Source organism: Vanessa cardui, chromosome 17 (assembly GCF_905220365.1).
Source record: "Vanessa cardui chromosome 17, ilVanCard2.1, whole genome shotgun sequence".
Lineage (NCBI taxonomy): Eukaryota > Metazoa > Arthropoda > Insecta > Lepidoptera > Nymphalidae > Vanessa > Vanessa cardui.
Window position 1 is genome coordinate 3,684,867 of NC_061139.1, and position 72,089 is coordinate 3,756,955.

Genomic DNA, 72,089 nt, shown 5'->3' on the forward strand with positions numbered 1-72,089 from the left:
CTGCCACTGCACCAAACGATCGTCTAGCCAATAATTTTTAACCTAATAATATGCTAAAACGTCACGTGCGAGGCACGGTGTGGTACAAGAGTTCGTGCATGGGTTTTAATTATTGTCATGTAATACGGCTTCTAATAAATGTCATTATGAACGTGAACGATTGCAAAAAATACATACATTTTAACAAATTATCACTCCACCTTATGATCAAAAACATAGAGCTCATTTTACAATGGTTTCATCTTTCGTAATGGGATACGTTATATTTGTAAATGTGTAGTTCCATAATGGAATCGCAATTCAACGTGCGTGACAATGATGGTACGTAAATAATACCTACCTAATGTCGCAGGTTTTACGAGAATGCAAGTTAACTGAGTTTATTTGAAAGTTTGGCCTGTGTTTAAGTAAACATTGGAGACACGATCGCTGCTCGCTCGGTCTTAATGTTGTACCCATAACAATTCGAAATTAAAAGTTTTTTGTCAGCGAGTGCTGATGAATGCTTTATATTATTCTTTTTAACTATGGTAAAGTTGTGTCTTTATTGAAATGTATTATGAAATAATTATTTTCGAAAATATTAAATATGACTTTATTTATTTATTCTTAGGATCAAAAATAGAAATGACTGTAGTTTTTTTTTATGAGATAGGTGGCAAACGAGCAGGAGGCTCACCTGATGGAAAGTGACTACCACCGCCCATGGACATCTGCAACACCAGGGAGCTAGCATAGTACAACAATATAGGTAAAGACAATTACTTTTTATAGTTAAACAAAACAAAATATTGCATTTTACATGAAATCAATTCATTAATATTTGCTTTTCGTAATATTACTGGTAATGTTTATTTATTACGTGTTAAAATAATACTGTATTAATAATTAAATTTTCATATTTAAACATCTTAATTTGACAGTGACGTATTTACAAACAACAAAAATAAATATTCAAATCCCATAGATTGTATTCAATCATAATACAACTTGGTGACATTTACCCTGATTCGACAAATTAATTGTCACATTTAAATCCCGAGAAATGATAAAAATAACACGTAAATTTTCTAAGGAATCAATATGCATACCCTTTTATCTAAAAGTGAGGTACGTTTGATTTAAGTTTTGATTAAATTTCAATGTTTCGTATACTTGCCTAACAGAGGTATTGTCGCCAGCACCAAAAATGTATGCAAAATATCAGCTCAACGGATTTAGTGGAACTGGTTTATGGACGGACTGGTCGAATGCCATCCGGACCGGCTAAGGAATCCAGAAACCCACGAAGACAAACACCCCTTCAGAAAGACAACTGCCACACATTCCGAGTTAATAAAGAAGTCTGAAGAAGAGAAACCGGTATTTGCATATTAATACCGTATTCTCATCAATAATTTTACATTTTAGATTGTTATGACTGCCTCGTAATAAAGGCAAGAATAGACATTAAAATAAATTCAAATTATAGGTAAGTTGCAAAACATTTGACCCACAGGTCAAATTAAATAGCAACTTATAAATAAATTAAATCTTTATCGAGACTCAAAGGAGTTACGTCATGTTACCCAAAAAAATATATATTCTAGATACGGAACCATTACAATCCTAATTTTTTTGGGAAGGTTAACTACAGTTCTTAAATGTTAAAACATTTGCATTTAATATTAATATAATTTTAAAGCAATTATAAAAAAGGCATTTAAAGATATATTAGCCACAATAATAAAAGCAAAGAAACGATACCAGAGACCTCTCAGCGTTCATCCTCGTCCTTAAAAAGCCGATGTAACAGAATTAATTTCGTAAAATAACACTTAACCCACCTTTATCGTCATCAGAATATTGAACCAAAACAACGGACAATGAGAAAGCAGTAGGCCGTAAAACGCGTTTGCGCGAACGCCCCCCCATTTAGGGGGACAAGGACAGGGAGGCCCCCACTTAAGTCCTACCCTTTAAAAGATTCCTCCGTCCTCTCATTTTTAAGACTTTACAATACCAACACACAGCTATCGCATATATTGTAGGGGGATGCTTAATTTATTAGGCACGTGTCTATGTCTGTGTGAATTTCTTTCGGGAATTAGTTTTGCATGTGTGCGTGTGAGATTAGATTTTTCCGTGCTCCTAGTAATTACTGGGACGTCAACATTCATTACGGCCTGATGTGGGGATGAGCCCTAATGAGTGCTCGATCTCGTGCATTTCCTTTTATTTACGGATCAACGGTAATAAAGAATAAAAATACTAAAGTGCACATTAACAAACACATACCTTCAACTAGTTTTAAAAAATGCAAATATTACGACATATTTATGTTTTCTTATTATACAGAGCATCGTACGAATCAAGATTACTCCATTGAAAGCTAAGGTTTAGCTAAGAGTGCCATACCATACTAATATTCCCAAAAAATCTAACACTGTGTAACAGTTATATGAAGATTTTTCAAGCAAACGAAATAAAATATATTTTTCTGATAGATAGGTATATATTATGTCCATTATTTTATCACTGTACGACAGGCAAGTCAAAACTATTTAACGCATCCGTATGAGTTTAAGACCCATCCAGTTGTTTAAAGTTTTTGACTTCTGTTAATTTTTCAGATAGTATAATTAGATAAGAAACTTATAAACTTTTCTACTGTAATTACTTTATTTCAATAAAGATATAAAAAATAATAATTGATTTAAGACTTTATTCATGATATTATTATATCAAACAATATCAACAGTCAAACGCTACAATATTAGCCTGCATTTGTTTTAAATGTATTTCTCGCAACAAGTGTATAACTATATAAATATATATGTATTATATACCTAGAAATACCCTAAAGCTGGACAAATACCTCTTTTTCTCTCGAAGTTAACCCACGCTACTCAAATGCGATTAGATACACAAGTGGCTTTAAATTCACATATACGCATTTGAAAATGCATCGATTATTGCCCAATTTTGAACCCGCAAGTTTCACGAGTCCAAACCCCTTGACCATCTCGACTCAATACAAACATTATTAACTAACTAATTAACACAAAGTGATCAGAAATTAAATATATATATAAATATAAAAGGAGACCACATCACAAACATTACTCTGATCTCAATGTAAGTAGCTAAAGCACTTATTTTATGGAAAATCAGAAGTAATGATGGTACCGCAAATATTCAGACCCAAGACAACATAGAAAACTAATGATAATCTACATCGACTCGGCCGGGAATCGAAACCGGGACCTCGGAGTGGCGGTTCCATGAAATCCGGTGTACACACCACTCGACCACGGAGGTCGTCGAATTACATTTATAATATTTCTAGAACATATAACACAGCGAAAATCCCATAATGATTTCAACTGTAATTGTCCATTTGTTAACATATATACCGATACAAAAGCATAGAGTTCGTTACATTGGCGAGAACGAGCGAAGTAGAATCACCTATAAATCTTCAGCTACACTGCGATCAAGTGACAAACACTTTGTGGCGATCCTGCACCACAGGTGTAGCAAGTCTTCACTTGCTAACGCTTGTCCTATTCACTTATGCTATTCATTTAACTGATTCATTCTGTTGTCAACATACAATATATGTAAAAGATGGTTTTAAAGAATAGCTTCGCAGGTATCACTACAGACTGCAGAGCTTTTCTTTAGAAACAACTCAAAACTCAACAACACATGATCGTGTAAAAACAGAAAGTTAATTTGACACTACTCTGAAACGGAATTTTAATACTGAAATAATAGAATTACAGGTTTATTTATAAATTGTTAAGATAGAGTTCTTTTTTCCATGTTGCCGGAAAAATGACTGAGGTCAAGGTAGTAAATGTAGGGTTCAATATAATTAGTATCTCTATATAAACAAAAAGCTATCGAATTTAATGTTGGCAACATTGATTCGAATTGAATATCTGACATTAAATAAAATATCGACCGAATATTAATACCTCATACGCCACTTTTGTACCTATAAATATATCAAGTCAACATTTTGATTGTTCATTTCAAAACAAAGGTTGATTAGAATGGATTATTCCAATGAATTTATTACGTCAAAATTAGATTGTTAAAGAGTCGCGGCTTACTTTAAACTTAGCTTGTTAAAACGTCATTATTGTTAGTGCTATCGAACGGCTGTAAAAACGTCATCTCGGTCGACCAATTAGTGAAAAAATGGACCGGTCTATTTGCCCAACGTTTAAAAAAGTACTAATACAGCTTAGCATGCAATTTAATCGTTCGGAAATCAAATAGAATATTTATGTTTCGTTCGGATTTATTGCCTTAGCGAAATCAATATAGGTGGTGTGTGCGTTATATAGTTATGTGTATCAGATATTATTGTCATTTCAGAGAGTAATACAGACTATATTAATACAGAGGTTGTCGGTGAATTAAATTATGTAAAGTCCTTGGTGAATCTGAACTCTTTAGTTCTGGGCTTTTCTCTTCTATAACAACAACAAACAACAACAGCCTGTAAATTCCCACTGCTGGGCTAAAGGCCTCCTCTCCCTTTGAGGAGAAGGTTTGGAACATATTCCACCACGCTGTTCCAATGCGGGTTGGTGGAATACACATGTGGCAGAATTTCTATGAAATTTGTCACATGCAGGTTTCCTCACGATGTTTTCCTTCACCGCTGAGCACAAGATGAATTATAAAAACATATTAAGCACATGAATCAGCGGTGCTTGCCTGGGTTTGAACCCGCAATCATCGGTTAAGATGCACGCGTTCTAACCACTGGGCCATCTCGACTCTATAACATGCATTGATTATTCATTTAAAGCTTCCTCTTGAACCACACTTTTTATTGATGATAACTGCACGGATTTTAAATCTGTTGCGTAGTGTATCGAAGATTCGAAGAAGAAGGTCATTTTAATGTTAACTGTATAGAGTAATATATGCACGTAACGTAAGTTTTATTACAATGCATATAAAACAGAAAACTTTTTTCATACACAGCATCTATATATTTACATATATTTCAATTTTATGGAAGCGGGTATTTTTTTTAATTTTACGAATTTACGTATAATGTTGGAACTGATGACTAGTACCTACATAAGATATTAAGCTGTAATATTAAAGTAAAGCTAAAATTATTTATAAGACTATTTATTGTTCTATTTTTGAAAGACACAAAACATAATATACCTTATGCGAAAATCAAAAGTTACATTATATTAACAAAATTCTAAGCCACGAGCGAAACGCTAAATATTCCAAGCAGCGTGTAAAAATCAAACATTTAAAATGCCCGTAGAATACGAAATAAAAAGAAAATAAAAGTGGAAAAGGAAAATTCATTAAACGTTACGTGTCGTCAACGAGCTGAGTTCACATGTCGCGTCAGCAAACAGCGCTTGTTTGTATTGGACGGTCGCCTGCATACTAAACGACTACTTTTTTCAAACTTTGTACGGTATAAAAAGTTAACACAAGCGTTTTGCGTTTTTAACACCGCGATGGCCTATGTAAGGGAATGAATTTTAGGGTTGTCATTCATGAAATTTTCACTTTTTACTGTTTTACGGCAACATTGAAATGTTTTCTAATTCGGGCGTTTCGTTGTTTTTATTGTTTAATATAATGACGATCCCCTTCTAAAAATTAGCTACAACGAATATTCTCAAAAATGGTTAATTCTGTACTGCACAAGTACCTGAGTGGACGCTCTGCATTCCATTACTGCCGTAGTTCAGCAGATCAAACTCAAATTTAAATAACTTTATTCAATATAAAAGTATTACACTTTCTTATTGATGGTCAATTGAAATAGTACCACCGGTTTGGAAAAGAAAATACCCTGACCTGAGAATAAATAAATAATAATAAATATGAGACAACATCACATACATTACTCTGATCCCAATGTAAGTAGCTAAAGCACTTGTGTTATGGAAATCAGAAGTAACGACGGTACCACAAACACCCAGACCCAAGACAACATAGAAAACTAATGGTAATAGATTACCATCGACTCGGCCGGGAATCGAACCCGGGACTTCAGAGTGGCGTACCCATGAAAACCGGTGTACACACCACTCGGCCATCGAGGTCGTCAAAGAAGAAGAACCGGCGAATGAAACTCAGCGGGTTATTTTTTTCTCATGTATTATATGAACATTTTAATATGAGTTGAAATAGCCAGGAGGCGATCGTTTCATTCCCAAGGTGTGCTATCAACATGGACATAAGCGCAAATAGAGGTTTGTACCGGATTTCCTAAATCATTATTTACATCACTCTGAATTTTCTGTTCTTTTCTGCTTTTCAGATGAACAACATTTTTCCCCAACGCGGGATACTAATTAGACATCTAATAAAATGATCTAGCTTGAATGACTGCAGTCTAAGCTAGATCAGTGTCTATAAATATGAATCTATAAATATAAATATGAATATATGTGAATAATGATAGAACAAAACGCTTCATAGCTTTGTTACAAAAAAATTATTTATCAATCATCAAATGATAATATATATTTGTATTCAGTTAAAATTTGCGGTACTCGAAGTGTTGTCTTCAAAATTGATATCCATTGTAAAGAATTCTACAATTATTAATGTATTAGATAATTTAAATAATTACTTCAAGTTCGATTTAAAATAGTATTTTTTTACGGTATAGGTAGGCGGACGAGCATATGGGCCACCTGATGGTAAGTGGTCACCGTCACCCATAGACAATGTCGCTGTAAGAAATATTAACTATTACTTACATCGCCAATGTACCACTTACCTTGGGAACTAAGATGTTATGTCCCCTGTACCTGTGATTACACTGGCTCACTCACCCTTCCAACCGGAACACAACAATACTGAGTACTGTTATTTGGCGGTAAAATAACTGATGAGTGGTACCTACCCAGACGGGCTTGCAAAAAGCCTCAACACCAAGTAAACCTATATTGTTTTAAATAAAATAATAAAAATAATCAAATATAATATTTCACTAAAAATTGAGAAAGTTTTGCCATATAAATAACAGATAAAATAAAAGTTTATTAAATACGATTACATAGTGTTTATAAAATAATATAATAAATAATATTGGATTCATTAAAATTAATTTATAATTTATTACTCTAGTAAATGAAATAACTCAAGCGAAATTAAATACAAAGATAAAATTTTCTTAATTCAATTATTCGTTTGAATGATTTAAATATTGGATTTCTTCAAACGTATATTACGATATTTGTAAAACCTTCCGATTATAACCAATACAAATGCAGATGACTATAGTGCATGATAAGGAAAAATATGTATAACCAATAAGAAGCCAAATATAGGAAGTAAGAACCAATCATAAAAGAAAATTTGAAAAAAGTTTGTATGAAATTCAAAACGGCCTGTGAAATACTAAGAAAATTTTTCGGGCAAAACAATCCGATCAGATATTAATATCGATATCAATATACATCCAATCTGCTATAATCATTGCCAATATTATATATAATATTTATGTGACTTATACTCTCAATGACTCTTACTGGTTATAACTAAAAACTTTTAAATTATAATTGAATTATATATTTTGATGATTATAAGTATATGTGTGTTTAATTGGTTGGGTAGTGTTACTAGTCCAAACCCTCTTCTTAAAGGAAGAGGAGGCCTTATCCCAGCAGTGGGAAATTTACAGGCTGTTACTTTACTTTATCTACGTATATATATCTCTCTATCTGCCCTAACTGCTACTGAGTTACGTTACCCTCGAATAAAAATAAAGTTAATTAATTGTTACCTAAAATTGTCATGTAAGCTAACACCGTTTATAAATAAAAAATATTTATATGTGTAAGTGTATCTTAATACACTTCTAAATGGAAAACTGATAATAAATTTGCTAGTTCAATACAAAATTTGTTATTTCTGTTTTTATTAATTAACAGATTGTTTTAATAAAAATAACAAAGAAGTTTATTTGTAAAGATATAAGATAGTTCAATCAAGTATTTAAGTTGCTGTCACAGTCAAATCATACTATTTTATTTCTCCTTTGTTACTCTACGCAAAAATGTATTGTTTGTTCGTACTTATTATTCGACTTTCCTAACACCATTTAAAGGGTAAGTTTACCGTTTAAACATTTACAAAGAAACAGTGAATTCGGGGTGGCTTGTGTTCAAAGAAAATTTTCGGCCGAACTCTGAATTTTAAAGGCGGCAATTTGAACCTACACTCTTATCCTGATCGCAAGATAATTTATCTTAACGAAAGAAAGGGGTGGGTGCGGGGCTTCGGGGGGATCCCCAAAAATTGGGTAAAAATGTTGCCAGCCAACGATTAAACCGTTGGGGAGATGCGTTATATTAATCACCACCCGCCAGCAGTCGTCTTCGAGGATTTCAATGACAATTTGCAGAGCTGTTCTTACCACCAATGCAATCTAGTACGATAATAACTAATATCTCATATGTATATTTACAGCATGATATTCATTTTGGGTATCTAAAATAGTGTAAATATTAAACTGAAGGACAGATAATTTTAAATACAAAATTAAACGCTTAAAAATATTTATAAATTTTGTATTTACAGATTACAATGAATAATGCAAAAAAAAACATACAACATTGAAGTGACTCGTGGTGTTTACAATTATAATCAAGATTTTAACTTGTTTATCTAAATAGAAAAGTAAAAATACTTGCAAGTCCAAAAAAATATCTTGCTAATTAGCAGATATTTTAGTTTTTATAAATGATTATCAGCTCTACATAGATACTGAAGTCGCTCTGTCCTGTGTAGAAGGCGGGGTGGGCACCGCGGCTTTGTTTTAATATTTTCGCAAGCATTATGAAGGGTTTCCTTGCTTTCAAATAATTTTGGCTTCTGCTCGTGAAGTTTTGATAAAAGTTTCATTCTATCAATAATTAACGGCCACAATCCGAGGTCGCTGATGCGATTATAAAGGTCGCGGTTTTTGAGTTATCTTCATTTTTCAGTTTGCCAGTGGAGCGCTTTGTTGCTACGGCGATAAGCTTGTACGGAGATGGATGACTAGTATGTTTTTACATGACATCAGACATCGTTAAACTAAATAACATAAGTCTATTTTAATATAATAAATGTGAAAGTATCTCTGTATGTCTGTTTCGCTACCAAATCGCTGAACCGAATTTGATGAATTTTGGTAATGAAGATAAGTTGAACTTAAACCATTTAAACCATTTATTTTGCTACACAAATACATTACATAGATTGTACAGAAAATAAATATTAAATTTAAAGAACACAATGTAGGTAGCAAGGGGTTCAACTCAGTATAAGATGTGCTAATGCACAGCACTGAACTTCAAGAAAGAATATTGGCTACTTTTTTGCCTAACACATGACAACCAAACCGAGCGACAATTCGTTGTATATAATCACACAATAAGATATTATTTTATAAAGCCTGTCTCTTTTTATTATTTTAAATATTGGTGAAAACGAAACGATAATTCTTGTACAACATACAATGTATGTCGTTATATTTTCAAAATACGATCCCATACTAATACATTAATAGACTCATCCATTTTTACTTTCTCGAGATCTTCCTTAACACACATACGAAATAATATCCCGGAATTGTTCACCATAATGACACACACACATAGAACAGTGACTCCAGAATATTAGCATACCAACTAACATATACACTGCGCAGTACGAAACTTCCGCCGAATTCGCCCAAATGACGACTTTGTTTTTTGTTCGCGTATAATTCATTAAAAGGATGGTAAGGATAAGACTACACTAATTAGCATTTTATTTTTTTCTTATTTTACTACAACACTTATTTCATATGTTTAAAATGTTATATATTATTCGACAATTAGTGTGACTTACGTCGTTTTTATCAATCCAAAAATGTATAGGACATAGAATTGATTTCGAAAACATTTTATTTTGAAATGCTCTGCGTTGTCAATATACAAATTGTACACTCCAATGGCCGTAGGGGTAAAAACACAAAAAAACCTTAATTTATTTTATGTAATTATGTTCTTGATTGAATACATTTTTTTTATTAATAAACATCTCGTTTATTATTGATAGTCATAGTGGTACTTTATTATTACTAATCTACGGTTACTACGAAGATTTAATAATTTGAAAACAAAATAAATGTAGGTTTCGACCAATAACGTCATCTCAATTTAAGGTTTAAGTAATTTAATTACCTTTACTCACATAACCATTGGAATTCGCATCAGATAAAATCAAAACATCACTAATAAGTATTTGCTTAATTTAAACTTTTATTAGAATAAATATATCTATTTTTGATCATTTGCTAATTCGTATGGAGTCATATCCATACAATGCTGTCTCTCCCTAACAAACTTATTAAGATTTCTTTTCTTTTTACTCTGTACGTGGTTAGCGACGTATGACGCAAGCCAGAGGGGGGATGGGGGTTCGCCCTTGCACGCATGGCCGCTCTCATGATTTAAGCTCAGGGATAAGAATGAAATTAAAAATACATCCTCGCCCGCTCCTTAGGGTGCCAGGGGGACATATATGCAAATGAACGACCACCCTCATAAGATAGGGGGGGCATTTTTTGTTAGGATGCTATTAATTTGGGGTGTAACTCACTAAGTGTATGTGTGCTGCGTAAGACTACGTCCCTCACGTTCGGAATTTTCTTTCGTTAAATTATGTCGGGATACAAAAGATTAGCGACGGTGTAATGCGTCCCCGCGTAATTTGTTTGAGTAGGTAACTTCATATCCTGTGTTTTTTTTTTTTAATAAAATATGCCACTATATTATCTTGTTTCCATAAAATAATAGAATATTGTAACTCGAATATATAGAGTTAGTGGATATATTCATCAATGTTTACATAAAAACAGTTAGATTCTCATATAAATAGTAATTACTAAGTACAGAAAGTTTTTTTTGTGAAAAGTGCTACTAAAATAAAACATTATTTTGTATTAGTACTTTCGTCTACTAATTTCGCTACGACCCCACACAAATAATTACCAGATATTTCTTAAAATAAGCGATTTTGTAATTCTAAAGTGAAACCCAATAAAAATACGATAGAAATGTGTCAGAATCACACGACATATTTTTTCATTGTTTTTTCCACTGATAAGCACGAAATTAATGCTAACACAAATGAGCACATACATTTTTGGTAATTGATCCTAATTTAAACTCAAAATCACAGATAATATAATATAAAGTGAACTTTTTTATCTACTGAGGCATTTTATATCTGTATAGACGTCTAAAAATGTTGATCCGCTAATTGAAAAGATCACAATGTTGCCATTGAATAAAAACAGTGAAAACAAAAAAGGTTTTACCTAAAAAAATATATTACATTAATTAAATTAAATCTCAAAATCATACCTCATCATGTTCAAGACGAAAATACACAACAATAAAAAATCTCTTCACGTGATTTAAAAAAGTTCTTTTAATAAAAGGCCAAGCATTGTAAATCAAAGCAAGGAGTATACAAAGGCACTCAAAACGTTTGTCGATGATCGACGGTAGAGGGCGCAAGTGCCGCGTCACACATTCGACATTCATTATTATGAGTAAGCACTTTACACACAGACGATAGACTGATTTCGCTTAATATACTATAAATTATTTATTAGTCAATATTGGTATAACTTAAGATCTCTGTAAACACACATTAATTACAAGTGTAAGATGTAGCTTCTTTACAGGGTATCGATTTCAGTAATTAATAACAATTCAGTATCCCACTGCTAGGCACAAGTTTTTTTATAGCTTGGAGTATTACGCTAAATTCGATCGATTCTAGTGGTAAAATTTGACCCAAGACATTTTTATGGAATAAGTGGTAAACGAGCTGAGGGACGAGATGGCCCAGTGGTTAGAACGTGAGTATCTCAATCGATTATTGCAGGTTCAAACTCAGGCAAGCACCACTGAATATTAATGTGTTAATAATTTATCTCGTGCTACGCAGTGAAGGTAAACCTCGTGTGGAAACCTGCCTGGGTTAATTTCGTATAAATTCTGCCACATGTGTATTCCAATAGCCCGGATTAGATCAGCGTGATGGAATACTTACAGTTAGAAGAGGCCTTAGGCCAACAAGGAGCTACAGACTCACCTGATGGAAAGTAACTAACGCCTTCCGTGGCAGGTTGCCATACAGTTTTATTATCGGCCTGTAAACAATTAATGTTATTTTTTATCAGTATAAACACTAATTATGGAATTACCTTTATATCTAAAATAATTAGTTTACTACCAAACATATTGTTACATATCCATAATAATTTATTATTGGTATAAAATAAGAAAATATTTTAATTAATCAAATGAAGGGAAAAACTTTGATGTACAATGTATTGATATCATTACTGTAATTATGGTCTGGTCGTGTCGAACAGGAATTTGATACGTATGTAAGTACTTTATACGTTAGGGTGACATATTTATCTCACAATTTTGTTCTTTAGAACGCCACAAAGGGTTACTGTAATTATGACTCTTGATTTCTTAATATATTTGACGATGTAAAATAATCTGTTTATAATATAAACACACAAATTATTGTGTGCATCAGTCAATCTTTGTAATAACTGTGAATAGAAAATTTGTTTAAATCTTTCGATCTGGATGATACTTTTTTAAATAGACGGTATTCGAAAACATAATAGTACACATCTTTTTAAACGTACCTGATATAATTTATTTGGTTATTAATAAGATAGCTAAACATATGAACTCACAAATAATTTCATACACAAATAAATAACAATTCACGATTTTTATATCATTCAGGTTATTTTAATATTATATAACTTTCCCAGAATGTATACATGTGAAATAATGTATTAACTTCCCCCCTACAGCTGGTTATTATATAATATATAGTATATATAATTTGCTATTTTAGGTACTTTGTCTCTATAGGCAAATTACCTAAAATAGTAAATTACGATAAATTATTGTTCTATTGGTGTTAGAGATTATGTAAGCCTCTGTACGAACTGACCACTCATCAGATATTCTACCACCCATCAGCAAATCTTAGTATTGTTGCATTCCAGTTTGAAGTGTGAGTTAGCCATTAGAATTACAGAATCAAGAGACTGGGATGTTAGAAATAGGTAACATTTATTTTTTCAATACTCATTCGTGTTGTGAGGTGATTAAATCATAAACAAAAAAGCAATAAATCGAATACAAAACTGAGATTCAGTTACATCACTAGTTGGTTACTTATCGGTGACTTTGAAACAATATTACCAATTCTTAATAAAGTCATATTCAAAGAAATTAAGTTCATAATTTGTTTAAACGTTAACTATACAAGAAGCTTAGAATATAAAAAGTCCCGTGAACTTTGAGTTCACGCCTCGCATCGCAAAGGACAGATCGATGCTTGTCAAACAATAAATGTCACGTCCACTCCCTCATATTAATAGCCCATGATATAAACACCATAAAGACAAGCCAATTTCGACTCTATCGCCCATTAATAAAAGTCATGTGGATTGCATGTTTAATCTGTCAGGTTTACCTCCCGATTTTTCTTTGAGGTGAAAATGGTGCTCTAATTTTTTGTAGGGGAAATGTTTGCGATATTCCGTCTAAAGTGCCGTAACAATGCGTGTTATGAAAGATAAACGGAAAATAATTAAAATCGAAAATAATAATTTCGTTATTTTAACTGTTTTTGTATAAATGACACGATAGTTTCCTATGTCATAAATTCAACACTCAGTATACAATTCGATCTTGGTCTAAAAAACATTGATAATTAAAAAAAAAACGTCAATATCACACATCTATGGTATTCGACGTCAGTCTAATTACAACCTAATTTATAATCGAATAATTATACCTGATCTATCTGATCTTCAATGAGGTATAAACTTTGCATTGAATATTAGTACCTATCGCGCTTACACCTTCGATTATAAAAGATTTATTAATTTTAATAGTAGTGCCTTTCAACATGAAACGTTGGCCTAATTAAACACGAAAAAAAAATAACGTTATTTTTAACGTGTCTTAATTATAGGTTTCAGATATTTCTATTGATGTTATACACTTTCGATGCTAAAGAATTTAATATAACAGTCTAATAATTTACATGAATAATAAATATAAACAGCAACAATACAAGTTTCAAAATGAAATATTAAAATATCACAAAACATAGAACACTCGAATGCTACCACAGCAACAAAACAGGTGTGTTGAATGTATAGAGAAATGTAAATATACTATTTATTATGCTGTATAATACAGAGATATCGTGGACAATTGCAATATAGAGCTCAGAGCTCAACATTGATATGCAATTATATGAACGCTGTCAAGCCTTCGCATAAAACAGATTATATTTCAAACTACCGTATTCTTTGTTTAAAAAGGAACAGAATAATAGAAACGTTATACGTATTCTAAATTCAAATTTTAAAATTCCTGATGATATGTTCTTTATATCAAACGCCAACAATAATAATAAAAAAAAATACTATCGTGTCTCGGGAAGCCTGACAGAAAAGAAAACTTAAAGTAATATAATATAAAATAATTAATATTCAATTTTATTTACCTTGTGCTTAGATTATTACTTAAATGTTGTTGTTTATGTCTTAATATAATAATGTAACGAAACGTATTAATTGATAAAATCTTTCATTAATTATAAAATATATGTTATTCTTATATTTGTCATTATATGAGAGAATGGGAAGCCGGACAGACTGACGTCGTAACGCGTTACGTAACGAAACGGTTTACCCTTCCATAGGAAGTTACCACTCCACAAACTATCATAAATGACAATTACCATAGAGTAGCTTAAATATGAATGGTCGTAAATACGATTATAATCTATATTTCATAACCTTCGATCTAGGGTAGTCTTTTGTATGTACTCGTTGTCTCACAGAAATTGTTTAATCATTGATTATAATTTAATTGTGTTAATAGTTGTTAGGGCAATATAAAATCAAAAAATACACTTAAAAATTTAAGTAATTTAATGATTTACCTTTAAAATCGTCATTACTAAAACACATACGAAATAAAAATTAAACCCGTTAAAAATTTCATATAATATGTTTGATCATTCAATTATGAACAACAAACAGCGTAAAGGGTATTCAAATTTTGTTTTGATAATAAAAGACTGCTTAAATTGTTTTTATAACACACAAAAAAGCAGATACAATTGCATCATTTGACTACTATATGTACAAAAAATAATCAAGATATTTTTTCTTTCAACTACAACTGCGTGTTAAGAACAATTCATTTTCACAGATTAAAATTTACGAATAATAAATACTCTTTCGTGTACATGTCCTATGTCTGAATAAGGAGAGTAGATACTTATAAAATGCTTGCAAAAATATTATTAAAATTATCGTACAAAGAGGCAATAAAGTAACAGATAAAAAATAGGAATTAGCCTTAATGTATAACCACATTGTGTATATATGCTTGAAAATAAGAATCGAATCAATTGTACAAAACAAAGTGAAAGTTAATGCCTTATAATATTTCATAGTTATCGTCAACCAAAGTATTTATTATGTTAAAGCATTCAATATCATAGTCGGGCGTACTTTAGTTTTAGTCTTGAATATATTAGAAATAGTAACGGAGTGACCTACATAAGCAAATTTAGCGTGAACACGGTCGTACAACATTCGGTATCGAATTTAGCATGGTCGTATATAAGGCTTATCCAATTGTAAAGCTTAGCACCCACGAACGCATGTCAGACCGCAGTTTGTCAGCGTGCAATCAGACGCGTAGAAAAGCCGGTGTCTCCAATCCATGATTAATGCGTTTCTTAATTACTAAGTTATCGTTCGCCTAACGGGGGGCTATGCATGTGTTCCCCGCCTAATTTATTGACTTTTACGTTGTCTTGGGGTGGTTTTGATTGCCGAAGTTTTAAGTTTTTTAAGGTAGGGCTTATTTGTATTTGTAATGTATGTTTGTGTAACGTTTGTAGGTTTTTTTTATTTAATTTTTTTGTAAACATACCTCATGTGTAATACCATAATACTTATTTCTTTTTCTTTAAAACAATTGAAATTTTAATTTTAATTTTTTGTTAAGCTGTTGATTTGATAATTAGCTATTAAGCATGTATAATACGATGATTACGTAATTAGTATTGAATAGAATATACTTTTCGAACTAGTGGTAGCTGTCATTAATTTAGTCTCATAGAATGATTAATCAAAGGTGCTTGCAAGAGCCTACTTGGAAAACGTAACTTTTCTTTTTGTTCCTTTGATACTGATTACTATTTTAAATTTTAAAACAAAGCAGGCTTTATATGTTATTATAGTAATCTTTGTAATAACTACCAATTAATTATTAATGTATCATAAATATTGTGATTAAACTTGTTTTCATACAAACCTTCATGGGCATCAAAATTAAATTTAATGAAAAACTATCTCCTCATTAACTAAATATCGATAAAATAATTATCGGTCACACTCAATTGCATTCAATCTATTAACAATCCCTAATTTTATCTTAAAACCACAAATAAACACCTACACTTCACAGATAAAAAATAAAACAAGAACGAAAATTTTAAACTAGAAGCTTTAAAATTTCGTCTTCGTCGTTTATATAAAAAAAAAAGTAGTAAACCATCAACGTCACCTCTAATACACGCGCGTCACGTTCCACGCTCATTTGGAGGCGTTCATCGATCGAAGACAAAGCCTCGGCAGGCCCCGATAAACGAATTAAGGAAATGGGAGATTTTTTATCTGGGCCGAGGGGTGGGGAGCGACACGCGTCGTAACGCAGCAATACTTTCTTATGCAAAGGCCCCCGCGCCGATAATTAGGTGAAGATGTAGATGTGTACTCGGCTTTATGACGCTTGTGTGCGTTATGTTTTTAATTTTGGGGTAACGTGCGATTAGATGAATTTTTGTATTCGTTCGTATTGCGATACGATGTTGTTTGAAATAATAATACGACTTTTTACACGCTGTGACCTTAATTCGCAATATTTAATTAAGTAGGAACTAATACGTGACCGCTCTGTAACTTTATTAAGCTCTTAAGCGTGGAATTAATATTTGTTGATTTCCGTGGCTGTATTTTTAAATGCTGAAAAAGAGTAATTACAGTCTTTCTTGCCAGTTCTTCTCGGAAGAATCCACTTTGCGACCCGATGGTAACACACAGAAAACAACGAGAATAAATATTATTAATATTTAAAATAACGATAATTATAAGTAACGTTATATTCACGTTATAAATAACTGATGCTGTTCTTACTTAATCTCCATTGGCTAAAAAACAAAAACAACGTCGTTATTTAATATTACCCGCGACACCCACACTAGGAAAAAGTAAGAAATTAGAATCTTGAAAATGAATGACGCCAGACCGCGCCACACATGTCGCCTACCACGAGTGCTGTATCTTAATACTTTCATTGAATTGGTATTAGTTTATTTAGATAACTAATATATTTTTTCAGGATACATTATTTAAATTGAAATAATTTGAATTTAGAATAACGTAAAAGGTTTAAGCACTTTTTATTGTAAATATATATTACCTAAAACTCTGTTAAGGTTCCTTATATTTTCAAATAGTTTCAAAGTATCAAAAATGTTGTAAACTAGATTGTATTTTTTGTCTTATATATGATAAGACAGGACATTTAAAAAAGTCAATGTTTACATTCGCAACGATAAGTAGTTCAGAAATCGCATCAATTATACATTTGAAAGTGCACCTAAATAAATCGTAATAAATGATACAAACGTCTTAAAGTATCAAGATTACACGTCCCTCTCAGACACTTTTAATTTTCCCTCCTTAAAAATGGGAGGGCATTTCGGGGCAGCGTGTGTGCCACCCCGGGGGACGGTAATCAAGGCACGCAATCTTCGAACCCTTAAAAACTTTAAAACTCATCGCCGCCTTGCCATCCCGTACATATACAAACAGATATACATATATTGATACGTAATTTAAAACAGTTATGCTTCCAAGAAGGTTTTTATTTGAAGTTTTTTTTTTAATTAAGACATTCGTCTTTTTTAATTAAACGGGAGTTTTTTTATACTTTACGATGCTGTTACTTTACACATATTTTTCCTTAATGTGAATCTAATATCATGTTTGTTATTAGTTAAAAGCATCCGCGTATGCTTTTAATTGTATATAAAATGTGTTAGGTCAATGACCGATGAATGAAACTATAAGATTTACATTAAATACTTCTTTGAAATTTGGTCATTAAAAATCGCTATGTTATGTTGGTATACTAGATCTTCTGTCTTATCCTCGCATGTTTACGTAAGATATTGTATTGGACATATGTGTGCGTAGACATTGGAACAATTCAATAACTTTAATCCCCTGATTTTGGATTCGAACTCTTTCCTAGCGAAAAAATATATCGCTAAACAATCAATACGGGTTAAACAAATACATATTTTTTATGTCATATTTATTGTTTAAATAACATTTACATAATTATGAACATATCCAACCAATTGTAATACTATTTCATAATGAAATATGACGATTTACGCAAGACGGCAGACAGGAGCTGGATGCGAGTAGCCGGAGAAAGACCACAGTGGCGTGAATTTAGACAAACATGGGCATGAACATGATGATGATGATGAATGAAACAAAATTTCGTTACAATACTAAAAAATCCTTTTAGACGTCGGTTAGTTTAATGCTATTACCTCGCTTTTTTTGTTTTTTTTTTATGGAATAGGTTGGCGGACGAGCATATAGGCCACCCGATGGTAAGTGGTCACCATCACCCATAGACAATGACGGAGTAAGAAATATTAACTATTCCTTACATCGTCAATGCGCCACCATTCTTGGGAACTAAGATGCTATGTCCCTTTTGCCTGTAGTTACACTGGCTCACTCACCCTTCAAACCGGAACACAAAAATACTGCGTACTGTTGTTTAGCGGTAGAATATCTGATGAGTGGGTGGTACCTACCCAGGCGAGTTTGCACAAAGCCCTACCACCAAGTAAGTCATTTACATAATCAAAATCAATCATTTAATTGCTTCGAACATTATCGAGTAAAACAGCGATGTACCACACCATAATATATTTTCCGTATATGTCAAAACTGAAAACATCGGCTTTAGTGAAATTTATAGCCGTTACATTAAAAATACGTGCACATTACGGTATAATATTGTTGGCATTTAACGTAAGCGTTGCGTGCCCTTTATTGGCCTATAAAGTGGAACGATTCGCGATTCGGTGCTTTAATTGCGTTTACATTAAATATGCGTAAAGTGTGTTTATTTATTTTTTCTATAGAATTAATATTATATGCCTGTTTTATAACCAAGTATGCGTTTACAAGAATCTTGGTAGCATTATAATGTACATATTAATATTTTCATACTTTAATTAATCGTTAGGATTTAATATAATGATCGGGATTTCATTATTACTAGAATTAGTTATACATATTGACTTTATATAGTCGATTGTAGCTTATATTTACTTATTCAACGTTGCTTAATAAAATTGTTATTATCTGTGTGTTCCAGACGGGTATCTGTCACTTTATTTATTGAAAATTATATTTTTAATCTGTTAACATGAACTTTGACAGGTACATGAAATGGCGGGAAATTTGATTCCTGAGTATATTTTTAGCTGCGTATCGAGTCAATTTTTTTTTTTAATTCTTAGTTAAGACTAAGTAAGTTCTTCCAAATATAATAATATCAAAAACTATCTCATAAACGTTCAAGAAGTAAAAAACTTTAGCTCAATCGCATAAACGATAAGTATACGCATATAATACGAACAAATATAAGCGTCACTTTTTATATATAAGATATTACACCAGGATATAAGCCCCGTGGCTGTGTTTCATTAACATCCAGCTGTTTCCGCGTAATACGTACACAGCCAGACAGACAGATAAGATATCATAAACAGATACGTTCCCGTTACAAATTTATTTCATGTTTAAATAACTTAAGATATATTCATACATAGAAACAAAATAATTTATATTGCGCATGCGCAATAAACATTTCATCACACAAACACAAAACTAACAATTGTGAGATTGTTTTTTATTTACTTTTAGAATATTCTTATTGGTTTGTTTGACGTCGCTCTTCATATAATGTCATTAAATGTCACGTAGCTGTCAAAACCACAATTAAAGTTTGTATCTATGCCTCCAAGTCTGCGGTACTGTTCGACATTTATGGATAATCATCCTCTCTTTAAGATTTAATTAAACTAATTAATAAATTCAAACTTCTTATAACAAAACGATACATACTGACAACTTGAAATTTTCATTTGATTGCTCATTTGAATCAAATTGATTTTCATGCGGGATTAAATAATAAAATTGCCTTTTTTAGTTATTTAGTTTAATAGGGCCGTGATGGCCAAGTGGTTAGAACGCGTACACTTAAACCTGTGATTGCGGGTTCAAGCCCAGGCAAGCACCACTGAATTTTAGTATGCTTTATTTGTCTTTATAATTATCGTGCTCTGCGGTAAAGAAAAAATCGTGAGGAAACATGCATGTATGGAGCAGCGTGGTGAAATATGGTCAATACATTCTCACAAACATCTCTCACAACTCAATGTCGTATTTATTTTTTCTGTTGATCGAAAATAATAATTACTATGGTCCTGACAGGTCTCCCTCTCTAGAGTCTTGGTTGGACTGATCATAGTTTTAAATTTAATTATTCATGAAGACATATGAAAGGTTCTCATGCGAAGATATTTGAATAAAGGTTTAATGTAAGCCTAAATTCATCAACAGCAAATGGACTTTATCATGCAAAAACAATTAAGTATTGAAATCTAGAGTCTCAAAGTTTCTAAGATACTAACAACATTGTAATATCAACAGTCAATCGTAAAATAAAGATACGAATTTAATAGAATATAAAATTTCATGTTATCTGATTTATTCCCATCTCGAGACAATTCACTAAAAAAAACCCACATGCAAAGTTCATTACCCTTGATGCATTATTAGTCTTGCATGTGTGCGTGCTGGGGTTTTAATTTTTGGGGGTACTTTAATGACACTTCTTCGCATCGATTTTAGCATTTTCGGGGGTTAGTCTTTTGTTTTGCCCTATCGATTCATTTTTTGTTTGTAGTCGAGTTTGCATATGTGCGGGGGACGCTTTAATTTAATAGTTGAATCGATTTTACTAATGCTTACAACGATGTTTATTGAAATTTTGAATGTTATGGAGATTATCATGTTTTTCATCATTTAATACAACAATAATAATGTTATAATGATTTCCATTCAGATTAATGACATTAATTTAAATAATCAGTGTTTTTAAGCGACTTCTAAAAAAGGAGGTTTACAGTTCGACATGTATGTAACATTATTGGAATTTTATTATATTTGAGTATGATGAACCATTTTGCCTTCCAAACACCATTGCTTAATCGTAAGTGTATATTTGTTTGTATGTTTGTCAACGAACTTCTCGAAAACTAAAAGTCGTATCGAGATGGTAATTTTTGATTTATGTTAGGTTTAGGGAACAGTGTAAATTTCATTAAAATGAGTCTTGAAGTTTCAGTGATTTTTCGTTTCATACCTGTTTCTAATTTTTTATAAAGTGTTTTGTTTAGATTTGTTTTAATTAATATTCTTGTTTACGTACGATAGTAGCCAATGATTTCATTTCTATAATTGAGTATTTTCAATTTGAATGCTTATTCGCCAATAGCAGTCAATGACGTATTTGTACGACCAATGAGCGTTCAGTATTTAGACAGATCATTTCATCTGAATTTGGTCAGTGCTTTAATTATAAAGTATGTTAAGAAACGATAGTTAACTTAAAGTTATATCTTTACAGCACTTTAATTTAATTGCTACTACAAGTTTTAATGTCTTAATAGCTTGTATTTAATCGTTACAAGTAAAAATATCTATTGTTAAAATATACACCAATATTATTGAATATAATGGATGGATATTTAAATTTGGATCGAAGATAATTTCCACTTAGAATAAAATAAGTTCTTCATTTCTGTTTACTATTAATCTCGCGCTTGCCGGTTAATATGTAGGGTGTACACATCTGTGTGTGAAATTAGTGTTGCTAGTTTGAATTTATAAAAATTAAAATATAATAAAAAAGGTATCTGAATGGTGTTATCGTAAAAAATAATAAACAAACAGATGTCATTAGGAGTAAGTTATTCAGTTTTGACGTCCAAGCTTTAGGTATATCGACATAATAGATATATTTATAAAGGTTTCAAATTAATTGCATTTCGATAAAAATATATGAAAAAAGTTTACGTTTTGTGTCGTAACTGCGAATTAAACAGTGTAATCACATTTAGTAATACGACATACTATTCGCTTATTGATCGCGAATTACGTCATCGACGTCATTGGTCAATGAGAATTAAAATTGAAGTCAAACTTATTGATCTGAATTTGGTTACTGTAGTCAAAAATAAGGTTATAAAAACTGTAGTTGACTTCGTAGTAATAAAAATTCATACTCATCCTGTATAAAATATATATTTCAAATTTTGTATGGGAAAAAAAGTAACTAAATTTTGGAGGGATTTTCTTGATAGATTCTACACTTGAAGCCGGCATTTTGTCTGTTACACTAAATTTAATTTAATCATGTAAAATTACACTATAAAACTCATGAGAGTCAATTTGAATGAAGTATAGAATATATTTATACCACAAATACTATCGACCCTACCCAGTTTAGCACAGGTGCAATTTATTAGTAAAGAAAATGATATAAATATTATTGACACCCTATTGTGCTCAGGAGTAAATAAGTTTTTTAACAGTGATAAATATAGTTACTGAAATTATCCCTTACAATTATACAAACAATTTTTCCTCTTTATAATATTTGTATGTATTTTGTGGTATGACATAGAATTTAAAAAATGGAAAATAAGGTAAGCGATTTTAAATTAGTATACTCGTATAAAAGAAAATTATCTTTTCAACTCGCCGGTGCGATCACATCGACCAATAAAGCCGTTTGAATTTAGAATAAACATTAAAAATTAATATTTCTATTAAAAATTTCGGCAACAGAATGATTACAATCCTTTACTTGTTAAAGTAAAAACTCATTCAAAAACATAATTAATACAAATTAAAGAAACGAACTAAATGAAGACGCGGCAATGAGTCTCCCGACCACCCCCTAAAAATTTAATTCATCACGCAGCTTGGGACATATCTCCTTACCATCCCTTTTCCTCCATTCTTTCTTACAAGCTTTTTCCAGAGCAAGACAGTACAACCTGTGTCCTGATAATGCAACCAATCGAAAATCAACTCATTTGCTCGGCAGTAAAGTTGATATTACAATAGCAATAATAATGATATATAACATTTCTAGTAATCCAATACACAGGCTGTTTCATTCGTCCGCATTGAAAGCCTTAAACAAATAAACGTGAACGTTTCAAGATAAGACTTCGCTGTACGAAGCTATCATTAGAGGTTCGGGATTCGATTCTGAGTGAGCAGGCCGGGAAGTACTTTCATAGAATAGTCATTTGCATTCATTATGATTCTGCAAGCATTGCTCTTTACTGATATATGTATATAACATAAGCCCTAGAAGAAATAACATAGAGATAGCTAAAATCCTAATATGGATCTAAACTTAATAAAATTGATACCATTTTCTTTTTTCTTTGTCTGAGTTTAATCAACTACGTCATGTTACTAAAGCTATAACTATAACAATGATAATAATTTATGTTTTTCCCGAAAAAAAACAAGGAAATTATTGAAAAAGTTCCATCAAAAAAGTGCCATTAATTTTTACGATAATATTTCAGTCGATTTATCTATAATCCTTAGGTTTGAATTAACATTTTATTATAAAACTAGTTTTTAATTACAAAATAAAGTTTAAAGAACCGTATCTCTTAAACTGAAGTACATTAATGATTGATAGGCTATATATTTAGACGATTTTACATTGCAAATTCTATCAAATGCATTTATAGAACCTCATTAACAAGCTGTAGCTACCAAAGTGTATTTACATATAAAATATTATATGTATAAGTTTATGCTTCAAATATCAATATAATTATATCGAACACCAAAGAGGTTCTACAATAAATATTGAATCTACATCAAATAAGAAAAAAAAAAACATAATCCGTTTGAAAATAAAAACGTTAGGCAACAATACAATAAATATATAATTATTCAGACACCAATACGTAACTTTTTTAGGAGGCAGTTGATGATAAATGCTCTAAGCTATTTCGAAGACATATCACTTATGTACATAAAGATGAAACGTACAACAACACATAAAATATTCGTAATTATAAAATTTTGATTGTTATTATTATATTATATTATACCTATTAAGTTTAAGCATCTATTAAAATCATTATCGGCCGGAAAAATTCTACACCGCTGTCTTTACCAAGCTCTTATCAGAGTAACCGCCTTCAATTAACCAGTAAATAAGTCTATGTACTCACTAACTCTTCACATAATGAGTTAATAACACAACACCTACACACGGGCGTTACAAACGGAAAATCGTCAACACATACATAAAAAACGAGCACACTAACGTAAATCCGAAGCGTACATAAAACGCGTCTTTCTTCTTGTATTCTTAATTAGCGTGTTGGATAGCGTCGTCTCGCTCGCTCCCACGGTGTTAATTACAGGTCGTCTCTGTCGCGCTTTCTTAATACATTCTTCCTCTCCGCGGTGTTTCTTTACGTTTTTATTTGTGTGCGTGTCTGTGTGCGGTGGTGTTTAATTTACATGTACTTGTATGTCAGTACAGTCGTACGGTGCGCGGGGTTAGAATTATGGTAAATTAATGAGTTTTATATTCGTTTTTACTATATGTACTACTATTTAAACATATATATATAGTTCTAATGTCTTATATAAAGATATGAATTTTGAAATATTTATATAAAACTATTAAAATATAAGATTTATTTATTTCTATATTATATTTAAGAAATTTATAGACTTTGAGAAATAATATTTATAAAATAGTAATATGAATAAATAAGATGGTCTCAAAAATTATGTTCAAATTCCCAACCTTGATAATTATATTCAAAATTATATGCAATATGAGTTGTAACTCGATTTCAAAATACAATAAATAGTTATATTAATCATAATAGCTATAAAGGTTTAATTCTGAAACCAGCAAATCCATCATCGCACTTATGATCTCGCCAGTACCTCGGCTGTTTTATACGAATGTGGGTATACGCGAAAGGGTGTCGGGCGAATGGGGGGGCCGCGTACACATAAACACTTATAAAAGTTTTTTGACAACAACCCCCCTTAGCCCTCTCCCCTCGAATTCGCTAATTTATGTTGCTTTTTTAATCAATACCGGGTGTGCAATGTTATAGATTCTATCGACTGGGTCTTTACGATGTCTTAGACGGCTTTTGCCAATATCTTCCCATTCTTGGTATCTCTTAGGGATTTATGGTGAAAACTGATTAATTAAATTACTCGTGGCCTCAGCTTTCAGTGTATTAAAGATTATATTTAGTTGCTGTTACTTTAATATTAAATCGTAGTGTAACAATAATTATCTATAAACTAGTGTACAGAAAATACTCCAATTTATGCCAAATATTGTTGACATATATGTCTGTATTTAAAATTAAAAAAATTGGCTAAGCCGATTTTCCTCCAATTAAGTCCAAAATTCGTGACGTCATTATATATTAAAATCGAACCCGCGACCTTCGTAACATCCCTTAAACCGTTTAGCAATTAACTCTCATTGAAACTAGTATATTTTTACTACTTACAAAAAAGGCGACTTTTAAATTAAATTCAACATACATAAGAGTGGCTTTCTACAAAATTATAATAATTAGAAAGATAAGACTTGAGTATTAAAAACAAAAAAAACCAAAATTAAAATCAAAGTAACAAACAAAAGGTCGATCTGCACGACAGTGTAACTTCACAAATAACATTTCAGCTTAATTTATGTTAACGACTAAAAGCGGATACATCTAGCTCTCCTCTCCGATCGCTGTATTTCACTCCCATGGAATAAGTGACGTTCAGAAAATGTTATTTGTGATTTCAGAAAATAAATGCTGTGATACTTAAAAAAATTCATATTAAAGCACACATACAAAGCACAAACACACACATGTATATACGTACGTAAATAATGCTATTATTTAAACACACTTTGCTTATGATTATTTCCTACTATTTAAATTCCATACAAGATTTTTGCAAATCCATTTTGGAGAAATATTCGTAAAGTTTCTTCTTCACAACTTACTAGCAAACCAATATTAAAACATATACCTAAGTTCGTTTTTATATGCACTTCTCAATTCATATCATAATAGTCTCAACTTATCCTTGACGATATCCTCTTTACCAATTTTCGTCTTGACGACCAGTTTTAAAAGACAATGACAATATCAGAGGACATTTTTTGGAAATACAGTTGCACTATCTATTGCTTCTCACGATAATATAGAACGCTAATCTGTCAAAACCAAAATGAGTTCAGTACTGTATGTCGTAAGGCTTTTTTTATGGAATAGGTTTGACGAGCATATGGGCCACCTGATGGTAAGCGGTCACCATCACCCATAGACAATAACGCTGTAGGAAATATTAACTATTCCTTACATCGACAATGCGCCACCAACCTTTGGAACTAAGATGCTTTGTCCCTTGTGCCTATAGCTACACTGGCTCACTCACCCTTCAAACCGGAACACAACAATACTGCGTACTGTTGTTTAGCGGTAGAATATCTGATGAGTGGGTGGTACTTACCCAGGAGGGCTTGCACAAAGACCTACCACCAAGTTAATTAGATTTATATAAATAATCATGAATCTACTCGTAATTTATGTAGATATAAGAGTTGGTATAGTAACATGGTAGGATTTCTTGTTTATACAAATGGACTTTGGGTAGGATCATGTATGCTCTGCGATGATGTCAGATTTTCTAACAAGTAATAATTATTTGTATTGTTGGACTTTAGGTAAGAATAGTAAATGAGTCTCATTACAGGTATTAGAGACATAATATCTTAGATTTTTTGGTTGGATGCGCTGATCTTCTGAGAATCAGTTTGTGCTTCATATAGATTTATTTATTTTACCACCTTTTTAGTCTAGAGGTTAGGTTAGTTTAGGTCAAATCCTGGCCCTGGATATAAACTCTAAATAGGGCTATCAAAAAATTCTCAGTTACATCCCGGAGTGTCGAACTTGGAAGTGTGACACTACCATGGAATCTACATAAAACCGTTGCACCTGGACTCATTCTGTTGGGATTAGAAGAGTGCAGGAATATAGGGTCTGTATTTGCACACACTTGTGCAATTTGATATGTCCTTCGTAGTTTAATAGTTCCTTCAAGCCATCGTCACCGAAATTCGTCACCATTATCATCTTCGTTCGAGACCAAATGTGGGCAAGTTGATCTCTCAAAGATATTTCTGTCAGTGAGTTGCGGATATCTTGATAAGTTAGCTTGCACCACGAAATCAAATCTCCAAAAGCGAAAGTATTGTTGCGATCACTAATTTTTTATTCAGTCGAATAAATACTCCAACTATAGAAGTTTTTATTGTATTGCTTTTGATTCTAATAAACGTTTGCGTAACATTCGTATTTCTTGTTTAGTTATTTAAGAACTACAATTTAAGTAAAAAAAGTTTCTGCTTTTGAATCTAGCACCTGAATTCATGAAATATTTAAACCATATAATATCATGGTAATACTTATATTAAAACTCTATCAAATTATTATTGATCTCACACTACAGCTTGGAAATAGTTACAAGAAACAGCATAATAATGTTCCATTCGATCTGAGACCAAAACGTAACCAAAAGTCTACGACAAATACAAATAACCTCCTTATATAATTTGTAAGATCCCATTACATTTACCGCCTATCAATAAACCTAACGAGATAAGTTATCAGTGATATATTGCGCGTCAATCTCACGTTTAAAAAATAAAGTTACCAAGCAATTTTACGTTTCGTCAACCCTTAAACTCGTGACACAAATCTGTATCAATTGTTCTGTTAGATTCAAATGAAAATGAACCTTATACCCTTGTAAATAAAACATAATGATATGCATTATAAAAGTGGTAACACGTACGCAAATTCAATCACGCGCCAAGGAAAAATCGGTCTTATGTAATCAACCCGCAAATACTTCTTTTACGTTACGTTGACATGTTCTTCAACATTGTAAATTGGCATTAGGGCAAACAAAAGTAAACTTTATGTGAAGGGAATAAGGTTGTGTCGAAATGTAAATGAAATGTTGGTAAAGCTGTTAACACACAGCGTGATGGATGATGCGTCACGCGTGACGAAACTGTCACGGAGGTTTCGTGACGTGTGATTCATCTGCGAGGGGCGGAATGAAGTGGCTGAGTTTTTTAACGATGGAGGAAATCTTATTAATGATTTAATCTGAAAATTCATATTAAACTTTTGTAAATTATGAAAAAAAAATCGCGTTTAGGAGCGTGTAATACTCACCATAAAATCTACCGCTAAGTAGTAATAATTAGTAACTTTATGTTTCAGTTTGAAGAGTGAGTGAGTCAGTGTAATGGACAAGAGGGTTATATCATATTTGTTCCTCTTGTTCGTAATATACTGGCGATGTGAGGACTCGTCAAATATACTGGTCTGGCGCTAGCCTGACGGGATCATTAAAAATATTATCCTTCCAATGATGAAAGGCTTCTTATTATCAAGACCAACCCACCAAACTAAAATAGTATTCGTTAGCCTGAACTTACCACACATATTCCACCGACACATGCATGGAGCTTACGACATTTTTAAACCAACAAAACACAAAACAAAATAAAAACACTTCTCTAAAAAGTAACTATATCTCCCTGGAATAACAGTATGAATATTAATTTGCTTAAAAAAAACTGCATCAAGCGAAGGTGTGGACTCGAATTTGTGTAAATTAAAGCTTGTTTTGTCGGTAGAACTATAGTTTTGAACATATACATAGGAGTACACATGTGGCAGACATCAACAACAACAGCCTGTAAATTCCCACTGCTGGGCTAAAGGCCTCCACTCCTTTTAAGGAGAAGTTTTGAAACATATTCCACCACGCTGTTCCAATGCGGGTTGGAGGAATACACATGTGGCAGAATTTCTTTGAAATTAGACACATGCAGGTTTCCTTACGATGTTTTCCATCACCGCTGAGCACGAGATGAATTACAAACACAAATTAAGCACAAACAATTAATATTTACATGTTACAGTAACATTACCGTTATTTTATGACATACATTTGATAATAATCTATCTCTTTCTTTTTCAAACCATTGCTTCGTGAGATCTACCTCCATCTAGCTGAACCGCCGAGCACGAGATGAATTATAGTCATAAATTAACCTTATGAATATTCAGTGATGCTTGCCTGGGTTTGAACCCAAAATCATCGGTTAAGATGCAGGCGTTCTAACCACTGGGTCATTTCGGCTCTAGAAAACTAAATTTGAATGAAATAGAAGGAACAAAGACTATACAACAAAACCTAGCATATTATTACACAATTTGAATTAAGTTTACTATAATGAAATAATAGATACTTAAAGACTATATTAGCTGCAAGGGTAACAACTGCACTCATTAAACCGAGTGCATACAAGACAAGCAGTACGGATTTTAATTCAATGCGAGCCCGGGGCGTTAGGCGAGGTGTACATTCACCATAAATCTAACAGACACCGGACAAAGATATAATGGCTATACTAGAAGCATAATACCGTTATTCAAGTATGTACGATCTATACAAGATATTCCTGTATTGATATCACTAATGATATTGAAGGTAAACTCTCTTTTAAACTTTAACTTATATCGATTTTTATTGAAATCGAATTTTAATCGATTAAATAATCGTTCAAATCAGTTTCATGATTAGTACTTTACGGTGCTTTTTCAGTTTTTTTGTATTATTTGTGCATTATTATAATGAATATTATATTGGTAGGCTGACGAGCACATGGGCCACCTAACGGTATGTGGTCACCACCGCCCATATACAACGGCGCTGAGAGAAATATTGATCATTGCATACATCGCTAATGCGCCGCCAACCTTGAGAAATAAGATGTTCCTTGTACTTATAATTACACTGACTCACCGTTCAAACCGGAACACCACAATACTGTCCAGCATTAGGATTTATAATAAGTGGGTGGTAACTGGTACCTAAACAGACGAACGAACGAACTATCTGTTACTCTGTCTTTCCAAATCACTGAGACAAATTTGATGAAATATGGCTGGAAGCGAGACAAAGAAAGTACATAAGCTTTTGATGTCTAGCAGACAAACCAAACGCTAAAATGCAAGAGAAAATACTTGCGACCACTACAACCGGAATACATATGAGGCATTAAGACAATTTTATCCTTCGTGTTACAGAACATCTTAAAACTTAAATATACATATAAATATAAAAAAAATGTTCATTGTTTTTTATTGCCCAAAGCACAGGCCACACACTATGCCCAAACTCAAGTACATGTAGTAAACATCTTCGTTGCATGTATTAACCAATGGATAGAACCAGACTATTAACTATGATATCACTCACACACTCACTTTAAAGTCAAATTATACTTCATTTAAGTAGACCTTTACAAGTACTTTTGCAATTTTACAGGATTATATTGAATGTAAAACTACTACCGGTTTGGAATGTAGATTCTACTGAGGAGACCCGGCAAGAAATTCAAACGGGAACGCAGCCCAACCGAGTATTGATGTTTTGCTGATAGCATAAATTATGAGTGAATTTTAAAAACAAAGAGCACAAGTAAATAATCCATTTAGTTACAAAATTCTAATATCAAACTCTGCTTGCTTATAAAAAAAAATAAAATTATGAAGTCAATATTTTTTTTAAATTACGAATTCCATTAAAAACTCTTCAAATACATGCAAGATTCTTCCAATTTTCCGTTCCCTCCAATTTGTTCATTGATATTTTTAATTTCTTGGTGGTAGGGCTTTGTGCAAGCCCGCCTGGGTAGGTACCACTCACTCATCAGTTATTCTACCGCCAAATAACAGTACTCAGTATTGTTGTGTTCCGGTTTGAAGGATGAGTGAGCCAGTGTAACTACAGGCACAAGGGACATAACATCTTAGTTCACAAGGTTGGTGGCACATTGACGATGAGGAATAGTTAATATTTCTTACAGCGTCATTGTCTATGGGTGATGGTGAGCACTTACCATAAGGTGGCCCATATGCTCGTCCGCTAATCTATACTTTAAAAAAAAAAGAAACTGGTTTTTCGTTCACTCCACATCTGATTTAAATTCGCACTCACTCATAACTGTTCGTTCATACTAGGATCCTAACAATCGCCTTGTGATTGCGGCTCGTATAATTTATTGCCTATTATCAGCTAATAGTTGCGATAACAGCCGGATGCAATGTAACAATATCGTTAGCGCGGCGATAGCGGGATAAAAGCTTATACATCCTTATCATTGAATCTTTTGACATTGAGATTATGATACTGTAAAAAATATTGTTCGAATTTTGAATTCCGACGGAACTTATTAAACGAGTTACCTAACACAGGAGACTTGGGTCAACGTAAAAAGTATTAAGTATGTCTCAGGCCATCAATACACTGGTAACAATAAACATAAGATATTATTTTATGTAAAGGTACATAGTATCTGTCATTATACTGACTCAATAATGTTCTAATTTTTATCACAGAAAAATAGTACAAGGTTTTTTCACAACAAATTTATGAATTTTTGAAAACTCCTCCTCAGAATAACTTCTCCAAACAACTACAACATACAGTATAACAAATAATATAAAGATTATAGATGTGATTCGTATTCGTATTAAATAGCATAATATAGCAGAGTACTGAAGCGCGGAGATCGACTATACATTAGGTAAAAGTAAACTTTAGCATGCGTAACGCACGTAAATGTAATATTCAAATTCGATGTAGATGAAAATGTCAGGCCCAAAATCAACAACAACAACAGCTAATTGTAATGAATGTAAATTTCCCATTGTTGGGCTAAAGCCTCCTCTCGTTTTCGAAGGAAACATATTGCGTTTGGAACATATTCCAAAATCAAAAAATCAAGCTCATCAATTTACATCCAACTTTTTAAAATTGTTGTCCAAAGTTATTTAACCATCAAAATACGTATAAATTACATGTATATAAGACTGACCAACTAGTTGGCAACCAACCCAAAGCTTTGCTTAATATTTAATTATCTGATATGACTCGCGCGCCAATATTGAATAGACTTTCACGATCGTGTCCGCGACAACTTTACGGTGTTGAAAGACTCAAAACAGATGCGCACACGCATATTATAATACCAACCAAAATAATTAAATTATCAATATTTAAAACAACCGTGCTAACTTATGAACGTGCCATATAACATTATAATATTATTCGATTGTCAAAATGTGTTTTTCCCAAGAAGGTTTAATGTATTATTTTTTTTAAAGTTATCATAACCAGTTCATAATAAATAAAGTACATCGATCACAGATATATAATAATGTATACACGTTATTCTATTGGAAGCGGGAGGCATTTTAATGAAAACGCCGGCCAGTCACGTCGGCATGCGCGCGCGCACCCGAATAGCGGACTGGTTAATCAACCTGTTGTGTTCTAGATCATAGTCTAATACACACTGTGTCAAAATCGTGCTTTACGAAATAAATTGCATTATCCGTTGATGTTATATCTAGTCGTGCCTTTGATTTGATGATTTCTGTTAGCTCGGAATATACGAGTAAGATAATGTTATTTTCTTTGTGAACTTCCATTTTTGGCGTGTTAAATAGCAGCATTACATTTGGCCCGAGCTTGTTTGAAGCAAACGTATTTACATGTTATAGAATTCACGACTTTATACACATCTGTATGAAATATAAGATTTTATAATTAATACAACTATTGCTACATATATTTATGTATATAGAAGCCTCGGTGACAATGACTGCCTTATGTGGATCCATCATCCGCATTCGAGCAGCGTGCAGTCACCAACCTTGGTAATTATGCTGGATTTCAATCCGAAATACTATAACACTGAGTATTGCTTTTATCAACCGACTTCAAAAAGGTTACTCCACTCCAAATATAGCAATAACTATAACTAAGTTATAATATAATCGTAAATAGACTTCTAAGTAGTCGAATATTTTTCATTTAATTTTTGTTACTTTTTAGTGCATATTTATTTGTTTTAAAGTATTGTTTGAAGTCGGTTTTTCTTTTTGTTAAAATTTTTGTGGTAGAATATTACACGATGGGATAGTACCTACCCCTTCAAGTATACACAAAGCACTAACAAGTAAACTACCACTTGCCAAGAAGACATTGTAATGCTCAATTTTGTGAGCAAACAAAGATATGCTCTCTTATCCTTAACAGATATAATTCGAACCTGCCAACCAACCTGCTTATGTGATGATATCCCCACTGTCCTCCTGAATGTTTTGAATAACATATTGACCTCTATGTCTTCTCTACCATAAGGTTTTCTGGAACAGGAAGCTGTTTTAGCGATTAGTCAGCCTCTGGTGCTTCTTTCTTAAATGTGACTTATATATGTTTCGACGACCTCCGTGGTCGAGTAGTGTACACCGGTTTTAATGGGTACGCCAACTCGAGGTACTGGGTTCGATTCCCGGCTGAGTCGATGTAGATTATCATTAGTTTTCTATGTTGTCTTGGGTCTGGGTGTTTGTGGTACCGTCGTTACTTCTGATTTTCTATAACACAAGTGCTGTAGCTACTTACATTGGGATCAGGGTAATGTATGTGATGTTGTCCAATATTTATATGTGTATGTGTAATACAAAGATCTATTATTTATGTTGATCTCTGATTCCGTTTTGAAGATAACAGGTCGGATGAGTGCAATCGTTGTTTAAGCCACCCCATAAATATATTAGAGGTATGGATCCAACCTTAGAATTTTAAAGATACCTGGTAAGTGCTAGAAAGACAATATAAGGATTTTTATAGGTTTAGTAGGTGTCTATCAGCACATAAACGACAGGTTCATACAAATTACAAGTGGTACTCGTTAAAAGCGGCGCGTGGTCAATAGCTCATCGGGTGACCACACAATCAGCCTGTAAATGGTCAGGCAGAGCCACGACCGTCAGATATATGGTCGGCGCTTGCTCTAAATAAATCACTTCCTCCTTACGATACAATGCCTTAGATGCTATAGCCTTGTGAATGTTAGATATGGCTAAATGATTAAAAAGTGTTTAATTTTGATACGAAAGACTTAAAATTGTAAAACAAAAGCTTTCAGATAAATTATCTCTCTTCGAAGGTCATTCAATAATTTACCTTTCGGTTAACTACTAATATCATGTACCTTTCGTTTTGTTATTTTGATATATTTTCAGCAAAATAGAAACTCCATGGTTCAGATGTCTCTTTAAAATTATATCCTTACTGTTTATTAAATATAAATATAATAATAGTTTTACTCTATGGCACTGTCTTCTGATGTCATGAGTGAGCTAGTATGAACACAGAAGATTTATAATTTTGCCGCTTTCACATTTAATTGTTTCAAGCACAATAAGGAATCTGACAGTATAGCACGGTCCCTCATACTAATGCACGCTGATAATATTTAATTAATTATTGAGGTGCGTGAATTATAAATATATCGCCACTGATGCATTGATACAGCCGATTGTACATGAAAACTAAAGAGTCAAGACACAAACACAGAGTGCTGGGCTTATGTCCTGGATCAAAATAAAAAAGTACTATTGGATATTACTAAGAGCTACTTCTAAATATTTCTGTTATCTATGGAGGGGAGTATGACGCTCAACGGCATATGAGCGGCGTGATATATCGCCCCTGTAGCGTTAATAAGCGGACACGACGCTCGTGATCGCCAATAGCGAGTGTGCCGTTTAGCTGAGACGATTTTATAAAAAAATATATATTTATTATTTTGACTTCACTACAGAATATTGTATAGCGTTTTCTTGTCTCATTTTAAATCCAACAAGAGTAACTTTCAAACGATATAAGTACCAATTTTGACCAAGCTAACCTATCCATATAAATTTATCGTTAATCAATTATAAAGAGATAATATGAAACTCGATTTACCATATATGTATGAAACTGTTTTGCGCTTCAAATTTATTTGTAGATGAAGAGATTACAAAACAAATTCATACCATAAGAGCACGATTAACATCTAGGTCACATTCGCGCTAAGTTCCCGTGTTTGGACGCGGTGCGCCAGCGCCGATAAATATAAACGTCACAGGAACGTGGGCTTCGCTTACAAAGTCATTTTTTGCAGCTACGAATCTGAAATTCATTTAAATGTACACTTTAAGACAATGCAATAAGGTTCTAATTTTAATCAATGAATAGTTTATAGATTTTGCTCGTAAAAGGATAATCCATAGATAAGCGATTGACAAGCAATTTTGAACTATCTCTTTTAGAAGTAAATGAGTTGTAATGTGTAATGGAGTGTGCGAAGATAATTCTAACTACATATTTGGTTTACGCAATTATTTAACTTATACTTAGAGACTTAAAGTGCAGAACAAGGGTTGTAAATAACTTCAAAAGAGGAATTTTAAAATTTCATATTTCATCTTTGCATTCAATAAATCAACTCTTAAAACTTTATGGGTAACGAAAAAACTATTTAAAGTAAACTTAAAAAACTCTTTACACACTTGTTCTTAAACGTGCGGCAACTGGCAAGCTGTCAAAATATTGCATCGATGACAGTTATGTTTTTTGTTGTTTTTTTTTTTTTAATAAAACACTTTTTTTTTAATATTTCAATAGAGCGCTGATTACACATAATTAATCTTTGAAATAACCATATATTTTAGGAATTACAAATAAGACTATACTGTTAACGTTAATACGTTGAACCATTTTTTTTTTCAAATGAATGACAACTTAATAATCTAGCTAGTGCGTATAGTTAAGTCACTGCTGCGATCAGTAGAACAGAAACCCATACAGCAACTTCTTTGCACTGCATAAAACAAATTAGCATCTCTCATAGATCTATGAAACTACGCAACTGATTTTGATTTTATTTTTAAAAAGGTTTATATGTATGTAACATGTATAATATTACATTGGAGAAAAACAATAATTTTCAAATTAAAAGTTGTATATAAACCCTCTTACTATAGGCGTATGAAAACTAAACTTGGAACTAGTTGTTATTTTATGTTTTAACGCTATTACTTCCTATACATGTTGTGCCGTAACTAAGATATATTTCTTGTTTAAAACATAGCATATTATATCATAATATGTATAAATTGTCAGGATCATACAAAGCAAAGGTAAAATAGGTATTTACTTAAAGTGTTATGTTTATTATAAATTTTTGAACGTAAAATATAACATTTGAATATATTACATTGAAATTATAATCAAGATAGCTGGAAACGTAGATAATGCAATCTGTGCATGACCCACATCTAAGATGAATCATTGTTAGCTGTTCCGCGTGTACTAATGAAATCCTTTCAACCAATCCCCGCCCGGGAGGTGCATTGTTATCTACGTGTTACTGTATTATCTACGAGCCGGGTGGAGATACAGTGAGATCATGCAAAAAAAAATGTATTATTCCTTGTGTTTTAGGTAATGCCTGAAAAACATTAAAAAATTCAGTTTTTCAATAGTATCTACTAGCTGCGCCCGCGACCTTATACGCATTTGAACTTAACAAAAAATATATATTATTGTAGCCTAATTTACTCCCTATTATATTAGATATCTGCCAGTGAAAGTCCCGTCAAAAGCGGTCCAGCCGTTCCAGAGATTAGGCATTACAAACAGACAGACAGAAAAAATGTTAATTGCATGTATACATACATATGCATTGAGTGAAGAAGAACTGTTTTAATATTACAAACATACACTCCAATTTTATTATTTATACAGATAGAGTATATTTATCTAGCGTTTATCTTGATCTGGTTCCGGTGTACCTAATTTAAAACATATATTTATTTAATATTTTGTTTGCATAAAGTTAAAAATAATTGTACCATGGCTGATGAAATCTTTTCTTAAGGGATAACTTGTTAAAGCGAAAATAATATATATATTTTTTGATGAAAAATATTTTTTCTATATTACGCTGTGATTTCATTCTTCGTAATACATGACGGTGTCATCTGGTATTTACTTTAAATAATTGATACCGTTATTTTTTTTTTATTTTGTCTGCAAGTTTTGTATCAGATTATTAAGAATTTAAAAAGTAAGTAACAGCCTGTAAATTTCTCACTGCTGGGATAAGGCCTCCTCTTCCATTGAGAAGAGGGTTTGGAACATATTCCACCACGCTTTTGCAATGCGGGTTACAGAATTTCGATTAAATTAGACACATTCAGGTTTCCTCACGATGTTTTCCTTCACGGCCGAGCACGAGATGAATTATAAACACAAATTAAGCACATATATATAGTGGTGCTTACCTGAGTTTGAACCCGCAATCATTGGTTAAGATGCACGCGTTCTAACCACTGGGCCATCTCAGCTCTATGCTCTATTAAAAATTTAAAAGTACCCAGTGTACTCCATCCCTTATACAGGTTGCACCTAGAACCAGACACGGATGATATAATATCAGTGGAACACGGATATTGTGGTTAATACTACGTTCTTATTTCGTACGCCAATGCTCGCGTTAATGATAACGCCGCGATCAAAAGCGTGGGTGCGTTTGTTTATGAATTTGTTCTGGAACCGTTTGTTAGCTACATTGCCTTGTAAATGATTGGAATCTTAATTTGTATTTGATGAAATAGTTTACCTGACTTGTAAACACGTTTATCGCTGAATTATCACCGGGGGTCTATTATGAAATATCGAATGTGTAATTAGTTAACATGTCTATTTGAATCGCGTTTATTTCACCGATGTTAGAGATCTAAGCAAAGTATCATTTAGTTTTAGGATTTATTTTAAAAACATGCCAAGAAAGACTGCATATGTCTGAAAAAAAATTAAAAATGGAAAAACGCATTACTTGTTTCTCTCACGTTAAGGGGGGGGCGGTGTTACTCGCCGGTGTCCAGAACGAACCCCGACACACCGGAATACCCACTACAAAACCAGCGGTACCCTCTCCGTCTTAACAGCGGGCGCCACAGGATCGCTTTCGTTACTGTGACTGTTGTTTCTACCTACCCGTATTTTTTCGGTATCATTTTCTGAATCGCGCTAACGTTTGGTTCGCCACAACATATATAGGGTCTCTAAATTTTAGAACATTGAGTTTTGAAAACGTTTAAAAATTCAAGTTTTTTAAGCGAAAGCTTGGGACATTATAACAGGCTTATTACTTTTATTTAAATTGATTATTTTTTAATTACGTGTACAATCACAGCCAGAAAATGTACACAAAGTGTTTAATTAGTATTTTAGCATCAGGTAATTTGTAAGTATACAAATTACGGCCTTTACGTAAAAAACGTTAAGCTCTTTACTTTAAAGCTGTTTTAAACTATTATGTAGTTAGTTAGGAGTTATTTGTTTCGCAATTAGTAAAAGTATACAATTTATATTGCCTTTTTATATTAAGTAGATTATTGCTTTCTAGTCGAAATTTAAAGTGAAACTGCTAAGTGTACTCTTCTGGTTCAAACTATATCTATAACAAGTTATATGTAATGTATGTTAAGTAATATTTTAAACTATAAATAAATAACTAATATAAATCTCCTCGTGCATAAATAATGATAGAGCGGTGATAGCTAGAGAATGTGAATTTCAACAAAAGATAGCGGGTTCGAATCCGTGCAAGAACAGTTTGTTGAATTTCCATGTGTTTAATTTACTTTTATAATTTCTAACTCAAAGATCATCTCATCGCCAGGAAACATACACGTATCTGATGATTCTGTGACTTTTTACTGTTTGTTAGGGCTGAATAGGTATAATCTACTTACCTGATATACTTCATACAAACAGTAACTTTTGTGTTTCAGCTTGAAGCATCAATGAGTCAGTGCAACTGATAGACAAAGCATCTTAAGAATCTAAGGACTGATTAAGATTACTTACAGCTGCAATGTCTATTCAATGTCTATAGGTGTTGGTGACGACTTACCATCATGTGTCATCCACGCATTGGAGCAGCATGGTGGAATAGATTTTAAACCTTATTCTCAAAAGAATACGAGCTACTCTTTTCCCTTCATATTTGTGCACATATACAAAGTCGTCTTGCTGAGAATAATAATACGTATTATAATTTTCAAATATCGAATTCTAATTACATCCAAGTTTAGAGCTAAGGATATCTCATTGTCCAATATGACGGGGTAATATCTCGTCCAGCCGTCGGAATGCTAGGACATGAAATATTGGCGTTTCTCCGGCGGACCACCGCGGTACCTCGTTACATACATATAAGATGGTATCGCTACCCGAGACAATGCAGCCTCTATTGCTATCTGATAGCACTTGTGCGCTTTATAATTGTTTTTCAGATACATTTTTCACCTATTTGTCATGATGAGTAAATAAAAAAAATATTTTTTGCAACTGTCTTCAATCACCTGTATTCAAAAGACACGCATAGTGCTTTTTAAGATATAACTTTTTATCTATAAATAAATAACTCTTTGGTCAAAAACCTCCTTGTTGCTATAAATTAGTACATTAAAATGGGTAACCAAATTTTTTTAATCGTTTTGTTTAAAGGTAAGGTTCATATTTCTTTATTTAAATAATCTTGTAGTTTATATATGTACATGTAGGCACTTACCATCATTTTACAAGCCTAAATGAGATGTAATGTTAATATTTAATTTGGAATGAAGATTTTACCGAGGAAAGTAACTCGATAGTAACTGTATTCAAACAATTAAATTACAGAAATATTTTAATTGAATATATAATGGAAATTAAAATATATATAACTGTTATTTAAATTCTACTAAATTTGCAATGTATACATAACATACCAGTAACATTTGATAATTTTTATTACATGAAATTTAAATGTATTAACAAGGACACGTAATATTTCGAATAGTTCAGCTCATTTTTTTTTCAGTTCTAATAAAAAGCTGTCAGTAGGAATCAAACAAAAATTCGAAAATCGAAAATCAAAAACAAATATATTATTATAAAAAATCCAAGTATCCGAATTTCGATTCGGAAAGTTCGATTTCAAAGCCACTATAACATATTACAAAAAAAAAAAAGAAAAATTGCATTTTAAAAATTTAAATTAAGAATTTAAAATGTGTTCTAAAATTCATATTACGACAGAGCTCGTGCACGGAGCATCCTTCTATCACAATCACACTCGCGGCTGTCACATAATTGTGATTAATTCAGGCGCGCGTGTGGCTGTGGTCTGCGCTGGAATGCTGTCCTACACAGCAATATCACGCACCCAGGACACGGTGCAGAAAAATACGTATTTACGGCTCCTGTTGTATAAAACGATAAGTGTTTATTTATATTTATCATAATGGTTATTTTCGTATAAAAAGTTATTAACATTAAGACGTTAAGGAGATACAAATATAAATAGTTACTGTATAAATCTAGACCGCGTGGATAAGAATTGCAAAGCAATCACTAATCATAATAATAAACAAAGTTAATATTTTAACGGCATACAAAATTTTTATTCGTACTCTTCGAAAGACATTTGATTCCAGTAATCGTTTATTTTATTTCCACATTTTTTTAAATATACTAAAATTTATAATCTCTTGATTCATTATTTATATCTCATACCTAAAATTCAATTTTAATCAGCATGTACACTTACACTAAAAACCATATACCTAATTCTAACATTTAAGAAGAAGAATTCCTATAATTGTACCTAAATTACGTAATTTCCACTATAATTACTAAGCAAGGCCGGTAGAATCTAAAAAATAATAATATGGTCACTACTTAATAAACTAAAAAATATGAAATACGAAAATTTACAACTATATTGGCAGTTCTTTAATTTTTGAAATCAAATTAAATGTTGTCACATTTGGACAATGCATTTTTAATTCAAACATAAATAAAAGTCACTAATAGTAATATACAAATTAAATCGCTTAGAATGATACCATAGCCTCAACTTAAAACCACATTTACTAATAGAAAACTCCTGCGCACCGTATTCTCTAGAATTAGGCACATTACTGTCCTCTGTAATTTGACAAGACTTACGACATCTCGAGTGAACTTTGTGTTTATGTTTGCAAACTTCACTCCGTACAATAAACGTTGAATTAAATTCAGCTTGAATTTAATTTTATTTCAACTTTGTGAATAGTGTAGCTTAGAATATTAAGTTTTTAGAATTTAATACGCATTTGTTTTTCTTTTATATAAAATATACATATGTATTACTTAATAACTTTAACTATGAAAAGTATGTTTAACCAGCAGTTACCGGACTACTAGGCGCAGACAAAAGTTTCATCCATACATTGTTGACAAACCCAAAAGCTAGCGAGCTAAACGGTTTCACAGCTCGTTTTTGGTGAGAGTCGCCAACAAATGGAACGACTTGCCTGCGTATATTTTTCTTAATAAGTTGAAATCCGGAGCCTTTAAGAGTACAGTGAACAGGTTTTTTGGATGGGCGTGTACCATCATCGTCTTTATTTACACTTTCCATCAGGTGACATGGAAGACGAACGTCTATTCCATTAAAATATGCATAAAAACCCTGGTGTTTTGCAGGCTTTTCGAGTTGCTGTTATACTTCTGTAAAAAGAAAGCAATGAACCACTAGAATAATTGTTACGAAGAACGAACCTTTTTAATACCTACTAAAATTTTGTATGAAAAACTATTTTCTGAATCACGCTAACGTTTGGTTCGTCGCAATATATATAGAGTCTCAAATTTTTGAAAATAGAATTGTCAATCTCTTTGTATTGGTGAGTTATTCAGTCAGTAAGCAATTGGATTGGATGATGCTTTTCGTGAATATGAATGGACAATCTAGCGTGGATGATTGACGTTTTAAGATGATTATTAATTCTTACAATGTCAGTTTGCGTAAAGTCGAACACAGATGACCCGATGATTTGCTCCTTTACAAAGAAAACTTGATATGATAAGTATATATGTTTGATTTAGATATACTTTGCTAATGGGTCAATAGATATAGAACCTAACATGCTGGGTTCCTGTTTGTAACTACATCAGTTCCTTGACCTTTCATACAAAACAAAACATTTTTGTTTTATTTAGCGTACAAAAGGTGCTGTCAAGATGGAAATAAATAGCAATTTATGATATTAATGTAATAATTTCTTAATGTTTGGATGATTATGTATGAAATCTAAGCGCAATGGTTTACGGGCCGCTTAGCGATGTTACAGTCGCAGGATCAAGCCTGACTCCGTGGGCTATTGCCGTGTCCACTCCTTATACAAATTATAAGCTTAAAAGGAGTGGTGAATAGGAATATTAGTAATTCATCAATTCATTTTGAGGCATTACTGTTATTCTTTAAAAAAAAAACAATAAGAATTATGCGCCACAATTGGCCGCCAACCGTGGACCCAAGATCACAGTGTAACTACATTTGTTGGGAAATTATTATTTAACGAGTCAGAGATGAGAATAAACACCATCTAAGCGTGTATTGTAACAGATTAAATAAATATTTAACAAGATTATTGTTATAACTTACGACCTTTTTGTAAATCATGTGAAAAATAAATACGAATGAATTATTTTATATCATAATTCAACATTGGAACACGCGTTACCGTTCGCCTGCATTACAATATAGGATACGTATTAATCACGAGATTGGAGCCATAAATATTAACGCTTCCACTTGTCCGACTACAAGTAACAATAAAACCGTGCCCTAGATGCCGGCGAGTTTATGACCTAACCTAGGTAACCTATCGCTAGTCTAGATATATTTATTTACATTATGTTTATCTTAACAGTTATTATATAAAATAAAAATTCAATAACCGTTGTTTAATTATCGTTTACATTTTAATATCAATGTATTAGTATCTGAGATGGACCTGTGGTTAGAACGCGTGCATCTTAATCGATGATTGCTGGTTGAAACCCAGGCAAGCACCACTGTTTAATTTGTGTTTATAATTCATCTCGTGCTCAGTGCATGTTTATTATCTCATAAAAATTCTGCCACATATGTATTTCACCAATCCGCACTGGAACAACGCGGTGGAATATTTTCCAAACCTTCTCCTCATAGGGAGAGGATGGGCAAACCAGCTGTGGGAAATTTGCAGGCTGATGTTATTCTTTGACAATTTAAAGCAATTGAAGCTGAGTTTAATCTTCGATTAAAGGTAGGTAATTAAACGTGGATTACTTTTTGTTTAATAATAAACATTATTAACCTTTCTCTATCTATTAAAATCGTTACCAAACAATGACATTTGACAAAACGTTTTACGTCCAATTAATATTTAGTATTTAACATATAACGATGTACAATTCCTAAACCGTGGTTTTACTTGCCTATATATTTTTATTTCATAAATAGTAATTACTCAACTGCCCATGGTTTTCTAAGGTATCTCCTATAAATGAGATATCGAAGTTGATATCGTCTAAAAAATAGAACAGCCAATATTTCAACCCAAAGTCACCGTTTCAAAAACAGTATCAAATACCTACTTCTTGAATTTCAGGCAGGACATATTATATGCAATATTATCATATTGAACTTAAACTTAACTTGCAAATGTTGAAAAAAATCTTGCCAGTTCTTCTCGGTGGAACCTATATTTCAAAGCATGACGACGATTTAAAAGTGCTTGTAAAAAAGTTTTTAATTTAAAAAAAATTAGATTTGATTTGGCACGAAGAAAAACGTCGTCGCAAACCTGTATCTAGTGCTTGATAGTCTGCCCCAAGTATCTACTAACTTATATTCTTTAATACTATTGCATGATATAGCATGGCAAAAAGTCGACCAATTGGTCGATCTCCTACTTTACTTTAAGACATATAAACCGTTACTTATATTGGCAATATGCTACCAACCTTGGAAACTAAAATATTATATCTATGCCTGCAATAATAATAATTTACATAACCTTTACACCGGAACACAGCAATACTAAGGATTATTGTATGGCGGAAGAATATTTAATAGAGCATCGTGGTAGATAAAGCTATAAACTTTTGTTATGATGATAATGTATTTTTCAGATTGGTTTAAATACAAGTAAAATTATATGGAAATTAAATAATCAATACAATAAATAGATAGACAAACAAACTCAACGTAATAATATTAACGATTTTTATCACAGTCTCAATAAACGTATTCAATATAACAAGGTCGGCGCCTGCGCACAGCTGCTTTATTACGCCGAACAAACAGACTAACAATTTCCTAAACATTGCGCAAAAACTATTAACACAAGATCCTAGATATTCTAATTGCGAATACATATTTCATATCTATCTACTCCACAATCACCTTATTCCAATGTTCCGCCCGATAATAACCGGTACGAGAAATAACCTACATTCACGTTATTTTACAAAAATGTGTCATTATTTATGTAAGGTATACGACATTGTATTAATCTTAATTCAAAAATTTTATATGAAAATATATTCACAGTGATATTCCCTTAGTAAAGTCAACAATATTCTTCTAATTAACGAAGCTCTATGGACGCGCAAGAGTCAACTTGACATCTTGTCAACACAAGAGTGGGGGGGACATGACGTTATAAGGCATCATGATTCATGACGCTTGTCGTCACGATATCTTTTTATGACATAGGTGGCAAAGGGGCAGTACGTTCAATTGGAAATTGGCTACCAGCGCCCATAGACATCATCAGACTACAACAGGTTGTTGATATAAAGAAATTTGCAAGCTGTTTTATAATATGTTTCCAATTATATAATATGGTATTACATCTTACCCATGTCATGTCGCAAGAAATGTCGGAAGTAAAATTCGATTCTTAAATTTAAAACTTGGGCATAATTTCTAAACAACCAATCAGTAACTTGTGTTTGGTGTGACTTGGTTTGACTACCAAACTGCTTTATCTTTAAGTGAGTTGTTCAGGTGAGAAAGCACCTTTTAGAGAAACATAATCTATACTGACCACGTTTAAAATAGTATATTTAGTAACAGAAGAAATATTAATTTGAATTGGTTTTCAAAGGTGATTCCATTAATATTCTATACTTAAATTTATAAATTTTTTTTTATTATAATAAGACCAAATCGATATAATTGACCAAACAGAAATTCATCATCAATAGAGGCGGAAAAAGTATAGCTTGATTGAATATTTTTGGACGAGAATATGACTATGATTCTAAGCAATTTTGCACCATTTACAAAATTGAATCCTTAGTAAATATGACGAAATGTTCCATATAGGCATTATTTTTATGACATAGATGGCAAATAATCTGGAGGCTTACCTGATGGAAAGTGGCTACCACCGCACATGGACATCTGCAACACCAAGGGGCTTGCAGGTGCGTTGCCGGCCTTATATTACGTACTCGCTCAATCTTCACAACAAATGTTTTGTGTTACATAGCTTACTTTGTTAAGAGAGTCCATGATTTAAACTACTTTAAAACATATTAAAAAAGCACTTTTTAAAACGAATAAATAAATTGTATGATAAACATTCAAACTATTTATTGGATATATATACACACATACAAAAATATATTAACGTATTAATATGATATGTGTGTTTTCCTATTAAAACTTACATAAAGGGATAAATAATTTAGTGTAACAAACCACCTGAATTTATTCAAAAATGTACACTACGATGTTTATATGAAAGACACACACACATAAACAAACTCCATCGCTTAGTCAACTTTGATTGATGACGTATGCGCGATAGCAGACGCGTACATCCACAGTATACACAGCAACCCCGCCATTTAACCTCAGGGGTTAAAAAAGCCACTGGTTGCTTCATTCTCTAAGCGAGGCTATACACGCCAAGCGACCATATTTCGCTTCTTAATGGAGTCTGCAACACGAAGAGGCAACACATCACCCTCAGACAGACAGACGGACTGATGAAAAAGGATTAAATAAATGACAACTTAAATTGTACTCTATCGTCGGTTTATAAGGTTTAAATTTAACTAAATATAGTTGTAAGCCTCGAGTTAAGAAGAGTGCACATAATATGTCCATATGTATTAAGGAACATAGTCGACATTATAATTCTAAATGAATTCTATATTTAAAATTAATATATTTCATTCCATATTTAAAATATTAATTAATACCCGAAAATAAATAAATATTATTAATAATATGTCTGATTATTTTCTGATCGTATTAAATTTTTTAATATTGATATAAATAGCATTGCCTTTTAGACCTATGTAACCAATGTAATGTGACAATTAGCTTTGTAACATGGCGTTGATTGTTTCATTAGTATATTATTTCTCAAAAAACATATGGGATATTTTTTTTTTGTTGTACCACAACTATTTAATGTATAAATATACGTGTATAATATTATACACGAACATGTTATTTTACGTTTCGAGAATGCTCTCCTGTATAAAGTAGGAAATAAAATTTACCACAAAAATATATCATGGATCTTTGTGGTAGAATATTAAAACTTGGTTGTAGGGCCTTTTGCGAACACGTCTGGGTGAGAACCAACCACTCATCAGATATTCTACCGATTTTAATGCCATCAGCAATACATCGCATTGTTATGTTTAAGAATCAATGAGCCAGTGTAACTACTGACACAAGGGTATCACATCCAAGTTGTGGTGCATTGTTTTGGGAAAGAAATGGATAACCATTTCTATACGTAGTAGCCACGATTAGGTCCATATTGTAACTTTGACATAAGACATAAAAAAAAACTGCAAACGTGTGATATAATAGCATACATTGCTTTTACATAGTAATGTAACCTCCTTAAGAAACTTTAACGTGTATGCGTCACATCTCAGCGAGCTGCAGCCATAACTCCACGTCGGAATGAAGCTACAAATCTCAGGCTAGGCAATAGGCGCACTGTTTATATGTTAGGCATATGTTATACTGTAGGATATCAATAACATGCGAGCGAGGCCACGCTAGTCATGTTTTGTTTAAAATTCACCGAGCTATGTTCATACTTCTTATGTTAATATCTTGGACATTGCCATTCATCATTGTTTGCTTGGATTATGTTATATGAAAGAAATAAAAACATGACTTCTAAACGCCTCTGTGTTCAAAATTGAAATATTTCGTTCGGAAATAATTTTGTATTGAATTAAAATTAGTTTAAAATATGTCGATATATAAATTTGAATTGTGAATGAATAAGAAAATACTTCACCTTTTTATTTAAAGATAAAGATTTCTTCAAGATTATTTCGTACTACAAATTTAATTGCATTTTTTATGGTATAGGTTGGCAGACGAGTATATGGGCCACCTGATGGTAAGTGGTCACCATCACCCATAGACAATGACGCTGTAAGAAATATTAACTATCCCTTACATCGTCAATGCGCCACCAACCTTGGGAACTAAGATGTTATGTCCCTTGTGCCTGTAGATACATATGGTATAGTACGACACAACTTAGATGTAGCATCGGCAAAATTAGCAAAACCGATCACATCTGAATTAAGTACTCTATCCCATTTTATCAATATTAATTTCGTATTTGAATATGATCTTTACACAAACGTAATAGCTTGTAATATCATATGACCTAATTATCAGCATTCCACATTTTAATATATAGAAGAGGAGGACAATGACCTTCTGAAATATAACAAAATTACATGACAACTATTGCCTGTTTCACACATAAAACAAAACGAACCTTACAAAAAACTCGAAACAATGACTCTTTTACAGAAAGCTTACACCTCCAAACAACTCAAAACAGCGCAAAAGTTTAGTAACATTGATATTCAAATACAATATTCCAAATAGGAATATTAGTTTGAAAGGGTACAGGTAATTATTGTGTACTCGCGATTGCGTGATGCGGGTATGTGGTAATTAATTGCGTATCAGAAGTGGCGGCGTATTACAGTGTCAACATTTACCCCTTTATTGCGGTAGTATAACGCTGTGTGCACACTGAGATTGAATTAATTATAACCGTTAACATTTCGTGTACAAAATTTTCATAGATCTTATCTTGTTTATTTGATGTTACGGAGACTGTGAACGATTATACCAATTTCGAAAGATTTATATTAATTTGTCATAAGTGTGATTTAATGTAAACTCATAAAGTAATTTTCGCGCAATTGGTTTAAAACGCATTTTAAGTTTTGATGACTTACAATCTACGAGCTAATATAAAGTGATGTTAAAAAAAAATGTCACAGACTATAATGACGCGGACAAATATTTAGCTGAACTGTCAAAACGTGTATTCATTATTTTGTTATTTTTCTAGTAAAGGGCCGAAATAATTTAGGCCACTCATGTAAATGTTGCAGTTAGTTTTTTCATGCTCGACGATTATTAATTTGATTTGATCTAAGTAAATGATGAATATAATTAAACGTACAAATAAACTGAGATGGCCCATTGAATACAACGCGTGCGTCTTAACCACTACCGTATATATGTGCTTAATTTGTGTTTATAAATCATCTCGTGCTTGGCGGTGAAGGAAAACTACGTGAGGAAACCTGTATGTGACTAATTTCATCGAAATTCTGCCACATGTGTATTCCACCAACCCGCATTGGTACAGTGTGGTGGAATATGTTCCAAACCCTCTCTTTAATGGGAAAGGGGGCCTTAGCGCAGCAGTGGAAAATTTACAGACTGTTACACTACACACACACACACAAACATTTTAAATTTTTCGAAAAGACTAATTATGCAAATTGCTCATCTTGCGCATTAAATGTTAACATTTGTTCATTGTCAAAGTACAGTACATACCTACGTTAAATTACTGGTAATTTTGGTGTGTTTCAAACGGTCTAAGATATCTAAAAAGTTACACTTGCTAAAAAACACTAAGTATTCAAGTATAGTATAGTCGTTGTTTTTCAGGGATCTGTCGCATTTTGGGATTTTCGTAGAGTACAAGAAAGGACATATTCTTACTTAAAATTGCTTCATACAAATTTAATCAAATTCGGATCCATGAAAGGTCAACAAACAGACAGACATAGTTACATTCGCACTTATAATATACTTGTTTTGGAAAGATAGTAGAGTTACTAATTATTCGTCAGCTTATACTTCAGCCATTTTATTTTAAAATCTTGGCAATCTTGATGTTTTGAAAATTTACTTGGTAAAACTTACTTTCGTAAAATTTCAATTTCGAATGCAAATTGTTTGTTTATTACGTACGTTTCAAATTTAACGTTTCTGATAATGTACGTTCTTTGACAGTTTTTTTTAATTTTATTATTATTTTTCAAATGTCGTTGTAACGGCATTAAAACCTAACTTTTAGCATAAAGTAACGTTAGTAAATAATTTGTCTGTTTCACGCATCCCTTTGCCTTACAAGATATTCTAGTTCTATATTTAGTCCCGGTATCTGCTTGCCTTAACCCACGCACAGCTATTGAACGGTTTACACTTAATTAAGGAATTAGTTTGCCAGAACGAGATGGAAGATACGGCGTGTTTCGCGTGCATTAACGTGTTGCTTTCATAATACACGAGTAGATTGAATCACGTGTAGACGCTGCCTTACTTCCGGGATCGTTTGCAAACTAGAAACTATTTGTTTTTGTTTTGAAATAATTGAATTAGAAATTGTATTAATTTTAGGATATTATTGTTGAATCCACTTTTATGTAACGGTATAAAGGCTAAAACGATCTCCAAGGATCATAACAACTTAGTTGTATCAATGGCAGCATTTTGGCAAAGCATTTACGATTTTGATTTTTATTTCGATCTCTTTTCATTTTGTTTACTAAAAATTAGTTTACATCTCTGATAAATCAAAATCAAAACATACTTTATTCAAGTAGGCTTTTAAGACCACTTTTGGATCGTCATTTAACGATTACGTTAAGCTACCACCGGTTCGGAAAATAGATTCTACCGAAAAAAACCGGCAAAAAACTCCGTTACTCTTTTTCAACAACGTTCAGATACTTTGAAAAAAGTAGCGTAAACTGGTTAAAACTAGATTTGTACCCAATCAAAGACGATTAAAATATATATTAGAATTAAACATTCTGCATTCAATTTTGATCTGTATAATCGAAATCTATACATTTAAATGAAACCATTTAAATTTTATATAAGGTATAATTGTCCGTTCAATTGAACAAAAGTTCTGCAAAAGCCGATAAGTCTATGACACCTATCACAACAGATACTTTACGCGTCGGACAAGGATTTATTGCAGAATGGGCCGCAGATTGTTCCGCGTAACTGTAGCCGATATAACAGTAAGATCACATGAGCCTAATGCCAGCAGTGTGTCCAATCTAAGTAGGGCTGCTAAAATACTAAAACAATACTTTCAGATATATTAAACATGGTAATTGGATAGATTTATGAGTGTCATCAGAATATGGATTAAAGAAGGGAATAGAGGGGAGGTGCGGAAGTTATAATATAAAACACAGAAAAGATACAAAAACTTACTTTAATATGTTTAAATAGATGAGCACGCGGCTTTACCCGCGCGAAATTTATGAAACACAAAAGTTCCAACCCGTTTTACCCCCTTAGGGTCAGAGATTTCTGAAATCCGTTCTCAGTGGACTAAACATCCGTTCTTAGTGGATGTCTACACCCTATGGGCACTCAACTGCTCAAGCTTCAATTTCAAGTAGGTGTTATCGTTTCTGAGATTTGAGAATAAGTTAGTGGTATGTCCCTTTCGTGTATATATAAAGTATATGAATAATAATTAATTTAATATATTATAATAGACAAATGACCTTAATAATTTCTATTACAATTATTCCGAAGTAAAAGTATGGAAGATCAAACAACACATATCTAATGCGACAGTTGTGTATCTCATAAGTAGATAAAAACCTCTTTTTAACGAGAGGAACGCAAGAAGAAGGAGAATATTACGTAACGCGAATTATTTTATACGACTAAATAATAATTAATAGGCTTGAAATCAACATAATATGATTAAGACTTACATATGACTTTCGTTACGAAAAATCTTGGGTGGAATTTAATAACATTTCCAACGGCAACTAATTACGTTAATTTATTAAGAACAATAACACTAACACTTTGTCACTTCTAAACATCCCTGTCTATATTTACCATTTAAGTATTAAAAATTATTTATCCAGATTAAATTATATCAAATCAATTCTTCCAATGTAATATAAATTTGACTAGACTTCTGTTACATTTAAGTGTTATATACATATACATTCAACAACGGCCGGTAAATTGCTGCTGGGCTAAAGGCCTCCTCTCCCTTTGAGGAGAAGGTTTGGAACATATTCCATATTTATATATACATAAGTGTATTAAAATACTTTTAAGTGACATGTGCCAAATGAAGACCACTGGCAGGATTTTTGCAAGACATTTGAAAATAGAACATTAGGAACAATCCTCTCTCAATAATTATCGCCAAACAAGCCAAATATTGGTCATGTAAATGAAATTTGTTGAAAATTATCAAAATGAAAAAGAAAATATTATTTTTTAATTATCAACGTACTAATAGGGTATTTTTAATTGAAACAAGACGTTCATTCCGATTCTGATGATATGGAATTATTGTATGCACAGTCCATTTACAACATATTCAGAACTTAGCGTGAGAAACAGCCTCATCTTAAGCGTATCAAGCACTCAGGTTTAAACAGTGTCCCACTTTCAAAAAAAATTTTTATATGCCCTGGAACCAATGAATGCATTATCTATCATCATCCGTAAGATAACCTACAATGCGGCTGTTGCTGGTCACTCACACAATCTGCATATGGGCGTGCTGATAAAGCTGCGATGGCGTCGAATAACCTTCCAAAATTTTATTTAAAATACAAACCAAATACTAAAAAATCTAAAGGTGATATACTAAAAAATAATACCACATTCAATTATACAATTTCAAATAGCTACTTTCTAATGCTGTGGAAAGATTCCCGCAAAATAAGAGTTCATTTTAAAACACGTACCCGGAAAAACACGTACCTATCGACAGCGGCCCTGCGTCTCATGTTACTGCGCCGGTTAGCGACGGCCGGTGCATACGTGGGACGACATAGTAACAGGAGCTAAATCAAGTCCAGTGATTGGTTGCACTGCACGCTTATGTGCCTACGTGTGGACATTGATTTATTGCCTCTCGGACATATATATCTTTGCTTTGTTAGTTTATGGACCTAGTCCGTCCTTGATACCAAAACTGTTACGCAAAATATTAAGACCATTTCACATAATATGAACAATCGTAAACATTTTAAGTTTAATTTAGCATAGTAATAGTTTGATTAATAGCAAAAAATAGACGGAAACGTTCCACTGTAAAACGTTTCATCTGCAAACGTTGTGATCATATTTGACCTTCTGACATTATTGGTAGAACTCAGTCTGCCTGAGTCGAAAAATCGATTGAATTGATTATTTTATGATACATTTTTGAACTATAAATAATCATAAAAAATACTAGATGTATAACTTAGAGGTCATTAATAGTACGATTAATAGCAAAAAACATCGAAAACGTTTCATCTAAAAACGTTGTAATCATATTTAATCTTCTTATACTACTTTCATAGAACTCAAATAACTTTTCTTGTTACCTTATTAAAAAAAATTCTCATCATTATGAAATGCTATCAAAGAATTGGTAAGAAATAAAGAAGCTCATAAGTTCGATTATGTTTCTATATCGAGTGTTAATTTTACAATGTCTTTAAAAACAAGCATTCATGACTTTGATAATTGATTAAAAAGTAACGAGTTGATGAAAGGGTTGTCTTGATGTAAAAAATTTATAAATAAATGTAATTTTGATAAATTTATATAAATATTTTTGATGTAATTGTTTTAAAAATTTTACGTTCTTTCAGTATGGAAATATTGGAACGAAGTTTTTTTTACTTCTCTTTCTTACAGTAGAGTGGACTTGAAAAAATCGACACGTGAAGATAAAAACATTATGCATCCTTTTCTTTCGTAGCGTTCTTTCCCTATATCTTTCTCTTTCATTTTTTAACTTTTTTATACAAACTTATTTACGTTATTGTTTTAATTCATACGGTATTCTAATAAAAAGATTGTCATTAATACAAAATGTGTACGAAACTTCAACTTATTCCAAACGCATGTTTCATGACACCCCTAGTTTTTTTTTATTAGAAATTAATAAAATAAATATATTCAATTATTTTTCTTGAATGAAACTGGAATATCTTTTTTATGGAATAGGTCACCATCACCCATAGACAATGACGCTGTAAGAAATATTAACTATACCTTACATCGTCCCTTGTGCCTGTAGTTACACTGGCTCACTCACCCTTCAAACCGGAACACAACAATAAGGCGTACTGTTGTTTAGCGGTAGAATATCTGATGAGTAGGTGGTACCTACCCATTCGATCTTGCGCCAAGCCCTACCACCAAGTATATCTGCTTTCCCTTTTGCACTTCATATCATTTTGACTGTATTAGTTGTGCAATAAATTCTCTAAGATCTGATATGTGCTCATATTATATTCGACACATTGCGTCGTAACACAAAGAGACCAAGTAGGCTATCTCCCACGCAAATGACATACGTTGCAATTTCAAATTACAGACAATGTTGCTTTCACTGAAATTACGATTGCATTTAGAAAACAATGTAAATTGAGTTATGTCGGCCATTCCAATATTGTATTGTAAATTTATTTATTTTATTTCATTTGATATGTGCAATGAATATTTTTTGAAAAATTGGATAAAGGAAATATGCAATAAGCTACTCGTTATATCGATCTCTTAAATTTCTCAGTCTTAAAAAAGTCATTTGACAGTTGAATTACTGAGCGTAAAAAGTAAAACAAATATATTTATTTATTTATTTACGCCCTATTTTCTTGTCATGACACAGATCAATACTTTTTTTTAATCTCATATCATTCTTGGTCTAGAATTTCATCACCAATCAGTTTTCTTGGTTCACAATCAATCTTACGGGTAAAATTAGTCACGAGCCACAAAGCAGTATACGAAGGTTTTTTCATAATATTATCAGTAGCAACCCTAGCTTTGTTAGACAGTACTTACACTCCCACGCATCGGTAAACACATAAATCCGTTTCTCCCGAACAAAACTCGCACCAGTTTTGTAATTTGTAACACTATCAAAACCTCAGCTCACACGCACACATGTATATAATATACTCCTACATAGATAATCTCGTAAAGAATGAAAAGAAACAACAGCCTCACTGCAGGGCTAAGACCTGCTTCCTTTGGAGAAGTTTAGGACCATATTCCACTATGCTGATACAGTCCGGTTGTCGGATTCACAAGTGGCAGAATTTCGCTGAAAACGCATACAGGTTACATCGCAATATTTTCCTTCACCACTGAGCTCTATATGAATTATAAACACAAATTAAGTATAACAAAATTCAATGGTGATTGCCTGGATTGGAAACCGCATCAGTTATGATGCATGCGTCTATGGTCGGTGTTTACCACTAACTATTAGCCGGTACATCTGCTCATCAGCCTCATAACATAAAAAAATGTATCCCGTTCAATTGATATATATAATATATAATCTCGATGTTACAATTCATAACACATCCTCAATACAATTACTACAACCAATTAGAAACGTCCAATAAATAAAAATACCCATAATTCTATATCACTGCGAATGTTCCATGAATACAAATACTTGCATAAATAACTATAGGCCATAGAATTTCAATGTATGAGTTGTGACGTGCAGCGACACGAGAGGTCTTGGATATGAATCGCGTGTATTTATAATAACTGTAACAGAGATAAATCTGTACACTGAAGTTCAATTAAAGTTTACACCGCGTGTTTTGTACGTTATTCGAAATTGTTAATAGCGTACTGTAGTATCATAAAGTAAATACTTTAAATACCATTATACAATAATACAACTGTTATTTTTTATTAATCCTTTCTAAGTAAATATATTGCGAACTAGCGATCAGCCCCGGCTTCGCACGGATGCAATACTACTAAATTTACGACATCACATTAGAAACTTCTATAAATATCAATTCTTTACTATATTGTCCTTCTATATATAACAACCTTCCTCTCAAATTACTCTCATACGTAGGGACAGACAACGGTTAGCGACCTTATGCTATGTAATGAAGATTTAGTGTATACACACACAGCTATTTCTAAAAATAATAAACATAAGTTATGGTGTCGTAAATCCAAATTTTGATAACTGTTTGTAATGCCTTAGAGTAGGTACATGACGTCATACAAACATACATACATATATAATGTGTACGTAGCATCGTGACTGTCGTCGCTATCTTGAATCCAATTTAATGACGCTGATTCATAGCAAGCAACTGATTTAGTTTCCCATTAAATTCGAATAACAGTTTATTTATAGATATAATTTCAAAAGGACATTTTGGAAATGGGATGAATGATGGTATGGTCTGAGACTAGGAGGCAGTTTTAGAGACCGCGCTAATTATGAGCGCTTCATGCGACTTCTATGCTTCCCTAACCATAGTAACTTAAATACTAAGTCAGTTTTACATGTAATGACACTGGATCTACCACCTTTGAAATGGGACTACTGTTTGCCTATAGAACAATGGGTTCACTTAGACACGCATAAGACCATACATTTATTGATAAGAGTTGAAATATGTACCTATAGGGATTAAATGGTTAAAAGAAAACATCATTAATCAATCACAATCATTGCTTTAAAAAAGTTTTGATTATTTAAAAAAAAAACTAAATTGTATATTAAATAACAATTCATAATTGTAAAATTAAATGCAACTAGTTTACCGTAGGTAGGCTTGCGCGTGCGCAGTGACACGCGATTCAATCGCGATAAACGCTGACGAGGCGTTTGTAATCGTTGCTTAAATGGTTTAACGATTATTACTGTTAAAGTGAATTTTATGAATTAAACATATAATAAATACGTGTGCATTATGTTAAAAATATATATCACAACTATTATGTTATACATGTTTGCGTACAAAATAAAATCATATAATTTATGAAAAATCATTACCCTCCTTGATCACAGAAATGTTGGTTTACAATTTTTGACTTTATCGTTTTTTTTATGATATAGGTAGGCGGACGGGCATGTGGACCACTCGACGGCGCGTGGTCACCACCGTCCAAAGTCAATGACAAACTGAAACATTTACAATTAATTACAGCGTAATGCGTCTCCAACGTCGGGATCTAAAATATTTTATGTCTCTTGTTAATGGAATACAAAAATACTGAGTACTGCTGTTTGGCAATAATATATCTAATTAATGAGTGGTACCTACCAAGACGGGCTTCCACAAAGTCCAACCACCTAGTGTAACGTCTACATATGAAATAATAAGTAATTAAAGTGCGTCTTAATACCTCATTGAAATAAATTTATATCTTGAAACAAACGTTTAATTCGAAAACGTAACATATACCTAAATACTACAATCCAATTTGACCTTAAAATGTTAATATCATTTTTACGTTATTAATTGTTTGTATGTATTAAAATTAAATAACATTTAGATATTATGTATGTATTACTGTCTCCGTTTGTCGTAACATCGTGTTTGCATTGAGTTATTTTGATTAAACCGCCTGTCGTTGCGCAAACTTTAAATGGATTTATGTGTTCCCTTTATGCATATCCAGAATCACGCATGACTGTTTTGCATTACACGTAACTTGTGTAACCTTTGCGGATGATGAAATTGAAATTCAACAAACATTTGTAATAGTAAGGACTAAATATGTTGTTATACTTTGATGTGAACACGTGATTGTTTCATCTGTTACGTAAATGCACACGAAATGTCCTTATTGTTTTGGCTTGCAAGGCTGCGTATTTTAAGGTCGTAGTGTCAAATGCGGGATTATTAAAAAGTTAAGTTTTTCAGCTAATAATTTCTTAATAGCAGCCCACATAAGTGTGGTGGTCAGAAGGCGTGCATCTTAACCGATGATTGTGGGTTCAAATCTTATCTTAATTTGTCTTTATAATTCATCTCGTACTCGGCGGTGAAGGAAAACATCGTGAGGAAACCTGCATTTGACTAATTTCATTGAGATCCTGCCATACGTGCATTCCACCAACCCGCATTGGTCCATCAGCGTGATGGCATATGTTGCAAACCCTCTCCTTAATGGGAGAGGAGGCCTTATCCCATCAAACTGTTAACTATACCTTAATATAGTATTCCAATCTATTGACACAACCATCAAATGATTTAGGCGAAGAAAAAGAAGAAGACCAAGATCTTTCCAATCCGTGCACAATATCAGGTTGGAAAAACAATTTTTTTCCAACCTGATATTTGTATACAAAACCTTACGAAGTCCAAACGTACAGTCTAAACATTACACGAACAAAGCTCTCAAATCTGACTTTAATAAACTCACAATAGACTAGCATGGACCTCTGAACCCTGCCCATATTTCCATGTGGGAATTTTTTACGATATTTGTACCTTATTTTCTTGATTCGAATAAATATTATGAATGTAATTCCGGTTATTTTCTAAGCATTAATTTTAAATGTCGTTTTATAAATTAGAGTTTCCTGAGCGCTGTAACATAGCTGGTTCCTCCACCAGCCCATTTGAATAATTGCAGCGCACTCGCAGACGCATTGTCATGATCTACTGATAAATGCTACCGATCTTGTATTAGATGTATATTCAAAGTGAGTTTGTTTATGTTTCGTTACTCGTATATTATGTCTTGTTATGTTAGGTACGGTAATTTAAGTAATTAAAAATCATACAATATATCCATTTATATTGATAAGATTAATTAAAAATAAAATGAAATCAGTAAATAAAATGTATGCCTACTGAATAGTAAATGTAACGAATCATTAGTATAATTGTTTGTTGGTAACGCTTTCCAGTTTTAGTTACTAAAGATCATAGGGTACCTAAAATCAGACCACACCTTCACGTCGTCGAAATAAATACTCAAGTAAAAATAATTTGTGTATTCCAGTTAAAATTCGCAAGATTAAACTCAAGAAAACATCACAAAATTTTTGTGAAACCTACACGCGTCGAAAAATTGTTATTTCTATTGAACGCTTTGTCTCTCTTTCCTTTACAAGAAAGCAACTATAATTCTATCAGTTGAATGTTCACCTATAATTATTTTATTTAATTTTAATATCCCACAAACGCAGTAATCATAATTGTGTACAGTTTTGTGATCCGAATTTGACTGAAAATAATTATCACTACAGGAGTAAAACTATTGCTCGATTTGAAATACATGATAAATAAACCTTTGCCGCTAGCCGTATAGTACAACACAACTTGTGCTACCGTCTGTACTGTATCGCGGTTAACAATCACTGCGCCATTACCAGCGACAGCTCGAACAATTGACTGATGTAGCGGACGCAGATCTGCGTGCGCGCATTTATAATACCGATCGGCTTTAGAATGTGGTAGACATGACCAAAACTTTGTCCTGCTCTAGTATTTATTAACACGTAACATTCTTAACGTTTTCAATACAAAAAAAAACATTAAATAAGTATTAATTAATGAAATGACAATACAATTATTATTTTATTATATGTTATAATATTATAGTTACTTGGTCGTAGAGCTTTGTGCTAGCCTGTCTGGGTAGGTACCACCCACTCATCAGTTATTCTTCTGCCAAATAACAGTACTCAGTATTGTTGTGTTCCGATTTGAAGGGTGAGTTAGCCAGTGTAACTACAGGCACAAGGGACATAGTTCCCAAGGTTGGTGGCACATTGACGATGTAAAGAATAGTTAATATTTATTATAACGTCATTGTCTATGGGTGATGGTAACCACTTACCATCAGGTGGCCCATATGCTCGTCCGCCAACCTATACCATAAAAAAAAAACAAAAAGTAGTAGTCGCCCGAGGGTACGCTTGCGTTTTAGGATTGTCATGTGACAGGCAGAAAAGTAACCTATGGTATGGAACAAATTTGGTTCAGCAGTTTGATCGTGAAAGAGTGACTGACAGTTACTTTCACATCAGCATCATCGTTTTGACACATGCTCCCTCGCCTCAAATTTTATAATTCGTCCACCACAGGGACGTTATTTTTTTATGTAAATAGGTAGGCGGGCTGGCAAATGAAGCGCCTACTGTCAAAGGGGCCCCACTGACAATTGATTTTACATTGGAAGAAATGTTAACCATTCCCTACGTCACCAACGTTGGAAACCAAGATGTTATGTTCCTATCCACGTGAACTAGCGCTCAGTCACACTTCAAACCAAAACACGATACAATACTAAGCATTGGTTTTTTGCTGTAAAATACCTGATGAATGGGTATTCCCCATCACCGTCATCTGTATGACTAGTAGTCACTAAGCCTGCCATTATACAATTTTACCTATGTAGTTAAATAATTCTGTGTCTTGTTCTTTCTGATGGAAAATCAACCAAGAGAGAAAAGGAGATATTCTTAACCTAGACACCTACAGTGCGATTGTGTAAGAATTCAAATGTACTAGAAACTGTCATTCGCTTCATTGCCAACTGTGATACTGAATTAGTGTACTTTAAACGTTGAATAAACTCCTGTATTCGCGGTTTCCTCTTTGCTCGAATACCCCAGTAATACGCCCCTATGATGACGATCGTACTGATGTCGTTGTTGATCCCCCTGTATATCACTTGTGAATTGTTGACAACCGATCTAAAGCCATTGTGATACGTATTTCCTACAAATTATATAATAATTGATACTAAACATACTACAGAATTTGTTTATTAACGATATCACATTAGTAACTTCTAAAATTACCAGTGCTTTTATACTATATTGTTCATGTATTATATACAAAAACCTTCCTCTTTAATCACTTTATCTATTTGACACGACAGATATTTGTAATACGGGATGTTTGGCCATCCATTCCGAAACACATCAATACAAAGCATTGTTCAGTAAAGCCAAGAGTGGGTGGTACCAACTGAAACGGACCGGCACTGATGCCTTGAACCAATAATATCTAATAATCTCAAATAGCGCACAATTTCCATCATTTATATTCATATTTGACTAGCACACGAGCGTGACGCCCACACACGCCCCAGTTATGCACGGTGGTCGCGCCTTATGCAGATATTTAATCGTTCATTGTCTATGATTAAGTCTAGTTAATAAAATAACATGTGTGAAAGTTTTACTACAATTGATGGCTGTATAATACAAATATTATCTGTGTTAGCTGAAATCAAATGGGAGATTGTTATTGTTGATCGTTTAAAAGTGGTTTTATTCGACAGTTTTTCTGTATATTTTACGCACTATTTTCACTGACTTTGATCATTTATTGTCGTAGATAATGTATGACTTTGTGATGATGATATGATGATTTTCATTTATTTAAATAAAAGATACATTTATCAACACAAAATAAATGAACAACAATAATGATTTATGTTAAGTCCTTAATGTCAATAATTGAAAATAAAAACTAATACGGAAAATAATTTGTTTTGAAAAGTACGAAACGAAAAAATAATCTATATACGTAAAAATAACAATTTTATACTAAATCTTTTTCATACATTTTCTTATTTTGAAATAAAATCTTTTTCAGTAATTTTATTTTTAACAAAAAAAAATATTTTTTAAATCTGTAAAGTAAGAGCTAAGAAAATATTCAATAATTAATACCAAATACGATTTAAATAAAAATATAAACCGCAGATTACTTACGACTAGTAAGGTAATAAAGTACTTCTAGTAAGTATTTATATGTTAGTTCAGAAGTCTAGGCATTAGACGTCAAACACACTATAGGATGTCCGCAGGCCAGCTCCCTCATCTGATACCACGGCCGCTTTCTACTGACACCACGAAAGCTGCGTTCACACTCATTATTATAAGCAACTTATATATGCAGCTCTTAACTGTAGTACCACTAATGTATATTTTACGTTTACTTGGAAGTTTCCACCAACCCGCATTGGTACAGCGTGATGAAATATGTTCCAAACCTTCTCCTCAAAGGGAGAGGAGGCCTTTAGCCCAGCAGTGGGAATTTACAGGCTGTTGTTGTTGTGTTGTTGGAGGTAGAGCTACGTTTGTACATAGCTCTAACTCCAAGGTAACGCACTCGTGTTCGTCTGCGTACGTAATTATTGATCATATATTCTAAAACCAATCAGTAGTATCCAGTATTGTTGTCTTCCACTTTGAAGAGTATGTGAGCCAGAGTATATAGAGGCACAAAGGATATAACATCTTAGTTTCCAAGGCTGCTGACGCATTGGAGATGTAAGAAGTGGTTCAAAATTTCAGCGCGTCTATCTATGGGCGGTGGTATCCACTCACCATCAGAGAACTCATATGCACAACCACTTACTTAAAATATGAAAAAGAAACCTATTAAAAGGCCTATGTTTTTTTTAGGTCATAAACATAAAACCAAGTCAAAAACTTTGCTTGCGTTAAAAAGGTATTTGTGTGTAAGCATGAATTAACAATTTACTTAACTTTAGCACTTATACATACAATTAATAAAGATTACAAAATTTAATTTAATTGAATGTACAATTTATTATAAAGATCAATTTATTTAATTAATATTTACATACAAATTAATTGGTACAGCGATAAAATCGAACCCATTGCGATAACTGCCAAATAAAATATATGATATATAACAATATCATATAAAATATGTTATGGTTAAGTGATTGGAGCATAGGAAGGATTACCATATTCCGAGTTATATATGCTTGCCCGAAATAGCAGCACAGAATCTATATGTACTTAAATTGCATTTATAATTATTCATCTTCTTAATCTGCCTTGCCTGGTAAAATCTGCCCTAACTGAAGATGTATTTGCCCAGGGATGGAACATTTACCGTTTAATGAATCACAAAAATATTTTAAATTACATGTTTTTCCAATAAGAAAACTAGTAATAAATGTAACTGTGTTATTATGTAATATCCGATGTTGTGAGTTTACATAATACGTTATATAGTAGACTGCTTTAATAAATATAATTATATTTATTACAGCACAGCTATATGATTAATTCTTAAGTTATTAAAAAACTTACCAATTCTGTAAAATAAAATAACAAAGGTTACAAGTTTAGACTTACTCCTTATACGATATATGTCACATATTTTTTAATGTTTATTATTTTATATATATGCCATTATTAAATATATTTTAAGGATAAACCACCAATATTTTATATCTATTTAGTTACTTGGGAATCCAAGATCTTGAGTTTTGTCTCAGCAAGACTTGAAGTAAGTACATTATCATCGTTTCAATCGCAACTGAAACCATTAGAAGTACATTGGTAAGACACACAAGCACACAATTATACGTGTCACCAATAATCATCACGAATAATCAAGAGTAAAAATATCTTAGTTCAAATTGTTGGTGGTATCAGTGTTATTTTAATTTAGTTATAAATAAATATGCAAATCTGACTTAAAGGGCTAAGTTCAAACATTCAGTGGTATAAATGTGATCGCAAAACACTTTCTATATGAATTGTAGGTGCACGCATTGTAGTGGTTACGATACGGGAATTGGAAAGTCTCCCGGGGCGAGAGATTAGCAACATGCATAGAAAATTACATTTGTAGGGAAAGTGCATGCGTAATTTTTTTTATAAATGAATTTATCATCGCTCTTTATTGAATATTAAAATCGTTTTAACACGTTTTGAAAATAGAATATTATTTTCTAACCAGCCAATATACTTTCTTTTATTTTAAATTAAGATCTTTTTCGTCGTTTAAAGTAATTAAGTTAAAGTACAGCCTGTAAATTTCCCACTGCTAAGCTAAGGCCTCCTCTTCCATTAAGGAGGGTATGAAACATATTCCACCGCGCTGTTCCAATGCGGGTTGGTGGAATGCAATATTAGCAGAATTTCGATGAAATTAGACAAATGCATGTTTCCTCACGATGTGTTCCTTCACCGCCGAGCACGAGATGAATTATTAACACAAATTAATCATATATAGATATAGTGGTGCTTGCCTGGGTTTGAACCCGAAGTTATCGATTAAGATGCACGCGTTCTGCACCACTGGGCCATCTCAGCTTTCGTCGTTTAGGCATTTCATTTTATTTAAGGATTGACACTACTTTTGGTGGTACCAAGTTGAACTAAATGTTGGAGGAATAAATAAAATATATAGATAATCTATTTATATATATACATCGATGGTTTTCCTGATAAAGTATTATAAGTCACGATCGGTACTAAGCACTACATATAGTCTAGCTTTACTTAAAAAATCATTGATATTTTAAATCAAAGCCACATGCAGACTTACTTAATTCCACATTCCCAAGTTACTAAGTCCGCTAGTAATATTAATAAGACGCTCGCATATTAATTATGTTAACAAGATCTTAGAACCAATCGGGGCTTATCTCCAGATCGAACTTGTACAAGACACGAGAATTAAATCAATTTTATCTTATCTATTAGCTACCACATATGCGGATATCGTTAGTGAAGAGTTGCGTTTGCTGTTTTATTTTAATTTATGTATGCGTTAATGCAGTTTTGAACTTGTATTTTAATAAATCAAACCATACAATGCATATTAATATAATAAAACAATCATGTGTAGTCTATGCATAATGTAGAGTTCATTCACCTTTGTATTTTTTAAAAAACGAACTATTTATTTTAAATTGACAATGACAGATGACAGGGTTGCCATTAAAAAATATATACGTTTTTTTTTTCTTTAAGAGATAAATCCAAGGCAACATCTAAGTCTCAACAATTACGGAACGGTCAACGCCACTAACTATAACTCTCGGAATATTCTAGTCCACATTAAAGTTCCGAGTGTATACATTATTCTAATAAGCATAGCAATGTTCTGGTGTAATCATATGATTATTGGCATACATTCAACTGACTTTCTCTATAGACCTTTATGATAAACACGAGCCTTAATTGGATACAATAACTAAATGAGCGTTGAATTCACCCATGCATGTATTTGCATACTCGGTTTTATAGGATAATTATGTTGAAGAGCAGACTAATCGGGTTAACCGTTTAACTTCAGAATGCGTTCGGTTTTATGTCTATTTATATAAAATCCTGCTTATCTTATTAAAGAATATTAATCTCTTTTAATAGTAATCATTATCATAGTAAAAGTATCCATATATAGGATTTTGTTTCAAATGGGACGTACAGATTATTTGCTAATTAAGAGTTTGTAAATGTCTCACTGCTGGCTTCCTCCTATGAGGAAGTTATTGGCACGTGTGGCAAAATTTTATTGAATTTTCATATTTAAATGTTATCGAGTGCTGTAAGAATGATAAAAAGAAATATAGCACATGAAAATTATATGGCGCTTGCATGGATTTAAACCCGTAACCATCGATGAAGATGCACACATTCTAACCACCGGGCCTCCTCATTTTGATACGAAATATTTTTACAAATTAATTGTGAGATTTGTCTATTTTGAGCATGAATAAGCATATAAAGTTAGTTATATTTAAAAATAATTATTAAAACTGAATTAATCTCAATTATACATAGATACATCGTGCATACACACACACACATATATATAATAAACACTACCACGCAACTTTATATACAAGATGTACAGTGAAGTAGGATATTAGGAACAGCCTATGACTGCTGTCAATGAATATCAGCGTTAGTCACATTTGACTCAACCTGATCTATTTGGTTCATGGCTGTCTGAAAGCCATTAAATTGAACTTAAATATACATCCGTATAGCCTATATAAGAAGAGCTGAGATGGCCCAGTGGTTAGAACGCGTGCACCTTAATCGATGATTTCGAGTTCAACCCAGGCAAGCACCACTATATATACATATATATATATATATATATATATATATATGTGCTTAATTTGTGTTTATAATTCATCTCGTGCTCGGCGGTGAAGGAAAATCGTGATGAAACCTGCATGTGTCTAATTTCATCGAAATTCTGCCACATGTACATTCCCCCAACCCGCATTGGAACAGCGCGGTGGACCGCGCTGTTCCAATGCGGGTTTCCAATATTCCAAACCCTCTCCTTCATGGAAGAGGAGGCCTTAGCCCAGCAGTGGGAAATTAACAGGCTGTTACTTTACTACTTTATAGCCTATTTAAATCGAATCCGAATTGAAGCCGTGCCCATCATCTTAAAAGGCATGTTAGCCGTAAACATACCTCGATAAAACATTAGCGCTAATGTGTAGTGTTACAAATTTGATAGGTCCTCATAAATCAATATTTATATTCACTATGTTATCCACATGCATTATAATAGTAAGCTAAAACATTAATAGCTTGACATGCCGTCGCTTCCTTATCGTGCTGCGAGGTATCGGGACAGGTCCAACGCTGACAGCTAGCAATAGCACTAGCAGCTTGACTTGTGTTTCGTTATAACATAGCTCTATAATCAGATCGGGACTTTGCTTTGCAAATTAATAATATTTTTAATTTATAAATACGTTTAATATATAAATAATTGTTTTATTAATGACTGTTCCTATTGTACAGCTGATGTCAATCAATTTCATATAAATTTATTAATTTGTATAACATATAATTGGTGGTAGGGCTTTGTGCAAGCCCGTCTGGGTAGGTACCACCTACTCATCAGTTATTCTACCGCCAAATAACAGTACTCAGTATTGTTGTATTCCGGTTTGAAGGGTGAATGAGCCGTTGACGAGGTAAGGAATAGTTAATATTTCTTACAGTTTCATTGTCTATGGGTGATCGTGACCACTTACCATTAGGTGGCCCATATGCTAGTCCGCCAACCTATACCAAAGAAAAAAGAAACGTAATTTTTCAACTAAATTTGCTATATATTTAGTGAAAATAAACACTATCAAATTGCAAAAATACAAGAGTATTTAGAAAAAATGAAGCTAAAATGAATATATACCAATTAAATTTAAAATGATCACTCATTTAATTAACACAATACTCGATTATACTGTTATCAATTTCGTATATTTAGAATTGTTTGGAATTTAAAAGTGATATCGGGATAGGAATTTGAATATTTTAACTGAAAATTTAAAATATGAATACACGGATGTAATTAGAATAATTTCCATAAATCCACATCAAATGCCCTCTAATGAACGCGAATGTGTGCGACTAAACACTTTCACCTCGCGCACGCGACGCCGACCGGTCCAGGGTTCGATTCCCGATAACAGCGCACTGTTAATGAGAATACTAGTTAATTGATTTATTATCCAACTGAGAACTGTGTCTAGAAAAGTAATTACATAAATTACTCTACCGTGTCTAATGCGTCATAAAATAAAATTATGTTAAAATCTAATGGAAATTCTGTTTAATATCTGAAGTAATGTTTCGTGATTTCATTTCAACGGCTTAATAGATTTTATCTAATGTGTACATGTTGATTTTATTACTAAATATTTTGCTTAGAATATATTGTCCATTAATCAAATGTAAGAATTCATTTAGAGACATAAATTAAAAAGCAAAAACGACAAGAAAAATATTAAATAATTAAAATAATTCCTATATATATTTGATTTATAAATTGCCTAAAGTAAATGTCTGCGAGGATTATCAGGCATGAAATTGTACTTATTAATAGTTTATTGTATATAGCAGTAAGTTGAAACATTCAACAAAAATATTACTCAGACAAAATTATACAAAATGGCCGACAATTGCAAATTGAATGCAATGGCTATTGAAAATCAAAATATTAAATTATAGCACAAAGATTTATTATAAATCATCTATGTACAAATATAATAGCTTTTTTTTACATTTTTATAATTATCAATATTTTAAACTTATACATAAATAACGATACAGTTGTGTCATAGTGACGTCATTAGGTCTATAAAATGGCGGCTGGTAAACGTCAAATTAAGCCTGTGACAAGCGACTGTATTGTTATATACTACTATTAAATAGTCAGTTTTTACTGGTTTTTAGTACGTTATGATACTATCAAGACTAATTGGCCATTAAACCTAATAACGATCACTTTTCAAAACAACTGCTAAGCTTGTTTCGATTATTTATTTGTTGAGAATCCTATTACCGATTAAATAATAATAAACATTTACTGTCTACTGTAAATATAGCTGGTAATAAATTGTTTATTTACCTGTTTGCATGTAGATTTAAATAGAATTCTAAAAAAATAATGACCAAATATTTTGAGTTTGTTCCAATTTTAAATTAAATAAAATTTTCATTTATGTACGATTATTGCAACTTCATTTGTCTCAGGATCACAGAACCTCGCATTTGGTTATTGTTTTTTTATGATATAAGTAGGTCGGTAGACGAGGAAATGGACCACATGATGACAAGTGATCTTCACCAGCGATGGTGCTTATCGCCAATGCGCCTGCAACCGCGGGAAATATGATGGTATGTCCCTTGTGCCTGTAGTTACACTAGCCTACTCTCCCTTTAAATCAGAACACAACAATACATCCAGTACTGCGATTTGGCGATAAAATATCTAATGAGTGAAACATACCCAGACGGGTTATCACAAGGCCATACAACCAAGTAATAACGCGTCAGAAAAGAAAAAAAATACGCTTTCATCTCAATGGCAATTCTGAGTTAGATAGGCAATATTACCAGGTTAACCAGTAGCCTTACGTAGTAGTCTTACCTAATTTTATAGTTTTATAGCACTATAAGAGAAAAAATATAATGTAGCTTAAGGCAGTATAAGATCTTGATGTAAAACTGCAGGAACTCACAGAGGTATGTGATAACAAATGATTCCTCATAACTTTACTATTAAAAAAAAATAACTTACCAGAAGTTTTCCGTCAAACAGTTCCGGTAGTCAGTGAGAAACTTAAATCCTAGTCAATTACGTTAACGATTCGTAGACAACACAATAGTGTATCACGTTACTTGATCGCTTACAGAGAGATGGCTATCGAGATGATCGCGGATAGCTCCAGCGCCAAGTGGATCCTTAGCGTGAGCTGATAACAGATTCCCGTTTTAAATCCTTTATGGATTTTACATTTTTTTGGACGGCTTGTCTTATTATCTTATATCTGTATATATATATATATATATATATATAAAGGAGGAGTATAACGATATGTCAGTATCATATCAGAAGCCAATGTCAGATAATACAGCGCAGTTTTATATATATATATATCATTTCAATCTCATTCGTCTCTTCTCCATCCTACGTGACATTGGCGAAATAATCTGTGCCCTGCCGGCGCAACAAAAAGCCATTAAACTAGGAATTGATTATATATTATTATTATATAAGTAACTGACCTACGCAATTCTATACGTTATAAAAAAAAGTTTCATTATTTACCACAGTATACATAGCATATTCAAAGCCGGTCTCTCTATTGAGCATGATACATACTAATATGAGAGGAACCCACTCTTAACTAACATCATGATCATATAAATAAAATTAAAGAGAAAAAAATACATACAAAATATTGTTTCCCTTCTACAAACGTTTTGAATTTGATTAACGTGACAAGCATTAATGTCATATTATTATCTGAAAAATGGATGTTAATATACATAGTTGAGAGAAATGAATTATGACACCCTTCGATCCCATATTATGAAGAAGGCACATTATTTTTGGAACGCTGCTCTTTTGCGCGACCTACAGTAAAGTGAGCTGGCAAAAATCATCACGGAAGGAATTATCACGTTAGGCGACATTCCCATCTCATATCTTCTGTTTGATATCATATTATTTGAACTATATTTCGGTAATGTTTCATATAATATTCAAATAAAAATAATTTAGCGTACTCCTTTGTGTAAGAGTGGCACAAACCTGCATACGTTGTCTCATTTGAATCCATATAATATAGTATGTATATATATTGCATAACTATCTATTAGGTAGCTATACTAACGAGCGTAATTACATAAAAGTTTTCCTAGTAATAAATAAACCAATCGCTAGTACTATTTAAGATCTCTGCTTATCACAATATAATATCAATACGTCTTGTATTTATTTTATGTATGTTTATAATATCAATACATTTAATCGGAGACATGTAACCAAAGTCTTGGGATCACGATAATTCCATCAATAAAGCAATTACTTAGAGCTTGTAATTAAATTCCCCTTCGCAATAAATAAGTCGCTATTGAAAGAAACCGTCTTCATACATCTCGCGGATTCGCGCTACAATTATATTTTTCTATTTGAAAATTTTCGTTACGGGATTTTGAACTCTATGCACACGGAATAAGGGTACGATGTGTTGTGTTTTTATTTATATAGGTGCAAATGTTGTGTTGGTTAATAAATTGGGTGTTGACGTATGAATACGACGTGGCGGCACAATGCAGTGTCCACGGGCCAGCACGGAACTGTCGCTCGATCCCTATAAATCTGATACTCTGCTTTATCACCAGTATCTTAGCAAATGGCTTCTAATTTCGAAATATACGGGCGAGAAATAGTATCATTTCCGCTACTTTTCAGCAAATATCTTAAACTTAAAGTATGCAGCGGTTTTTTATAATCATTGTATACTATACTGAATCTATGTCAATAACTAAGAATAGTGTAGAAAGTTTATTTATAAATTTTGTTAGCAATCTACTAAAACAAACAGCATATAATCAATATAAATCACTCACCACTCTTGTTACTTACTACTAAAATTTATTATACGTGTATTTTTCATATCTTTGTTAAGGCTTTAAATTAAATCTAATATTATTTAAGGCTTGTTGAATTAAGAAACAATAAAATAATAAGACTTTGGACGATACATACTGCCGTATGTGTATTTCATTCAACATTCATTATTTATTCATCTTAAAAAGAATTGTTTTCTTTCCAAATTTCAATTTAAAAAGCAATCGATTATCCCATTATTTAAATCATAAATAAATGAAGTGACATTAAACTAATTCTAAATAAAACAAGTCTAAACATTTCAACGTGTACCGAGCTTTAATTGTAAGCGGACAGCCGTATAGGAGTTCCCGAGCACGCATAGTAAAGAGCCGATTTGCATATCGATAAAAACAACAGTTATTCTATCTCAAGGCCAGATTTACCATCTGTGATTTAACGGATCCCGATTAATTAACACGTACGAATACCGAGCGTCCGCGGTACGTCCGCTATAAATCTCTCGAAGTCGATATGTCGATAGAACGCGCTGCACTACCGTTGGTCGCACAGGGCGGTTCGGGGAATATATTTACGATATATAAATAAATTTTATATTTTAAGCCGCAAGTACATTATTTTATTACCCCTTACAATTTAACCCTATTTAATTTCGACTTTAATATAAAATACTACACCATAAAACGATCGATATAAAAATATAAACAAGAGTTTTGAACATAATCTGATTTTTTTATACAAAGAGTTTCGTGTTATATTTAAAAAAATACCGGTTCTATATTTAAAACATTTTAAATTTAGAATAGGTGACATTCGCGAATGTCAAGCCCTCGAGTGTAATTACTGCATTGTAAGTTTCAGATAATCGTATCAGATAGTCGTAACGAAATGTCGTAAGTATGTTAGTTGACTCAAAGGCAGTTTATAATTGCACGATGTCTCAAACCGATATTGTGTGCTGACACACCGGTTAACATATCTGAGGAACGGAGTGGTACCGTTATAGTGATGTGAATGATTTTAGTGTTGCACTTTAGTATTATTAGTTTTATTGCCTGTTATTATTGTAACTAAATTTTATTATCTGTATTATTTTAATATTATAAATGTCAAAGTACCCATGTTTGTCTGTCAAGAGCGACTCTTTCACGACTAAACCGCTGAACCGAATTTGATGAAATTTAGTATGAAGCAAACTTGAAAGCCAAAAAAGGACATTCGCCTAACCTATGACACTAAAACGCAAGCGAAGCCGCGGTCGGCTACTAGTTATTTATTTAAAAATACTTTAAAATTCGTCTATAAAGGCTTTATACTCTTGAAGATAATCCTTGCCAATTATATTTTAATAATGAAAACATTAATTAGTAACAGTCATTTAGTATTAATAAGGCTTTAAATAAAACCTTTCATACAATATATTGTAAACATTACTTTTCAACGAATTGTAATAAAAACGATAATCAGATGAATAATAATCTCATGATACGATTTATTCGGCTAATTGATATTGTGATCTTTGCAGACTTATAAAATACTAGAAGTGCCACATGTATTATTCATGTACCTTAATAAAAATATGCATACACGTAGATTTTTATTTTGATTATAATTTGGAATTTAGACACTAATTAATAGTATACTTAATAATTGTTGTTCACACATACGAGTAAGACTCGTATGCCGTAACAGCAATTAAAAGCAATTAAAACGTGAACAACAATTAAGTACGATACGAGTAAGACTCGTATGCCGTAACGGTAGCTGGGATGACACTTATGCCCTCATACGTTTCTTTACCTCCAATTTATATTCCCTTGTATCTGTGATTTTTATACTATAGCTCGTTGCTTAAATATATTTATTTGATGAAAGAAACTCCACTTTTAAGTGTCATATATTATATAAAAAACTTTTTCTTTTAATCGTTTTTGGTTAGATCTGTGTACATTAAATATAAAATTAAAACAAATCAAATCAATCCAAATCAAAATAAACTTTATTCAAGTAGGCTTTTACAAGCACTTTTGAATCGTCATTTTACAATTAAGTGAAGCTGCCACCGTTTCGGAAAGTAGATTCTACCGAGAAGAACCGGCAAGAAATTCAGTAG